A 60,948-nucleotide genomic window follows, 5' to 3' on the forward strand; every position below is an offset into this window, starting at 1 on the left:
CCTGAACAGACAATCAGGGAAAATCAGGCTGATCTGCTGAGACTGACTGGTGCATCATATTTCGGAAACAAATCTGACAGAAACACACTCGCTGTTGTAAGAAACAGAGCTGGATGATAAACTGCATTTCAGAAGGTTAAAAAAAACATGCATGTAAAGAAGAGCTTGCTTTGCTTTAGACACAGTTTGATAAAACAGCTCAATAACGTTTAGGGTTAGCACATCACAGCTGGCTGTGACATACTGTAAATATTTCCCTCCAGCTTTCAGTTTTATTATTTCGGCATTTATTCAGCCACATTAGCTTCATTTATCGGTTTGCTCAAGAGTTTGTTTAGTTTTATTCAAATATTAGAAAAAGATTTATTCCATGTGAAAGCTGAGTTTCTTTGTGCCACAGAGCAACAATCCTTTAGAAAGTAAGATTCGAACCAAACGGGTCTGCTCAATATTAGGAAAACACCTGATTTTAATTTTTTAGAAGCAGATATCTACAGAACATTTTCATTGCTGACATTCTGACCTCTATCAGGTAAAAGGGCATCGAGTCACAGACTTTAGATGACATGAATTTGCAAACAACTCACCCCAGAAACACTTTATATAATCTTCCTATTTCTTTTTTTTATTATACATTTTAGCAGATTTTCTGCCAGAACAGTAAATCTGTTTATTTTTGAAGTGTCCAGGAAAAGATACAATGAAGAAAAGCAGTTTTCTATAAAATACTGAATTTGCAGGTTTTCCTGCTTCAGTTTTTATTTACTTAATCAGACAAAAGTCATTTTCTGGATTTAGGTTTTAGATTCCTTCACACATAAAGAGTTTCTATGATCAAAATGGAAGCATGTTTTTCTTTAAATGTTGCACCTAATAAAATGAAAAGTGTGGTGTATGTTTGTTTTCAATCCTGGAATCCATGGAGTTGGAAGTTGTGACTAAAACTTGTTGATTGCTTCACATCTTTGATATTTAACTTTGATATTTAATTATTGTTTTACACTCTGCTGTTATTTTTATTTCTCTCAGGTTTGACCTATTTTCTATCTTTCCCATCGTTTTCTTATCGATCCTGAGCTTTAATACAGCAGCAGCCAGTAGCTGTAATAACCAACCACACATTATAACCAAGCCGTCCTTTCTGTTAGAGATTTTACACTAATTCATATTTTGATGATGGTTGTTAATTAATATACTGTGCAGATCTAAACTACACTGTTCCTCTATAGCTCTAGTGGTATGTTTAAAATGGTTGTCATACTTAAAGGTTAAACGTCCACCCCAGTCTGAAGTCAAGGCGTTCAGACTGATGCTACCAAAGCCGCCATGTTTCTTTGTAGGGCTGGTGAGTCAGAGGGGATGTGCTGTAGTGATCTTTTACATATAAATCAAAAACCTTTAAGTTTGCTCCGACCAGGGAGCCTTTATTGCTGTTTCCCTTTTGCTGTGATTCCACACAGATGACAGATGATCTGGATAGCCACGAATTGATTCATTTTTGGATTTTTATTTCAACTGTATGAAGCTGTTTGTTAGCCTCGTGAGACCATCCTGATTTCGCGAGTTGTCAAGATTTCATTCCCAGATCAGTCTGGAGACTCTCCGTTGAAGAAAATTTGGAGCCGTTCACCAAACGAACGTCCAATCAGCGTTGGCTTTGAGGCGGGTTGAGGTGTGACGCAACAAGAAGTGCGACAGTTCAGTCTAAAGAACATGGCGGCTTCAGCCGATGAAACTAGCGTTAGCGTGGCTATCGAGCAACTTTTATCGGAATTACAGAGTATTTCTTCACTGGAAAAAGAGCAAAACACTGCTCTGGAGGCTTTTCTCAGAGGAAAAGATGTTTTTGCTCTTTTCCCGACTGGTTTCAGCAAGAGTTTGATCTATCAATTGGCTCCTCTTCGTCGTCGCTCTGTTAGTACGTCATATGCTTCCTTGATCTGATTGGTTTATTTGGCCTGTCTATCACCAACATAGGCCAATCAGCTAACCAGTATTTTCACCCCTTCCCAAAATTACTTCAACGGAAGGTTTCCAGATTTATATGCAGAGCAAATCCATCTGGCGGAGTCAGGTTAGTTGTTTGTTACCAATTCAACTTTTTTTTTAACATGCCGATAGTTTTGTACTGTTCAAAAATGTTGGTCCTGAATTCTAACTTTGCACATTTCTTAACAAATCCGCAGTTCATAATGAATGGTGACAGGCTCCTATTTGATGGACCGAGGTTTGATCTGTCTAAAAGAGGAATTAGAAATCTTTCTGGGAGAAAAAGCGGAGGCTTGCTCCTCTTCATGCCGGTGTTTAAAAAAGCTCAAAACTTTCTATCTTCCACAGCTTCTGTATTGAAACCCGTATTCTTTGTGTTTCCAAGTAGCCACCGTTTTCATCTTCCATCGGTCTCTGCTGTCAGCCATAATCAAACCCCCCCACCTTCTTATTTCCTTAACTGTCTTGTTTTAAAAGCATTCCTCTCGTTTTTGCCAGCTAATGTTGACACTCCAGTTGCACAACTAGTGCCCCAGTGGGGATAAGGGTATTTCTTTTATACTATATTGGTGGAAAATGCAACAAATTGTGAAAGAAAATCATTTCAGTTTAATCATAAAATGTGCTAATATAGCTGAATATAATCATTTATCTTCCTCTATACTTGTAACCAAATCTTAGGATCAAATCTCACAAATTCCATCCGAAAAATAGCAATATTCCAAAAAATCCGCATGAATTAAAATGAAGCAATTCTTGGTGATGTTTTATTATCTGTATTCTGTCTGAAAAAGCAGCGATAGGAGAAAATGTTCTTGTGGTAACCACTGTGACCTTCACAAATTAGCTGTATGAATATTTACTCAGACGATACAATACTATACGATACTTCTTTATTAGAAAAAAACAATTTGATAGTAAAAACTCATCTGATTCAAGACACAGTCTAATAATTGGCAGCAGATAGCTCTACAGTTCAGTTTTTTTATCATCCAGCTCTGCTTATGAAGACATATTTGTGCTCATACATCCTTATCTGTGGTCTAATTATCACAGTTAACAGACAGACGTCACACTGTAGGTGAAATATATAGCAGCAGCACATTGAGTGCATCTGTGTCACGCTAAAAGCTTGTAGCAAAGCACGATAAACATCTCATTGTAAACCTTCAGTCGACAGGTAGGACAGGATGTGATGCAGGTCTTGGTCTCATTTTAGCGCCTGTGTTTAGATTAAAGCGTGCACAATTACTTTGCAGCACATCAGCAAACTGTGATGGCATTTTGTTTCCATGTGGCCTTTTATAGAGTAATTTACAGATTACATGTTTTCTCCTTTTTTTATCCTAGATATTTATTCACCTTTAATGGAAGTTTCAGATTCTAAGAATCAAACAATAAGTTCTAATAAGTTTTCTTCTTTATTTAAAGTTTTGGTTCAAATAAATCTAATTCAAGTCTTTATTCATTCATCCAGGGCGCTGAGGCATCTGATAAATACACAGAAGAGACAAAGTAGAGACAGGAAGGAAATACCAAGAGGCAAAGTAAAAGGATCCAGTCAGAGGCTGAGATCTACAAAAATAACTTGGAGTTAAAAGCTGTGCAAATACACTACATAGAGCGGTTAAATAGCATTTTATCCATACAGATCTGTTCTGTTTTCACTTTCTAAATAAAAAGCATTTTAGATTATTGAATTGATTCCAATAGAAGACAAAGATAATCTGAGTTAATACTGTTTGCAAAGAAAAATAAAATAAAAAGGAAATTAGAATTGTCTCCTTTTTAAAATCCTGACTATATTTTAGTTGGATTCCACTGACATAAATGAGGTTTTGGGAAATAATTATTCACCTAAATAGAAGCTGTTTGACAACAGGAAGTAGGCTAAATCTCCAAAACATCACGGTTAAACTGAAAGAAGTTAAATACATTTAAAAAATGTTTCAAAATGGCCTAGTCAAATGTTGACTAATTGAGATGCTGTGGTGTTAGCCTAGACAGGATATTTATGGTAGGATATGACTTTAGAAACATTTCCGTAAAAGAATGAAAACTTTACTCAACAGTGATGAAAAATACCCCACACCTGGATGGCAACCGTTACCGAAAAAATGGATCAATCTACTGAGGTTGCTGTGAAAGTATAAAGACATATTTTGGAAGGAAACAGAAATGTTTCATCCAAATGAAACACAGACAGTAGCGACAGAATAATAAACCATTTAGAGTCTTGATAGGTGATGGACTGCTACAGTAGCTACGCTATATGGGACAATGAAAAATAGAAAATAAAATAGAAACTCCAGTCTTTATCTTAGATGTTCATAGGCAGTTAGTGAATAAATCACCAAATGTCTAACAGTTCACCATGGACATCCTAAAATTAGAAGGTTTTGGCATAAATCTACACCTGCCTGACAACCTTAAACCTAAAGTCAGCTACAAAGTCATGGCGTTTGCCTGCTGTCACTCACCAGCCGTTTTTATGGGCGGGCAGAAAGCTGAACTCCTTTATCAAATAGCGGTGGATTTTATTAACTGAGTTATGGTGCTTTATTCATGCTGGGAAGCCTAACGGCGGTGCTAGCATCTCTGGTTTCACTAGATCCTCCAGATGCTCCCAGTTCAGAGTCCAGGAGCTAAGGCTGGATCACGATGTTTCTATCTGACCAGGAACCAGAACTATTCCCCCTCCGGGGAGGATCGCCCAGACAGCAGAGGTAAGATGAGGCAGAGATCAGGAGGTGAGACAAGAGCAGCAGGAGATCAGAGCAGGAACTCTGGCAGAGTGTGCAGCCGGCTGGCTCCGCCCCGATCTGAAGCTAAAGGAGGACAGCGTCTGATTGTTCGGTGGCCAGGACCGGCTCTGGAGCTAAGGTAGAGAGATGGGTAACTAATTATTTAGCAGACCCTCTAGAGCTGAAATAAAGTGGCCTTTTTTTAAAACTACCATCTATTTCTTCATTTCTTACTTCATTCTACATTAACATTATATTTTCCATCCCCCATTAGGACTGAAATGAGCTACGACTCTGCTGTGCTCCCTCACCTCACAGCCACACAGTTCCTGATTCGTTGTCCAGAAGCCAAAAGAAACAAAAAACTTCAGCAACCATCACTTTATAGCATCCCTCCTGAACGCACCCCTACATGTTAATTGTTTGCTCTGGAAACGCTTTCAGCGTGAAAGCACCAGACACCAATGGTTAAGCACAGAAGAGGAGGGGTGATAGTTTGGGCTTCTTCAGCAGACAATGTTACCCTGCATTCAATGATTCAACTGTAAGCTCCTCTGCTTACATGGAAATTTACACTTTTTTTCTCTGGTGCCGTAACTACATTCAGGACACCAAGGTCATGTCCTCTGTGTTTTTTTACTTATATTTTGCCTAAATTGAGATATATAAACTCTTAAATACACTAAAACTGAATGTAGGACTATTATTTAGATCTCCCACAAAACTGTGAGATGTTTTATATTTGAAGAACCATAACAATAGTGAACAGATTATGCACTATTATCTACACAATAGTGTAACAGACATCTGGGTGTCTATTTTAAGTATTGAAGTAAATATAAAGCAACTCATTTCAATTCCACTGTAATGCTTTTTCTGACATATTTCTAGCGAGTTGTAGATAGAAAACTCAAAAGAAAGATGACATTAAAATCAGGTTTACATGTTTATAATGCCTGAAATGTCTGTATGGGAAAGAGGAACAGAGAAATGCGCCGACTAGCCTGTGCAAAAGTAACAATGATGTTGCTTTTGCCCCTTAAGACTCTGAAAAGGAGCAGATTCAATTAATGGAATTGAAAAACAATTTCTTGGGAGCACGCCAATGAACCCACTTTGAAGTGACTCTTGTTTGTCTTACTGCTGAAACTTGGCTAAAATGGAGTCATGCAATAATAAATTGCTTTGAATACCTCAAAGAATCCAGTCCTCCATGACAGCACAAACCTAAAAACTATTTTGCTGCCAACGCTCCTTCCTCTTTTAAATCATAGAGTGCTCAAGTTCTGCCTTATGGGTTTACCTTCACTGCTGGTAATTAAATGAAGACATGTTGGGATGTGTTGCAGGGGTGCATGGTGAGGCACTGTTTAAATCTGGTTCTGAATCCTGTCCTTGGCTCTGTCTGCATGCAGTTGTAATGTTCTCCCTGTGTGGACGGATTCCCTCCGGGTGCTCCGTCTTCCTCAGACAGTCCAAAAACATTATTAATAAATAAAATGCTCTCCTAAATTGTTCTAATCTGTAAGTGTTTGTGTATGTTGCCCTGTTATGGACTGACAACCTGCCCAGGAGTGTACGCCGACCCGCCTCTCACCCAGCGAACGTCAGAAAAACAAGTTGCTATTATTATTTATTAGTGTACAACTGAGGTCAGATTAAAAAAAATAAGACCTAATAAAGACTGCTGCTACTTTAAAATGATAAGGCTGTGCTTTCTTTTCACCATCACTGTTGATCCTTTTCAAAGCATAGAAATATATTCAGTAGCTTGGCACTGCTCAGTTGGCACAACCAAGAATGTATGGCTGAGCAATGTTTCTAGAGAAGTACAGAGAAATTAAACGATCTTTATGGTCATTTTTCATCCCATTCGATTCGATTCTTTCTCACTTATTGCTCAAAATCAGAGGATTTCCAGGAAACTGTTCAACGCTGCCTGCTTTCGTTTAGCTGACAGCTTTCCCAACTTCTGCTTTCAGGGAACATGTGAGACTAAACATCTTAAACCACTCAAACTTTCAGTGGAAATTCTTAATAAAATAAATCTCCCAATGAAAACAGAAACCAGAGAAGCCGTACTTAACACCAAAGTCCTCTTTCCTGTTATCATTGTTTGTGAGATTCCTGATAATCTGAGGCTAAAGGCACAACAATAAACGCATCTATTCATGATACTGAGATGGTTCAGGGTCTGCAGTGAATAACAGTGAATATCTTTAAAAAGGTTTTGGTGTGAAGACATGAAATTCCCTACAAAACATTCTCAGCTTTAAAAATCATTTTGGCTTTTCTCTTCAGAGAGAAAATGTCATGACATCCAGCCTCTTTGCATCTTATATCAGTTTAGCCCTCTCATCATGATATCAGTCATCATATACAGCTACCCTGCATGGGATAGTGAGGGGACCTAAGAAGCTTGAGAACCTGTAGGTATCCTTCTACCTACAATAAAGGCTCCTGCCTCTTTCCATGACCTCATCCAACTGCTGCCTAAAAAGTTTAGTTTTTATCAGTATGATTATTTTTTTAATTATTATTATTAATTTTTTAGATCCCAGGGAACGTATATTTCTGTCATGACATTTATTAGAGATACACCTACTGTAAATCTGGGTCCGATTTCAGAATTCTTTTTTTTTTTCATATTTCTCCAAACAAAATTATGAAAGCAGTAATAAGTCAATAATTGATTTTTAAGCAGAAAAGTTTCCTTAACATTTAATACAGCCATCAGTATTTGTCTTGGGGACTAGCATGATTAGAACTAATAACAGCAGAAAATATTGACCCTCATTTGAAATCTGAGGTTCCCAAAAGGCTGCTAATGATCCCAGATCTGACTTCAGACAGATTGAAGCTTAAGTGTGTAATTTTCAGCGACATCTAACGTCCAGACTGCAGACCGCAGCAACATGAACATCCCCCCCCCACCGCTTCTCCCCCCCAACAGTACGGCGAGCGTTACGGGACAAAATGTCTTCCACGACGTCCGCATCACCTACCTTCTCAAGTGATGAGGTTTGTTTACATAGATCATTTTACAGATAGTATTTCATTAGTCTGTGTAGGGTATAGATTTCATGTAGACTTAAGATAATAAATTTACCCGTTATTTTTTCTACATGGGCGATCTCGCAATCGCTAGTTTGTTGGCTCTGCGCTGCCGTAGCGCAAAGATGTCTGCCTCCATGGCTGCGAGACCCGCTCCTATGTAATTATAAATAACTAATTCTAAGGCAACACAAATATTAAGGTTAAGAGTCTGAGCTCGTAGATGATGATAAATAACATAGTTATGTATAATATATTACATTTCTGACTGTATATCCCTGTAATTATTACACACTGTAGCTTTAAGAACTAAAAAGAATAGATTTTGACTTCGGCATCATGGATATCTAAAGGACATCCGCTGCTCTTCAACGTTTTCACTTTGGTTGTCCCCTTTTTTCGCTGTTATGCTCTGTGTTTTCTTTCCTTGTCGTCTCATACAGGAAGCAGACTTCTAGGAGTTACTGTATATCTTCTGTATTGTCTATTTTTGCAGTTTGCTTTTATTTTCTCTCTTTCCTGTCTCTATCTTTATCCCCTTAGTTTTTATCCCCTGTTTCTTTCTCATCTCACTTTCCACCTCTGTGTCCATTTAATATGATATTATATTTTAATCCCTAAATAATTTTCAATGAAGTTTGACATACAAGTATGAACTGGAACCTTATGGTAACAGTCATACTGGTCTGCTTATGAAAGCAAAGCTGTTAGCTATCATCTAGCTCTGTGACATCTATTCCCAGAGCTATATTGGCAAAACAGGACACTCAAGAGAAAAACTAAATAAAAAAACAAAAAACCCTAGAATAAATAAATAACAGCAATGCTGTCATAATATTAAGCTGAAATATTTTGCCTCGCTGCCAAACGAGCAGCTAGAGCTGAAGCTTGGCGCTCTGAAGCAGCCTGAATGAAGCGCGTTAAATTGGCTCTCAGTCAGTGTTGTGAAGTTAATATCATGATAATTACATTAACTCTAAAACAAAGATGTTGTTTAAAGTTTCTGCACATGGTAAATGGTATCTCCCGAGGAGATGGATGCTAACAAGCTAATCAGACATCAGTCTGACTGATCAGCTGATTGGAAGTCAGTCAGATCACCTTCAAACATCATTGATGCTGCTGCCAAACGATGAATAATTTACTCTGTTTTTAGGACAGCAGATCTGACAGATCGATACCGCAGGAAGAGATCAATCGATATAGCTTTAAAAAGACTTGGCTGGTTAAAAAAAACTCCATCAAAGATACAAATCTGTTGCAATAACACTCGATTGAGTATATCTGCTGAGGCAGTGGTGCATCTTCATATTTGATTGGTTTAAATGACAATGAGGAGCGAGAACAGGCGTTCTCTGTGTGATCAGCTGTTCACCAGGATTTCCAAAAAGCTCACTGTGATATGATATCTGTCTACTGCAGGTAAGGAAACTAAAAGCATAAAAAAAAATCATGGAGGGTTGCATAAAAAAAAAAATCAAAACCAAATCCTGATCAGGATGTGAGCTGCAATTGCTGCTGGAATCGGAAGGAAGAAAAACGACAAATCGGCCGTCGGCTTTGATAAGCTTCCTACTACAGTTTTTATTCTTCATAATAAAAACTTGTGTTCCTCGATTAAAAACAGATTCGGTTTTAAAGTCTCTGACCGACTGGTCGTCGCTCAGGATGAAAACAACATTTAAGGTCAACAGCTGAATCTTCTATTTGTCTCTTTTATCATGTGATACAATTTGATTTGATCGTTTTGATGATTGTTAGTGAATAAAGTCGGATTTGTTAGGAAAGGAGATTAGAACCTTTAACAAACATCTTCTATCTACTTCACCCACTGTTCCAGTAATTACATGTGCACCAGTGAGATTAAAAACTTCCTACTCTCACTGATAGGTCTGCATGTCCTCCTGTAGATGTGGTTTAAATGCGATGCATGTAGAGTTAATCAATCAAAGTAGTTGCTTTTCTGAGCAGCCAACTTTAAAGTCCAAAAATGCACCAGCTGCTCACTGTAGTGACTCACTTGATGTTCCTCTGGCAAACAGAGGAAACCAAACTGAAATATTTATAGCAGGAGGTCTATTTTTTTATAAAAGTGCGATGACAGACGCTTTGTCAAACAAAGCATTGAGGCAAAGAACAACATAGAGGTACTAGAGTGTAAAATAAAGACGAGGATTTTAAACAATTCGGTTTGAACTGGCTCAGTGGTAAAGATGTAAAGAAACTATAAAACTTTTATAAGAATCTTAGTGTTCAGAGATTAGTGGAAAAAAACTTCACAGGCCCAAACTCTGGATCAGAGAGACGCAGCGGAAGCAGAGGGCCAGGAAGCCGGTGCCCAGCAGGTCCCCCAGAGCTGTCAGGTAAGGGATGGAGAAGTTGTCGGGGTCCAGACTTCTTCTCCACATGAAACGGACGATGAGATCGGCAACATAAAGAAGGATGGCCACCTGGGAAAAAAAACAAAAAAAAAAAACAAGAGAGAACTGACCTAAACTGGCCATGTTTAGGAAATAAACCCCTGAGGATTGAAGTAAGCGACAACAGAGGTGTTCAGCTGCAATAATGGATAACATTACAAGCTTAGATACAGTAGTTACTCTTCAACCGCTTCAAGTATTGACCCAATAAAAACTTCAAACATCATTGACAAATATAAAATGTTGATGAGCTACCCTATCTATGAGAGAGATTGTTAGATTGTCCATAAGGCTTTTCATTCAAAAAAAGACAATATGAAATGAAATGGCAACTGTGTTACATTATAATCCCAGTAGAAGTACAATATCAGTGAGGCTTGTAGTGGTTTTGTTCTCTAATTTGTAATTTTAGTTGATGGATGCATGCTTTTTATTTTCTAGAAAACACACTCTGGTTTTAATCATCCATCTAGTTCTTCAACAGAGATGTTTTACAGCCGGTGTGAAAGTAGAAGCCAATAAAAGTAATATAGGGCTCATTAAAACCAATAAAAAGAGCAGCCTTTTCCTCTTTGTGCTATCAGATTCAGAGTGGCTAATATCCAGTAAGTAAACATTGAGAATGACTGTTTAGTAGCTCATCAGATATTTTTCTAAATGCCAGGATTGTTTCTGAGGGTCTGAATAAAATCTGCAGCATGAAGCAAAGCAGAAACATGCTGTAATTACAGCATCGATCTCCAAACCTTAACAATCAGAGCCTTAAAGGAATAGTACACCCAAAACATGATTAGCCTTCATTTTCTACTCACCCCCATGCTGAACAACGCCCTGGAGTACGTTTTTGATATCTCAAATGCATCTGGAGATCTGGGAGGCTTCTTGCTGTCTGCTGACATTCAAATAATGGAGGTCTATGGCGCCCGAGACAGAAAGTTCCATAAAAGTCCACAAAAAACGTGTCAATATTCCTCCATACTGCTCGTCCAATGTATTCCAAGTGTCCTGAGTGGGTAGCATCCAGAATTTACTCGAAACGAAGTCATTTAGAATGTTTTTAGAGCATAAACAGTAGTGTATAGGATTTCCTGAAAGCGCACTCATGACGCTATGGAAGCCGGCAGACCAAACCAGCGCATTCAGCTCGGCAAATAACTCATGCTCTTCCTCAACACTGAAGTCCTCAGACATTTTTCTTTCATTGTTTCTTTCTTTGCACAGGTAAACAGCACATTTCTTCTTCTACTCTTGCATTATCGGCAGAGCAGACGCAGAATGCGCACTTTCATCTGGTTTGGTCTGCCGGCTTCCGTAGCGTCGTGAACGCGCATGTGCGCACTTTCAGGAAATCCTATACACTACTGTTTATGCTCTAAAAACATTCTAAATGACTTCGTTTCGAGTAAATTCTGGATGCTACCCACTCAGGACACTTGGAATACATTGGACGAGCAGTATGCAGGAATATTGACACGTTTTTTGTGGACTTTTATGGACCTTTCTGCCCCGGGCGCTGGGCACCTTCATTATTTGAATGTCAGCAGACAGCAAGAAGCCTCCCAGATCTCCAGATGCATTTGAGATATCCAAAAAGTACTCCAGGGTGTTGTTCAGCATGGGGGTGAGTAGAAAATGAAGGCTAATCATGTTTTGGGTGTACTATTCCTTTAAGCAACTACAGAGCACATTAAACCTACGATATCATAGAGTTGATAGGAAGCTTCTCCAGTATAGGCTACATTTGTCATAAAATGAAAGTGTTTAATCTCCTGCAGTCAGTTTTTTTCCAGCATTTTGTCGTCTTTATCGTGTTTTTTCAAACATTAGTTGACCTGCAACAACCGGCATTTGGCTCTCTTCCCACTAGTAAAAAAAGGCTGTGTTTAACCCCTCGCTGGCAGCTGCCCCCCCGCCGCTAAGTGTCTGGTAACACCACCGCGCACGGAAGCCAGGATTAATAAGTTTGCTTTATTGTTTCGCTCTTTTGTCGCTCAGAATCCCGCTCACCAGAGCTGCGTCATGTTTTTCGAATGTAAACAGAGTTTTTTCAGCTTATTAGATCAGATGTTGACGTCCGTACGTTGCGTTTAATGGTATCACGTAAATTAGCTGAATACCGGCTCTGGTGTTTCGACAGCATGCCAATCAGAGCCGAGAAGATTTTAACGCAGGTCGCTTGCCGGTTAGTTTGAACCGGTTAGACACGAGTCAGTGAGCCGTTCCCACAGCCACTAAAAGCCGATCGTTCCTGGGTTTAAACAGGTTTTTCAGCCAGTGGGAAAAGGGTATTTGAAAGAGTCCGGTTTCTGGAGCAGATCACACTGGTTTAAACCCGATCCAGTATGCTGACATGGATCCTAGAAGCTAAGCCTGATGTGGTTATAAATACTGAGACGGAGTGACGATGAGATCTAAAAGCAGCACATTTGGGAAGATGACGCCCACTGCAGAGGAAGCCTCATTATTTCTAACTTTGTTGCTCCAGCTGCAGAAAATCTTCCCCACATCATGATGCTTAATAATCAGATAGCAAATGATGCATTATAGAAAATTGTTTACTGAATTTAATCCAGTTGAAGATATCAAAATAAACTTTTTGCATTTAACATGATGAACCTTTTCTGTCATTCGAGTTTTATCCCTTCAATATAATCAGACCTGCTCCTATTTGACTGAAAGAAAGGATTTCTAATGAATTACTCTCAACAGCTTTGTTTTGTGTTGTACTCTCCATGCTTGCATGATGGGTTGATCTTGCTCTGGCCTTTCTTCACATAATTCTCTGACCTGTCTGTCGTGGTCTTTGGTTTTCATCATCCTGTTTATTTTCTAATGTTCTCGATCAAAACTGTGGGACTGCATAAAAAGGCCAGATTTGTACTAACAAAGCTTAAACAAACTAAGCCTATTTACTAATCGACTGGTTTCTGAAAGAAGTGGATTTCCCCAGACAGTTTTGGAGAACATGGCTCCAAATACATTATGTCAGCCACACTTTTCAGATTTTTACCTCTTATGCATTATGAAAACAATGTTAAATGTTTCTCTTACTCATTGCTGGTGAAGATTCTCAGTCTTCCAGGCCATAGTCATCCCAAAAAAATTTAAAAAATAATCTGCTGGACTTCATCTCGCCTCCCATCCAGGAAGCTTTTTCAATACAAAATGTCGGAACAAAACGTTCGAGTCTTTGTTTTGGCTTAGAAACATGCAAATTGAACCAGATGAATGGGAAGCAAAACATCTTCAAAATTAGGAACAAAGTCCAGGGGATTGTTTTTTTTTTTTTTTTTTTTTTGGAATTCTCTTACTGCAAAATGACAGTTAAAATAATGAGAGCATTTTTGATTTTGGTTAAGTGAACAAAAATGCTTGGGATATTTAAAATTAGTTCAAAGTTACTAAAAACATTCAAGCTTTAAACAAACAAATATTTAACTTTTGAATAAAGCTCTGATTTGCGGACTAGAGGAGAAGAGTTGAATAGATAGAAAGCTGCTGCTGGTCTGCCAGCCAGCAGAGTTAAAGAAACCTTTCTCTGAGATTTACTACTCCCACAGCAGATTAGGGAAATGGCCCAACAGTCGCAGACCTTTGCTGTGTGTGCTGAAGGCAACCGAAGCCGTTTTCTGTAGAGAATGTGGCTGACACGCAGCAGACCTGGGATTCTTATCACGAGCACACACTAACACTGGGCATCAGTCACCTCACAGTTGGGTAACAGGTGGTGGCGGCCATTTTGGATCAGACTGTGAAAAGCCTGTGATGTTCTTAGAGATGGAAGCTTTTTTACTGCTGCATTGTGAGAAACACCAGGTCCAACTACAGTTCACCAAGTTTATGAAAAGCCCTTTTAGCACATTAAATACAGCTAATCTGCTCAATCAAATGGAAAGAATGAAAGATAAGAATGATTTCTTTGTATGTTTCCCATCAAAACAAAAACCCTACATTCAAAAAATTTAAAATTTAATTGTAATTAATCCGTTAGGAGGATAACATGAGCTGCTAGCTTCAGGCTATATAGTGCGAAGCAGAGTGACTTGAAAACGGTTGAGGATGTTGAGTAATATCTCGGTGGCATCTGAGGACAGAAATAGCTGATAAAATCATTTTAAAGTACAGCATGATCCTATTCTTGCAGGCGCTGCGATGTTAGTGACTGTGGTCTTTAGAACCCTGAAACCAAAGCAGAACGGAAGGGGAAGCACGTCTCAGTAGTGGGCCACAACTTGATAGGACACTGGTTCCTGATCAGATCGGAGCGCGGTTCCAGTGCAGTCATGGCAACACAACTGATATGCAGACAGAACAATTTCTGGGGTCACATACGCCTGATTAATGAAATATCAAAATAAAATGCCTTCACTGTCCTCTAAAAACTTTTTCCAATATCCTTTTATGATCCAAGCCCAACTGACTGTCCAAAAAGAAACGTGTTTTGCTCTTTTTAAACATTTCTAAGTCAAGGACTTCTTTCTTTTTTTTATCCACTTTCATCAATTGAAAGAAAAAAAGATGCATATAAAATTAAATTTTTGGTTGATTTATCATATTCAGCCTGAAACAGATAAAAAAAGCAGTAGGTCATGAAATCTTTCACCATGAAATTTAATGACTGTGATTAACCACCATCTTTGCCATCCTATTATATTCTCATGTTGTCTTTTCTACACAAACTGGATCTTATTTCTAATTTATCCCCAGCAGAGCTGTTCTCTATCACAGATTTCTTTGCATCTATAAGTGAAAAAATAAAAAAAGGAAAGCTGACCAGCCTTCATGCAAAAATATCTGCTGTGAAACTGGGTGCTTTGGTTCAAACAGATCATTGAATGCAGACAAATGTGCCTTTCTACTGTATGTCCCTGAAGAGTTATGTTAAAGTCTAGAAACAAGTTAAAACGAGGGGAAGCCAGTGCCTCAAAGGCATCATTTTAGGACAGCAGATCGATGAAGTGTGGTGTAAAGCTGTCCTACTAGGAGAGATCTGTCATCATGGATCAACTGGGGGACAGTTGTTGTTCAGACCAGACACCTCTACAGTTCTGCACAACAGTGCATTTTGGTTTGATTTGTTACTGTGCCACATGGTGGGCTGGTATGTTTCTGAACGCAGCCAGACAGAGATGGGAATCTATAAGTGACTGTTATGATCTTTAGACGTCTGCTGAAGCTCCAGGCTTTGGTTCATTCTGTCGTGTTCCTATTATGGGATTGGCTAGAATACACTGTACTCATGTTTTGTTTTACTTGTCCTAGCGTAACTGCTGAGCCCAGGTAAGTGCCAGGCTCTGATAAATGAGGCTTCAGCTGTGTTAGTTTACCTGCAGCAGGGCAGCACACAGGTAGCAGATGGTGAAGGGCAGAGTGACAGGAGCCTCCTCTCCCTGCAGCAGAGAGATGGCGTAGAGGAAAACGAGATGCCCGGGTATGACCAGCATCAGTAGAACCCGCGCCGACTTAGAGTTCACCCCTGGGATATAAAGAGATAAAGCTTCTCTCAAGTTACTCTGTTTAACAACAAAAACATTTCTTCACTTAATTATTGGTAGAATAGCAGCACTTATGAATGCACTATTAGATAGAGATGTCCTGATCCAATATAAATATGGGCTGTCGCTCTGATTTTAGCCAAAACAATCATGTCTGATTAAATCGGCCGGTGTTCTGTCAGGTGAGCATAACCCTTCAGACCAGCATACCTATTGTCAATACACATGCGCAAGAGTTGCATTTATCCCTTTAGTTTTGTATGAAAAATAGACTTTAAACTATCTAAATGGGTGTGTATCCCTTAAGTCATGTACAAAAAAATAAACAATTTAAGTTGAGTTTTCCATATTCTTCAAAAAACACCAAAAAGTAAGTAATAAAATATATTTTTTTGTACATGACTAAATGGATACATGTCCGTTTAGGTAGTTTAAAATCTTTTTTTCATACAAAAGTAAAGGGATAAACGGGTATTGAGGATAAACGGGTATTGACTATGGGTATGCTGGTCTGACCGGGTATGCTCATATGACAGAACACCAGCATCTACAATCTCTGATAGTGGCAGAGAAACACTGCTTCTGTTTAAAGTTTCTGTATCTCATTGGTTAATATTACATGGGTCAGTTGTTCTCTACATACATACGTTCTCTATACATTTTGCTGTACAAAATAAGCAAAAAAAGTATGCATGATCGTGTTAATATCGTATCAGGTCAATATCAGTATTGGTCAATTCTCCAAGCTGCGATATCAGCACATCGGAAATGAAAAAGCTGTTTTGGGACAACTCTACTATAGGAACTTCATGTTGCCTAATTAGACAGAAATGGAAAAGTTAGCCTACCTGATGAGAAGAAGGTGCTGCATGGATTGGGCCAGTGCTGGCTCATTTTACTGGGAAGCACACCTGGGATGCTCCAGAAGTGCAGGTATGTAGAGATCCTGCTGGCCTGAATGGCCACCAGGTTTCCACCCACTCCTGCACATGGGAGGCAAAGAGGGGATGCTCCTTTAGTCTCCGATGTATCACAGAGTAAACACCCAAATCAGATTTATACACTGCAAAAAATAGAAATCTCAATAAGTAATATTTTTCTTAAAATAAGTGCGTTTTTCCTTGATTTGAGGAGGTAAGTAAGACACTTTGCCAATGGAACAAGACAATTTCCTTTTAAAATTAGAAAAAACTATTTTATCGTCTTATTTCAAGTAAATATTATCTAACTATCTTATTTTAAGAGTGAAAATACTCATTCCATTGGCAAATCATCTTATTTACCTGCTCAAATTAAGGCTAAATATACTTAATTTAAGCCATTTTTCACTTATTTCTGGATTGTTTTTGCAGTGTAACAACGACCAAAGTTTCTGAGCTGACCGAGTTTTTCTGGTATTATTCAACAATAAATCATTATTTTTGATAGAAAGACATAAAAAAAGCGATGTAAAAAAATTAAAATATGTTTTTAAATGAAAAATAAAGTGACATCAAACACCATCTCTCGGTGTTGTCTTATAGTCTCCTGTTTACAAGCCATGCGGGCCACATACGCATAGATGTCCATGTTAGCAGCTGCCCATTATGGCTAAAGCCTGGTTCACACAACAAGATAATTGTCCCGATTTCTGCTAAAAAATCCCCTTCTAAGAGCCGCAGATACAGCAATCAAATGTAAACAGTGTAGGAGAAAAAAGAAATGGTGCAAAAAAAATAAGATAAAAAATGCATTTACATAGAAGTTCAGTTCTTAACAGTGCAGATATTTTTATATCTGAAGGAAACATATTTCATGACAGTATAACTTTTCTTTTGCTTTTTTGTACTATATACACTCTTTTTATATTGTCTGTTGTATTTTAATCCTTAATGGCTTCCAATCAAATATCAGTGGACTTCAACATGTTGGATGTTCTTTGCCCAATATGTGGCAGTGTGTGATGTGACATCGAGCCAAGCACGTTTAAATCAGATGGTGAGGTTTGAAATTCAGAATTTTGTCAGCTTGAAGCTGCGCATCAATAAATCTGAGAATGTGATTAGGAGATGCTGCATTCAGGCCATGATTTATCCTCCATTAAATGATGAAAAAGGAGCATGAATGTATAGAACGCGCTTACATAAAAACCCATGTTTTTTTTTATGTATACAAAGAAAAGTGAGATTTCTCTGATTGCTCCACTAAAACAGTTTAGAAATATATTAACTTTAAAGAAAATAACTTAGAACAGGATCAAAATACCTGAGAGCTTCAGGGTTATAAGCTTGCTAACAACGTTTTAAAGTTATGAGCTATTTGGTTCCTCAATATGCAAATTTTATTTGTGCTCCAGACAAGACATAGGAGTCTTGCACAATCACTCTGCTGTTATCCAAACCCAGTTGTTCACTAAATGATCCCATTTTCTGTTACTTAGAAGATATTTTCCATTTCAAAAGGCTGCATCATGATACATTGTGCAACTTTGCAATTATGAGAAACTATTAGTCACTACACCTGCAGCTGGAGTTGGCTGATCCAGGAGAAACTGGTTTCATTTGTTGACAATTAGTCAGAAGAAAGAACAATCAGAGATCAAGTTACTATTGAAATAACATCTGGAACAGAAAATGAATAAAAAGTTCAGAATAAAGTTAAGAAATTTGCTGCTTTAAACTCCTCTAATGTTTAGACCTGCATTCATTTCTCTCCATTGTAGCACCTTGGCTTTGCTATTACATAGAATGTAAAAAGTTTGATGTATTGATTGACTTTATTGATCTCACAGTGGAGAAATTTACAAATTACAACAGCAAAAAGAGTCAATAACAAGAAGAATGTGCCAGAAGGAATAAAAAGGGCAAAGGGTATATACAGTAATGTATATGACAGATTACCGGTAAGTCTCTTATTTAGCAGGATTGGGTCTTAATTCTTTTTATGTTACATTTGTATTTTAATGCGTAGCATGAAAGAGCGTGCGATGACAAATATGGTTTGCTGTCTGATTGTTATCTTATAATAAGTTGCACCTCTTGCCTCCCTAAATAGTTTTCATTTTTCATAGTTAGTTGTATAACAGTACAACCGCGGTATTTACAGCTCTTGTGATTCATTTAACTGCTTTGCTTTTACTGTTCCCTTCATTCTGCCGTTTAGTGCTCAGTCAAGTTCACCGTCTCTGACCTGGTAAAGTCTCTCTTCTTCGTCTTCAAACCCATTTCTGCGAATGAACAAGTGTAGGAATTCCCCTTTCATGGCATTATCGGGGCGGTAATCATGCAGATTTACATTTCTCTGAATCACATGCTCTCAGGTCTGCATCAGGTTTTTGACGATGATTTACTGAAGTTAAGAAGGTTTATTGAATCTGATGCAGCGTGTTCATAAGAGCCCACCGAAGGAGAAAACGCTGTTGCATCAGGCCCAGTGTTTCCTTATTTCTGGTTGTCTGTCATGGAGCTGGCTGGATTTGGAAATGTTAGGGCTTTTTTGAAAAGCTCACACTTCCAAACAGAAACCCCACATTCATATCTTCAGGTAACACAGAGTACATGTCAGACTTAATAATATTACTTTAGCGATAGTTTAAAGGTGTTGCTTTATTGTATATCTCGTACCGTGTCTTTCGGTTGTGCTGTTCTTTTTTCATCTCGTTACAGGTGATGAAGCAGACTGAAAATGTTTTGTCATTGTCTCCTTCCTATCTCCTCTTTCTTTCATCTTTTCTCTTTTTTTCTCTTTTTTCCTTTTTTTTCTTCTGTTTTTCTGCACTATTTACATTGCAGTGTCCATATAAACTGTAAAACTCCCTGCATAATTATAATAAAGCAATTTATATGCATGAAACAAGTGGAGCAATATGGCAATAGCCCTACTGCTCCACTTGTGAAAGTAAAATCTGTTGGGCTCTTTTTGGCATCAAGAGGTGAACTAACTATAAAATTAAACATACACATTGCTAACTGTTAATATTAGAAGCTAAGACACTTTAAAATATGGACCTCTGAAGTGAACGAGCTGTGTAGCTAATCTGGAGCTACTATAAATAATTACAAACAATGATTAATTAATACATACTGATCACAATAGAACAGCTTAAATCTTTTTTCAATTAATCAATTAATAATTGAATAGCCAGAAAGCTGTATGGTTACACTTAAGCAATCATTTAGACTTAGACAGATTTTATTTTGTCATTTTGTGCACACAAGTGTAAACAAAATGAAATTTTGTTAAGTAAGCTCTCCAGACAGTGGTGAAATAAAAACTGATGTAAACATATGACTGTAATAGTTACAGTTCCAACATTTAAGATTATTATTTTTTTTATAACCCATTTTACATAACATTCAGCAGTCTAATGATGGTGGGGAAGAAACTGTTCTGGAATCTGCTGGACCTGCATCGGATGCTTCGAAGCTTCTTCCCAGAGAGCAGCAGAGAGAACAGTCCATGGTGGGGGTGTGAGGGGTCATTTATGATGCTACGGGCTTAATTTATCATAAACACTAACTTAGGACATTAATCTGAGCTTTTAACTGTGTTATTTATTTAGATTTTTAGCTGTGCAAAAAAAAAAAAAAAACAGTTTCCTTATTAACTAAAAGAGACGTGCTGTGATTCTTTTTGGCAGAGGTACAAAACCTGAAAGATTATTGTCTAAATGTGGGTTCTTTGTTTCTATCTTTTATTTAGTTATTTATTTTTTTATCTTTTTAATAAATCTGTGATCAATTCGCCACAAAATCTCTGGTTTATGCATCTCTAAATGTTTCATGTGGGTTAGATTTCAGCTAAACAAACGACTTTGGAGAATGCTAAAAGGTGATCTTAATATTCAAGTCAGAAACAGGAAACCTTTTTATCCTGACCCAGATCCGTCTGAGAAACGGCTTCAGCCTGAGGAACAGTTCCGTCCGGGTCTGTGCACCGTTACCTCAGAAAAAAACTGAGAGCTGCAGCACGTATGGAAATGAAAAATAAAAAAATGATTGCTCGTCAAACTCTGCCACCTTTATAAATCCATCTGAGCTGCATAAAAATAAACTTGTTTTAGTTTCCACAGATGGTTTCAGTAGTTTTAGTCATTTAATCTAACCTGGGTTTGGGATTTTTCTTTAAGATCTTCACTGTCTTATTTTCAGCGGTCACATTCATTTTGTTGTTGACAAGTGCTTAACACATTGATGTCACACATGTCAAAAGATCTCCACCTCTTAACGATGACAGATGGTTTTTAGTGAGATGGAAAAACGGGTTTTATGAGCACATCAGAGCAGAGAGAGATGGGAAATTCAAACCAGATTGGAGAAGTTGGAATTCAGCAGAGAGACGCAGCTCAGAGGAAAGAACGAGAAGCAGAGTGGAAACTGAATGAGACACAGTGGCAGCCTGAGTGGATGGTTATTAAAGGCCCTGTCAGCTGCGCCGGGACTCGGGCTGAGCGCCATTAGTGGTTCTCTTCATGCCTCACCTCACAGCCAAACCAACCCATCTTAGAAGTCTTTTTTTTTTTTTTTTTTTTTTAGTTTGCCTCCACTTGTCCTTCAATGCATTTTCCAAACTGAACACAGAGCCTTACGAAAGTACCCAATGACTTTTTTTACTCTTTCATATTTTGTCATTTACAATCCCAAACTTCAACATTCACTACGGGGATTTTATGAGACAGGCCAAAACAGAAATGTAGAAAATTGATCAAGAATGGCAGAAAGAGCATGTTTACCTGTCAAAAACTAACTTCAGCCCCCTTTACTCTAATATCTCTAAATTGAATCCAGAGCAGCCAGAGTAAAAGGACTGAAAGTGTCATGTGGTCCCATTCAGTTCAGCCCGGCAGCTTAAAGAGATTTTATGGTGCTTCTGGTTATATTTAATGAGTCACAAGAATAGGGACAATGGACCATTTTTCCTTTGCACAACTAACTTTATCTCATCTAAAGGATGATAAACCACATGTAGTAAAGTTCTATCTGTCCGTCTGTTTGTGAACAAATCTACATGTATATTCCTGTGTAGACAAGTCAGACGTTTTCTAATGTTTTTTCTCGTTTCAGATGCTGCTCTGCTGAATTTGTTGGCCTTTTGAGGCTGTTAGGTTGTTCTGTGTCTCTGAAAAGGTTCGTACAATTGTCCTTTAGAAAAGGTGAGAAAAAAAAATTTAAGTAATGGAAGCAATAGAAGTTTCTCTGCATCATCTCACAGCTGTTGCTATTCTAAATGTATCTCTAATTATTGTTTTTCAGGGGAAACTAACAAACCGTGCTTTAGTTCCCTCAGTTCTCAGTAATATGCTTTGATTTTAAAGCCAAGTGATTTCCAAACCATTGAAGATTATTTCATTGAGATATTTTACCAACCAGACAAAAGGTGGTTTTAGTTCGTTCTTCTTTGCAATTTAAATAAAGATGGGATAAAAAAGAGGAAATACTCAAGTTGGGGCAACGTTGCGGGTTGAATCTGTTCAAAGCTGTGGTTGTGTTTGTTCCCTCAGGACTGTTTGAGACTCAAATGTCTTTTTATACAATTTAGAGGATAATTTCAGGTTTAAGCTTGTTTCACTTCAGTGACGGTTCTCTAAAGCCGCTCAGTATCAAAAGGAACAATTATTTTAAAAAAAAAGTGGATCCACCCTTTAAATCCAAAAGGCATTTAGAGGACAAAAAAAAAGAGAAAGTAGAAAATAGTTACACCCCTTAAGCTTTTTTTGAAATCACGCTATAAATCACAAGCTACAAAGTATTTTGAGGGTTTTATGCGAAGGAGTATTTTGTATTTTGGAGGTATAAAAATGATCACATTATCTGAATGAGGAACCCACTCACCACTGTATTTATACCAACATGAAATAAATAGACATTTTGCATTCACAAAGAAAAAAAACCTTTATTGTCTGTCGATAGGATTTATCCAGAAGTCCCCAAGTGGGAGTTTTAGCTTCATCTGCTTAAGATTCCCTATAAAATCTTCTCCAAGGAACCTTTTGCCGCCTGATTATTAATTAAAAATAAAGAATTTCAGATTAATCTATTACCAAAATAATCAACAACTGAAGCCCGGATAGTACCGCCTCTTCTTCTAAGTTCACCTCAACACTTTTTAAAACAGGACTGACTTCCTGTTATAGCAGAATTAAAATAAATCAAAATTTAACCTAAAGAGGAGAAAACATAAGAGTGGCGTCAGAAGGAAGGACAAATCAGCTTACCGTTAATAACAGGTGTGAAGACAGCCATGCCCTCAAAGTTGGGGTCACTCACAGTCCTGTCCAGTATAAGGCCTCCGAAACTCGAATAAAAACAGAACAATGTTTAATTACTCTGTAACTGCTGTTTCATCTTAAAATGCAGAGACTTCCAAAAAACCTCTTTTGTTTTTTCACAAACGTCATTTTTTCAATGTTAATATAAAAGAATAGGAAACTTATTCCAAACGTTTTTTTCGCTGTCATTTTATTTTTCTCCCATCTCTTTTGTTCAAAGTACATTAGCTTCCTTTGAGCAGCTGAGAATTACTGATCTTAAATCAATACTTTTTAAAAGATACACTTCATAGCATCTTTGTGCATTATAGAGTAAATCACTTAAGGTTCGACTGGTCTATAGGTACTCGATTTAAGGTAATCCTGATGTTAGAACTGCATTAAATAAAAAGGTTGATCACTGATCCGGTGCTGGACTGAAAACAAATGACAAAGTGGCCAAAGTAACTACTCAGACCTAATGATGATTATTCACCAGAAGCCCTGCCTCACTGGAGGATAATCATATATAAACATTTTTACAGTATTGTATAATCTCTTTTCCATGTCTGAAATGAATTAAACAGAAGTGTGTACCTGCTAATGGACATGGCGACTATGACAGGCTGCCAGCCTGAGCGGAGAACCTCTCTGATCTGTGGACTCCGTCGGGCTAACACCACCCACAGTGGAATCAAAGCCAGGAAAACCAGGCACACCGAGGGGGACAGGTACCAGATGTCTGCAGGAGAGAAAATCATAAGATATGTAAAATAAATCATGTGTAGAGAAGAAGTTTACAGCATCTTCGGGTCATGCAGGGCTTCTACAGGAATGAGGAACTCTAATTTAATGCTTTTTAATGCTGCTATATATAATTTCAATGCCATCAACAAGTACCCAAACATTGACTCAAGTACCCATTTGCATTTTCACATACTTTTTCTCTGTCTCGAGCTTCTTTTCCAAACATATCAACCGGAAGCAGTTTAGTTTAGTTTATTTTTTTATTTATTTTTTTAATAAAGCATTTTAAATGCCACGATCATCACATTTAATGAATTTTAATGCCAATTAAGGCCTTCATTTAAAAAATAATAATTTAATGACTTTTAATGAAATGCATTTCAGCTTTATTCTTCTCGCATGGTGATAGGAGCAGTCTTAAAACGTCAAATATAGTGAGGTATAGTTTGTCCTTTCAATCACTTTTTAATTTGGCAAACAGCTTCTTTAGCAATTTATTAGCATTATCTGATGAAAAGCTATCGATTCAGCAGTAATCCCCAGTGTACAACATTTAAGCATTATCAATATTTAAGAATGATGCAATATTTCAACCGTCCTATTAGCAGCAATCTTTAAAATATACTGATCTAAATGCTTGGCATATAATCCCCCAGGTGTAATAAATTTATATAGCATAATGGTTGTATAAAACACTCAAACTGTAAATAAGGCTAAGAGGAATTAAGAAAACAGAAGTTGAACAGTACAGTTGTGGATTTGTCTAAAATGAAAGCTGATTTCTGCTGCCATCTTGTGGTGAGTTCTGGAATAAGCCAGATCTAGCAGTTAAACAGGAAGTACCTCTTAACTGGTGCTTCCTCCATGCTGTGCTCCTCACCTCTGTACTCGTAGAGCGTGCTGCTCACCCCCGCCAGCAGGGACAGCGTGATGAGGTCACCCAGGCTGGCAGCAATAGGTGTGGCCACGTTGTCTGGGTTGATTCCCACTTTCCTGGAGCCGATGATAACTCCGATCATCACCAAGCCTATGGAGGGGTAGGCAGATGGAGAAAATGAAAAAAAGCCACAAACTTTCTGATAAGGTGAAGGTCAAGCAGAGAAAAATGAAAATGTTTCCAGGTTAACAAAACAACTAAATTCTAAAGATATATGTAAAACCAATGTCTCTAGCTTTACATCAGAGGGACTGTTTGCTGAGGCGGAAATAGAGCACTTCTAGAACAATGAAAGACATAACAACTGCTCTGAATCATACATGACAATTAGAGGGAGGCTACAATGAAAAATATCCCTTTAAAATAAATTAAACATTTTAAAATACTTCTTTAAGCCTGTTTACAGATTGCTGATATCCAGACAGAAATCAAGGTAAACTTCCACCAGTCACTGTGAAAGATAAAGGGATTACTCCTTCTAGAAATATAAGAAAACCTTGAATTGCTTCTGAGTCACCGTAGATTCTGCTGATCTTATGAAACATTTGTATTTTACTTGGAGAGGGTTAGAGTTAGAGAATATTATGAATAAAAATTACGTAGAATTAAATAAAATTGTAAAACAAGAAGCTTTTTCTCTATATCTAGGTTAAAATCTTTAATGGGCGTCTGTAGCCTTTAATCCAGGATGTTCATCAAAGTGTTCTTATTGCTTTAGTTTTAACAAATATAACTTTTCAGCCCCTCTGTCACATACCCAATGAGAGAGCAGCTACGAAGGCGGTGGTAATGCTGCTTGCACACAGGACAGCTGCCTGGTCCAGTTCAACCCCTCCCCTGGAGATTGCACCTAAACAAATGGCTGCCACGGCTGCCAGGAATCCCACCACCGTGGCCTGAACCTGCAGAGCGACACATCATTCATGAACACAGCAGGAACACGTCTGATCAGGCGGTCAGAGCTTATCTAGCTCCACACAGGGAAGCATCCACCTCTGCCTGCTGGGTGAAAGCAGGGGTTACCTGAATGAGAGCCAGGTTGCTGCACACCATGGTCCACTGTTTGTCAGGGTCATCCATCTGGCCTGTGTTGGCCTACAACAGAGAAGCAACAGCCACAATATTACAGACTGGAGGTGGAACTATCTTAAAAGAGTTTGCAATGTTTTATGATGATTTTATTTTTTGTGACTAACCCAATGGAATATTCTAAAGTCATAATAATTCTTCAATGTCCTAATCCTATTTTATTTAAAACAAAAAGAACAATAGCTGTACAACCGTAAGTTGTTATAACTGCCTAAGAAGTCCTATGCAATACAAATACAATGTTTAGGATTGCTTGGTTGATCGGTTTCCTATGCAAGTATCACCTAAAATTATTGAAACTGGGACCGACTGATCTGTGCTCCACCAGCTCCAACTGCTTACAATTTTTTCCCACTTTTACCACATAGTGAAAATCTTACCTGCTGCAGCTAGCCCCCTTAGCACATTATTAATAGTCCTGAACTTTTCTGCATGTAGTCATACTATTCGGGTTTTCATACAGTAATAATAAGAGAAACTTTTGGGCGGCATTAGTAAACTGTTTGAGAGGAGACCAATGGGAAACGCTGTTGTGGGGATTAAGGCTAAACACAGCAAATTTACAGCAAATTGCTGTAAATTTTGAAGATCAAATAAAATGCCAAACTTTTGATTGAATCAGGTATATTCTCAGAAGTCTTACAAAGTAATGTAATTTTAACTAGTAACAATTTAATAGTGTATTTAGTGTCTCAACTGCACAGTGATACAGCGGGTAGCACTGCTGCCTTGCAGCAAGAAGGTTCTGGGTTCGTCTTTCTGCATGGAGTTTGCATGTTCTCCCTGTGCATGCGAGGGTTCTCTCCAGGTACTCTGGCTTCCTCCCACAGTCCAAAAACATGACTGTCAGGTTAATTGGCTTCTCTAAATTCTACTTAGGTGTGAGTGTGAATGGTTGTTTGTCCTGTTTGTCTCCGAGTTGCCATGGAAAAGACTGGCAACGTGTCCAGAGTGTTCCCCCGCCTCTCGCCAATAGACAGCTGGAGATCGGCACCAGCACCTCTTGCGACGTGACGGAAAATGGAGGGATGGATTTAGTGTCTCATTAGCAGCAAAACAGATGGATATTACAAGCTTATTACTAGGGAGGAAACAATCGGTTTAATCAATTAATGAAATAATCGTCAACTAGATTAGTAATCGGTTCATCATTTATTATATAGACTGTAAACCTTGCCTTTAGCTGAGAGAGCAACCCACTTAGAACAGTAATTATATCAAAATAGTAAAAAGTATATAAACATTTTGCAATTTAGATAAAAAAAATAAAATGTTTGTCAATATGCTCTATCCAGAACTCCTGAAGTGGAAACGTTTTAGTTTCACCTTTTTTTTAATTTCGTAAAAAATCCTCTATAATGAACGTTTGCCTATCCGATTATTAATTGATTAATAGAAAAAATAATTGTCTGATTAATTGATTTGCAAAATAATTGTTAGTTGCAGCCCTAGTTATTACCCTGACATTTATTTTAAGGCTGACCATCAGCCTAATAATAACCAAAAGCCAAAAGCTATGGAAATGTTTTTTTTTTATATAGTATATAAAAATATTATTTAAAGAAATGGAAATGTTATTTAACACATTTCATACACCTTATTTACAGATAAAATCAGTGGAGGACCTCGAGTCAGCTCTTTGAAAATGTGTTATTTTGACAGGTAGAGTTGGAGGGTATCTATGCTCATTTTGCCCGTACCATCATCCCTAGAGAGCCGCTTCATCCTCTGTCACTGATGCAGACTCACATTGAGTCATGTGCCCTAGCATAAAGGTTAACCCATACGCTCTCACAAGCAGACAGAGGGCTGGTGGGGCCATATTGCACGATTGACCAAATTAATGAAATATTATATTACATACCATAAAACTAGCACTAGCACCTAAAGGTGGTCTATTTGTGTGAACTAATAAAGAGCTTTTTAAATATATCCTAAATATTAAACGTTGCTCTGCACTAAATACTGTCAAATAACTCCTCTGGAAATATTATACACGCAGCAAACTCATCTACATTCTCCATAACATGAAGATTTTGTTAGTAACTTAATTTCGTATAAAATGATCCCTGTACTTTTTCCTTAAAAATATCAACACTTTGACATAAAATACACAAAGGATGCTAGATACATTTTAATCTAGAAAATGTACAAAAAATACCTTGTTTGTTTTTATTATTTACTATTTGAAAAAATATTCATAACACTACAGTTTGAGAAATAAATTATTATGAACCCCACATCTTAACCAGTCACTTTAATGTGCCTTACAATTTCAGTCTCAGGAAATGGTTGAAGTATAAGGGACTGATGATTTGGATTCTATGTGCTTCATGTGCTCCGTGTGCGCCACTCTAGACACTGTGACAAATTTTATCATTTTCCTTGTACCTATCCTTATTGACAAAATGATTTATTTTCTTCAGAATTAAGTCTTTATTTTTGCAAGCAACTCCCTGTGTAAATGTGGAGGAAGTATCAGGTCTAAGTCAGGTGACAGAGAGGCAAACCTGATCAGCTTCTACTTCAGTCAGGCCACAGAGATTTTGATGGGCCTGGTATTTACTGTGTTTTATCTTGTTAATTACTGTTACAGTAGCTTTAATGTTGAGTGTTGGGTATGAATGAAGATACGGTACAAACCACCTCCTTTATTTGTATATTTAATACAACATTTAACTGCTACTGTAAATAAGGGATAATTCCATATTTTACGGGATGTTCTGCAACCCTGACTTACACAGATCACAGTTAGCAGCTTCCCATTAGCTGCTCTAAGCAGTAAATTCTATGCCTCACCCAGGCTTTGTGCCTTGATCTAAGAAGGTCCATATGTCTTTTAGAGGTCAAACAGCCTCTTCAAGACCAAGGAACACAGCTAACTGGTTAGAGGAGAGTTTTAGTGAAGTTTAGAGCAGGAAAATGATATTAAAGAAAAAGTTCCAAGCTTTAAGTTTCCCACAGAGATTTGTTCAAACCATCATCTTAAAATGCAAAGACCATGAAGCAGTGCAGGTATTCATAGCCATGAACACATGAGTCAGGTAGTGTACAGAGAGAATTGAACATGCATAAAACTGTGTATAAACAAAAACACCTCCATTTACATAACATCTCTGCAAAGCATGATGGGAGAGGCATTATCCTGTGGGGCAGTTTTTCTTCAGCACTGACGAAAAAACTGGAGTTGATAAAAGCCAAATGCAGGTAATCGCCAGAAGGGAACCTGTTAGAGGCTGCAAAGAACTTGAGAATAGGACAGCTTGCAGATATAAGGGAATTAAAAGATTTTTCCCAGACTTATTTGACTTATTTTTTTACTTAATCCTAAAACTTTCATTAGCTAAATGGGAAAATGTGGAAAGATGAAGGGAGAAAAAGACCTCTGTAAAGAACAGCATCCTGCTGAATCTGAGCACACTGCGAAAACAGTCAAGAATTAAGAACAAATAAGTGTGTTTTACCTTTACTTTAAATAGGTAAATAACATATTTTGCCAATGGAATAAGTATTTTTATTCTTAAAATAAGATAATTAGATAATATGCACTTGAAATAAGACAATGGAATCATTTTTCTTATTTTAAATCTATAACGTAGTGTTTCGTTGGTGAAGTGTCTCCCTTACCTCTCAAAGACAAGCAAATATTTCAAGAAAAAATGACTTATTTCGATTTTTTAGTTTTTTGCAGTGCATCAGGTCGTACTAGGAGCAGTTTGAAGAAAACAGATTGGTTCTTACAGCAGTGGACAGCCGAGCAGCCAGGGTCATCTCCAGGTTTCCCTTGAGTCCGACAAGAGCAGGAACCAGGATGAAGACTTCGGTTATCACTTTAAACACCTCCCAGTGCTGAAACACACATTTACATATGAAATCAGAAATCAAACAGAGAAAGTTAACAACATACAAGAAATCAGGATGAATGTATTTCTACTCTAAAGAGCCCATCAGAGTCATCTGAACCTCTTTAAATGGACCCTCTGACTGCTCCCTCTAACCAATGCAGTTAAATGACATGTTCTGAAATAACCCATTATCCTACATTCCATTAGTAATAATAATTGATTTTTATTGATCTCACATTGGAGAAATTTACCTCTGCTTTTAACCCATTTCCTTGGGGAGCAGTGGGCTATAAGTGCCATCGTGGGGCACCAAGGGAGCAGTGTGTGGGTTAAGGATCTTGCTAAGAGAGCCAGAGTGGCAGTCTATTGGACTGGGGTTCGAAATCAAAACCTCAGTATTCCAAGCTCTTTGCACTAACCAATAGGCCAGCACTACTCACACCACCTATGTTCAGAGGGTTTACTGATTATAATACAGCAAATAAGCCTGACAATGGTAGAAGGTCCAAAAAATAAAGGGAACACTCTAACAGCACATCTTAAATCTGAATTAATGAAATATTCCCATAGAATTCTTTGTTTTGTACCAAGTTGAATGTGCTGACAACAAAATCATACAAAAACCATAAATGGAAATCACATTTATTAACCAATGGAGGCCAGGATTTGGAGTCACAAACAAAATTACAGTGGAAAACACACTACAGGCTGATCCAAATTTGATGCTATGTCCTTTAATCAAGTCAAAATGAGGTTAAGTATTATGTGTGGTCTCCATGTGCCTGTATGACCTCCCTACAATGCCTTGGCATGCTCCTGATGGAGTGGCCAACGGTAACCCAGATCTTACGGTGTTGGGATTTCAGCTAACTTTCTACACTCCACCATCTCAACACCAAGGTGGTAATGTACCACTACCTCCGTTTCTGTTAGAGTTGTAACCTATAACTTCCAACCGTGACTCAAACCCTTGTCAGTTGAAAGTTGAGTCGAGTTGTTGAATATTGGAGTCCAGGCACCAATCCAATATCCTGTATATTAAAATAGGAATCTATTGACTGATTAGTTCTGGCACAGTTTTTCTTCTCAACTCTTAAAACGATTGCGCTCTGCTTCCACCTGTTGCTTTAGACGGCTGAGGAGCTGATCGCCTGACACCTGTCAGAAACAGCGTTCTGCTACAACTACTGTTTTTTTTCATACTGCCCTGCATTTTATCCAAGCACAGCCTCAGTCATTTATTCACCTCATCCACTGTGTGTACCCCTGTACAATACAATGACATTGATTTTTATAGGTTGAATTTAGCTCAGGAGTTTATTGTTTGTAAAATAGAACTTGATTTAAATCCCTTTTGTCTAGACAACATGCCGACACCGACATGGCGACATAGCGGCCAAATCTTCAGGACTTTTACAACCAGGGTATAGCTCCACTATAGCACATAGTACGGAAGGCTAAAGGGCCCATAAAAACTCCCTGACGCAATGTTTTTTTTCCTCCTCTTACTCTGGGGAAATGCTGGGTGGCTGAAGCATTCTGCCAGCCAAACTCTGGTTTGCCAATCCCCCCCCCCCCCCCCACACAGGAAATCAGGAAAGTGGTTGTGCCAACCACAGCACTAATGGTTTTTACCTTCTCCTCCTGGGTCTGTAGGCCTGTTCACCCTACGGGAATTGGCCCCTAGAGAATAGTGTATGTACGAGGAGTGTCAGAATATTTTTAGGGTCTGCCTCTGTGTGCATCTCCGTTGAAAACGTGTATATGTCCGTATGGTTGTAAGTGTAGGATTGCATAAATGTGACTGGATGAATGTGAATTTGTCTTTGTTTACTTGTCAGGTTGAGTGTTTGCCTCCCCTCCCCCCAACTTGAATAACCTAGGTCCCAAGCATGAGCAAGGCTGTCTCCTCTTCCTTCTTAAGGCCAATTTATACTTCTGATGCATAGCCTCTGCAACCGTCAAATCTGTCTCTGTGCGCGACCACGCCACCTGCGCAGAGGCTCTGCATCCGTCGTCGCACACCTAAAATAAATCCTGACTACACGCTGGATGGTCGCAAACCTGCGCAGACCTCAAACGGAAATGCATAGACAAAAATCAGCTGTGATTGGTCCATGGTATGCCTTTCCAGCTGTCTGTGTGGCCGAGGAGTAATAAAAATAGATAACCATGACGAAAGGTTGATCGAGGAGGTTTCGGAAGTACAACCACTTGTATGATGCCTGAGACAATGTTGTTTTGGAAAATAAACGCTCCCACCAGCGCCCCCGAAGAAGTTCTTGTGATCATCCGTCGAAGTTGTTGTGAGTTCTTGAATAGGCTCCCCCTTGCGCTTTGGCGGGAAACTGCTGTGCATCCTCAGAAATTCCAGGCCGACTTTGCGGAAGCATACCAGCAAAACTGGATCACGACCAGACGCAAGCGACATTTGAGGTGTGCAGTTGCTAGGGGTGTAAATAATAATCGTTTTGTATCGATGCATCGATCCAAAAGCCGACGATCCGATGCATCGACACGTCCGCAAGATAATCGATTCATGTTTTTTTTTCCTCCGGTCTATTTTTATCCATTTGCTCCTGGGCGTAATCCTCCCGTGCTGCGGTGCCGCTAAACCTATTTTGCCCTCCTACCGCGCTTCCTGGTTATACTCTTACAGCAGTTTGTTGCAGCAAGCTTCACACAGACATTTTTAAATTATGCTCAGTATTGAAGCGTGGTCTGAGCTACACGCTGTGGGTCTAGATACGGCCGAGGCGGTGAGAAAGTGGGGGCGAGTTTAGTCCGACGACGAAGGGACATGAGGGCAAAAAGAGCGGAGATTCAGCTGGAAAAAGGGTCACAGCGGTCTCGCGCACCCCGCTCTTCTAGCGGGTCAAACTTCACGAGTTGTTTTCCGCAATTTCGGTCATAAAAACAAAACAAGCCGGCCTCCTGTCTGCTGCACTGTTTGCGGTCAGCTACAATCTGGGAGAGGAACGGCGGAGCGTCTCTCAAGTGGGCGGTGACGTCGATACTCTGAAGCCTTCTTCTTCTTCTTTTTTTTTATGGCGGTTGGCAAACAACTTATAGGTGCATTACCGCCACCTTCCTGAATGGAGTATGGACCAGACAAACTATTATATTCTCCCTAAAATACCCGTTCTTCTTAGAAAATTAAAAATACTACCAAAAACTACATCCCCAGATTACCTTTGAAACAATTCCCTTATATCTAGTTTATTTTTATTCCTGTCTAACTCTCTGAGCAACATCTCTCTTTCCTGAGTATATTTATTACATTCTAAAAAAATATGTTGGACAGTTTCTCTGGAGCCGAGGTATTGCATTGAACTCATTACACTGATATTGTGCAGTATTTTTACAGTATTTTTTGATGCAACTTTTCTACTTCTGTTATTTGCTGTTGTTTCTAAAGAAAATGCATAATGATATTACAGCTTTCATTGATTTATTTCAAACTTGAAACTTTGTTTAGCCTGTAAGGTGTAAAAAAAATAATAATAATGAAAAAAAAAATGTAACCGATTAATCGATTAATCGAATCGAATCGTGGTGTATTCTTGAGTATCGAAAATAATCGAATCGTTGGGTCAGGAAATCGATACTGAATCGAATCGCCATGATGGATGTGATTTACACCCCTAGCAGTTGCAGAAGTATAATCCGCCCTTTAAGCTACCTACCAATGAGGGTTGCCTGTGTCTGCTGGCGCAGTGATAGTTCTATAGTTGCAGAGATGGGTACTTTGGTAGCTGCTGCCTCATTGCTGGGGAATGTCATGCCTAGGCCTCCTGGCCTTATGGTGTACCCACTAGACCAGGGGTCGGGAACCTATGGTTTGCGAGCCAGGTGTGGCTCTTTTGATGCTTGCATCTGGCTCGTAGATATAATATATTATATTTTGCATTAATCCGTCCATCGATTCCGACCTTTTGAATTGTTAGGAGCACAACAAACAGATACACAACAAAGCCAAAAAGTTGAAGCTATACTTTTAGTATTCCACTTCGGTGTCTATTTATACACGTTCTGGTCACTTGTTCGACTGCTGGGTCTGTCAGCTGTCACACGAGGATACATCTTGGGACGTGGTCTAGTTCTGCTGATAGTGGCAGGCTGAGTTTTAATCTAGATCTCTTCAACTCAGACATTCCTGTGAAAAAAGACCTGTCACAGCAAAAAAAGCACATCACTGGCTCACCATTTTTTCCCATCACTTTATTAGCTCTGCTATGATTGTGCAGTTGATGAGAAAAGATAAATATTTTAGGTCTTACCAGATATACACACAGCACATCTGAACAACTATATAATCTGTATAAGGAAATTGCATACTCATAAAAGATAGATTTGCCTTAAAGGCCAGTCTGGTGATCAAGTTTTATTAAGTACGGGGAAATTAAGAAATAATTTCAAGGTAATATTGTCAAATCATCATCATCATCATGGTGAGTATCTCACAGTATAATGGTTTTGAATTTCAGTGTGTGAGAAATAAAGCATTCCCATTTATCTGTACACTGTACCCCACCCATTGTCTTCCATGCCCATCTAAAAATATTGCATTCTATCAGTTAACTAAGCTTCTGTCTCTCAGGCGTTTTTCTCTCTCTCACACATACAGATCGGATTTAGGGGAGTGGATGCTACACAAGATAACATTTTTAAATCAAGAACAACAGCCATGCAGGGGACAAAACAGTTCATTTGCCCCTCAGGCGTTTGCAACTCATCGATTATTTTACTCACACTCTACGAGAAATGTACTTTACCTTGGTGTTTAAATGTACAAAAGACAGAGAGATATGTTGCAACACTAGATTGTGAAGCATATCATTCACATAAAAAAATATAAAATATCAAAATGCAGTCCTTTAGCAAATAAAATAAAGGTGTGTAGGTCCTAAAATTCAGTTTTACAGCAAAAAGCTTGCAATAAAAGGACATGTTAGAAAGGCAGTTATTCAGATATCAGTAGATTTGTAGTTTCTAAGACACAAACTGGGACAGCCAATTTTTTCCCATAACTTAATAAATGTGGGAGATTTATATAACAGTCGAGGTGCACTATGCAAGGCTTATTCTTGAGAGAGTAGTTGCTAAAAAAGTGTGTGAGTACTCACACCATAATGACCTAAAGAGTGTCAATCAGGTTTTAGAGTTCATCAGAGCACCTAAACTACTCTGGTGAAAGTCACTAAATATATCCTCATTGCCTCAGGTAATAGACTTGTATCTACTTCATTGTATCAGTGCTGCATTTGATACAGTTGATCATAATATTATTTTAGAAAGACTTGAATATCTTGTAGGAATTAAAGGAATAACACTAGACTGTATTAATCTGACAGGTTTCAGTTTGTTCACATAAATGATAAATCTTCCTCATGCTCCAGGGTTACCTGTGGAGTACAACAGGGATCAGTCCTAGGGCCTATTCTCTTCAACATATGCTCCAAATGGGTAGAATTATTAGACAGCATGGGATTAATTTCCCCTGTATGCTGATGATACTCAGCTATATATGTCTATAAATGAAGATGAAAATAACCCATTGCATAAACTACAGGCATGTCTTCAAAATATAAAAACCTGGAATAGTCAGAAGTTATAGTCTTTGGACCAGAGTCTTTAAAAAAGAACGTCACGTCTTTTGGATGGACAAAAAACCTTCGTATTATTTTTGCTTAGGACTTGTCATTTAAATCCCATATCAACGACGTTACTAGGATTTTGTTCTCTTATCTCCAGAATGCAAAAATTAGAAACATCCTAGACTTTCGTAATTCTTACAGTCAGGTAGTCCATAAGTTGTAGTTATAAGCCTTTGGATGATCCAAAATGCTGCAGCCAGAGTTCTGATGAAAATTAAAAAGAGAGATTATATCTCTCATATCTAGTGCTGGGCGATAAATCAAATTAATTTGATTACTTAATGTTTTCAAATATCCACGATTTGAAATTTTGCCAAATCGTCTCTTTTTCTGCATTTTTTACTTCACTATTTTTTACTTTATGTTAGGGTAGCTCATTTTTTACTTTGCTTCTGCCGCCTTTTTTTTTTCTTCCGCCCAATAGCATGCTGCACTGTTTACTCACACCATGGCCCTGCTCAATCTGAGGAGTTGGAGCTGAAAAAAAGGGACTCGATGTTGATTATTTGGAAGTGGCTGGGCTTTTACAAGGCCGATGTGCAGCAGACTACAGTAGTTTGCAACTCAGCTGTTTCAACATCTCTGCCAAAGGCACCCCAAGGAATGGGAGCCGGCCTCACAGCTTTGGCAGTGCAGCTTCGGTAGCACGGGCAAAGAAAAACACAAACACAATAAGAAAAGACCACAAACCCTGGCCGCCTCATTTTCTAAAGCAGTGCCAACCGACAAGTGTAGTGTGTGGTGGAAACAGATGACCAAGGCTGTAGCTATTCATATAGGGATGGACATGGTGCCCGTTTATACCATAGAGAAGCTTGGCTTTCTTCACATGCTAAAAGTGTGTGATCCAAAATATGACCCACCGAGTCGCAAATACTTTGCGGAGGTTGCGCTACCAAAACTGTGCTCTGTTAAAATTTAGATACAGATCTTTGCTCCTGTCAATCTACATGAGTTTAACTGTGCATTATATCCACATGAACTGAGCTCTTAAGAGATGCTGTATACAAATCGTCTACATCCCAGAAGATCAATACAAGTTATTGACTGTTTGATAAATTGCATATTTCAGCAAACAAAGCTTTTTTTTTCTTGTACTTGTAAAGAATATATAGGTGTACAAAGATTTATGTTATGAATATTTAAGTTAACATTTTTTTTTTTTACAATATGATTATTGTTGGCTAAATATATTTTTGAATGAAGTAAACCTATTTTAAAATACATGCATGTAGTTTTTAATACTTCAATTAAAATCTATTAAAATTGTAATCGTCCAAGATGACCAAAAAAAAAAGAAAAAAGAAAAATCGAGATTTTATTTTTTAGCCATACAGGTGCTGGTCATAAAATTAGAATATCATGAAAAAGTAGATTGATTTCAGTAATTCCATTTAAAAAGTGAAACTTGTATATTATATTCATACATTACATACAAACTCATATATTTCAGATGTTTATTTTGTTTAATTTTGATGATTACAAATGACAACAAATGAAAATCTCAAATTCATCATATCAGAAAATTAGAATATTGTGAAAAGGTTCAAAATTGATGGCCCCTGGTGCCACACTCTAATCAGCTAATTAACTCAAACCACCTGCAAAAGCCTTTAAATGGTCTTTCAGTCTAGTTCTATAGGCTACACAATCATGGGGAAGACTGCTGACTTGACAGTTGTCCAAAAGACGACCATCGACACCTTGCACAAGGAGGGCAAGACACAAAAGGTCATCGCTAAAGAGGCTGGCTGTTCACAGAGCTCAGTGTCCAAGCACATTAATAGAGAGGCGAAGGGAAGGAAAAGATGTGGTCGAAAAAAGTGTACAAGCAAGAGAGATAACCGCACCCTGGAGAGGATTGTGAAACAAAACCCCTTCAAAAATGTGGGGGAGATTCACAAAGAGTGGACTGCAGCTGGAGTGAGTGCTTCAAGAACCACCACACACAGACGTATGAAAGACATGGGTTTCTGCTGTCGCATTCCTTGTGTCAAGCCACTCTTGAACCACAGACAGCGTCAGAAGCGTCTTGCCTGGGCTAAAGAGAAACAGGACTGGACTGCTGGTGAGTGGTCCAAAGTCATGTTCTCTGATGAAAGTAAATTTTGCATTTCCTTTGGAAATCAAGGTCCCAGAGTCTGGAGGAAAAGAAGAGAGGCACTTCATCCACGTTGCTTGAAGTCCAGTGTAAAGTTTCCACAGTCAGTGATGGTTTGGGGTGCCATGTCATCTGCTGGTGTTGGTCCATTGTGTTTTCTGAGGTCCAGGGTCAACGCAGCCACATACCAGGAAGTTTTAGAGCACTTCATGCTTCCTGCAGCTGACCAACTTTTTGGAGATGCAGATTTCATTTTCCAACAGGACTTGGCACCTGCACACAGTGCCAAAGCTACCAGTACCTGGTTGAAGGACCATGGTATCCCTGTTCTTAATTGCCCAGCAAACTCTCCTGACCTTAACCCCACAGAAAATCTATGGGGTATTGTGAAGAAGAAGATGCAATACACCAGACCCAACAATTCAGAAGAGCTAAAAGCCACTATTAGAGCAACCTGGGCTATCATAACACCTGAGCAGTGCCACAGACTGATCGACTCCATGCCACGCCGCATTGCTGCAGTAATACAGGCCAAAGGAGGCCCAACTAAATACTGAGTGCTGTACATGCTCATACTTTTCATGTTCATACTTTTCAGTTGGCCAACATTTCTATAAATCCTTTGTTTTTATTGGTCTTCAGTAATATTCTAATTTTCTGATATGATGAATTTGAGATTTTCATTTGTTGTCATTTGTAATCATCAAAATTAAACAAAATAAACATCTGAAATATATGAGTTTGTATGTAATGTATGAATATAATATACAAGTTTCACTTTTTAAATGGAATTACTGAAATCAATCTACTTTTTCATGATATTCTAATTTTATGACCAGCACCTGTATACCCAACCGTACTCCTATCCTAGCTACTTCATTGGCTTCCTGTTAAATCCAGAATTGAATTTTAAATCCTCCTTCTTTCATATAAAGCCTTAAATGGCCAAGCTCCATCTTTATATCAGAGATCTGATTGTTCCTTATGCTCCTAAAAGAGCCCTTCGCTCTCAATCTGCAGGTTTACTAGTGGTTCCTAGAATTTCTAAAAGTAGAATGGGAGGCAGATCTTTAAGTTATCAGGCTCCTCTCCTGTGGAACCAACTACCAGTTTTAATCCTTGAGCCAGACACCCCGTCTACTTTTAAGGGTAGGCTTAAAACTTTCCCTTTTGATAAAGCTTATAGTTGGAGGAGTTCAGGTTATCCTAAACTATCTATATAGTTATGCTGCTTTACCTTTGGACTGCTTGAGGACATATGGACCACTTTTCATCATTCTGCTTCATTATATCTATATTCTCCCATTCTGCAGTATTTATTAAGTTGAACCCATAACTTTATGTTCTCTGCTTTTTCTTGTCATAGTAGCTTCATCTGGTCTGTTACCAATGGGCTGTGACACCATCCAGGGAAAGAAATATCAGCTGTGCTGCTACCATCAACACCTTTATTTATAGATGCTGGAGCTTGGTTTGATTTTGGTTTTCATTAAATAGGAAACTTTGAACCAATCTGATTTTATGATAAAGTGCTTTGAGTTGACAAACGTGAATTGGCGTTATATAAATAAAGTGAATATAATAAAATTATTCAGGCTGATTCTATTCTTGTTCTTTTAGGCTTGTCCTGTTATTCCCAACTTTCACAGAGGATTTTTCGCCAGAAGTAGAGCTAGACAATTATGACTATAGTGCAAATGCAAATAATTGCATTTGCGATATAATCACAATTGTAAAAACAATAAATTTCTCACTCCAGGGCCTTTAAGAGGATGTAAAATCCTTCAAGTGGGTGTGTCCTTCGACAGAAAGGCAGAGAGAGTTGCAGTTAACACGGAGATCCATGCATGCAAGTAGACGTAAGCACTTTTTCAGAAAAAGATTACAGTAAAGTCCTGCAACCATGGACACTGGGAAAGCAAGCTTTTAAAAACCGAAAAATTTACAAACTTTGGGTTAGTGCAAAGGGAAATCAAAATAAAATCACAACCATAATTTTGGTAACAATTACTGTACCCACAATTTAGATTTTTGGCTAAATAGTTCAACCCTATCAGGACTATAACACATTTAACAAAAAACTTAATCTCAAATCTTTGACAGTGACAGTAGTTTTGCAACCTATAGAAAATGAATAAATGATAAAGTTATTTCAATTTCATGCATTAAAGCTAATTTTACCAACTCTTTCTTTCTAATTATTCATCTTTTTAAAAAGTTTCACATTGTACTTCATCCTTAAAGCTACAGTGTGTAATAATTACAGGGATATACAGTCAGATATGTAATATACATAACTATGTTATTTATCATCATCTACGAGCTCAGCCTCTTAACCTTAATATTTGCGTTGCCTTAGAATTCGTTGTTTATAATTACATAGGAGCGGGTCTCGCAGCCATGGAGGCAGACATCTTTGTGCTACGGCAGCGCAGAGCCAACAAACTAGTGATTGCGAGATCGCCAAAATGGCACAACGATGTAGAAAAAATAACGGGTATATTTATTATCTTAAGTCTACATGAAATCTATACCCTACACAGACTAATGAAATACTATCTGTAAAATTATCTATGTAAACAAACCTCATCACTTGAGAAGGTAGGTGATGCGGTACGTCGTGGAAGACATTTTGTCCCGTAAAGCTCGCCGTACTGTTGGGAGGGAGAAGCGGTGGGGGGGAGATGTTCATGTTGCTGCAGTCTGCAGCCTGACCGCTAGATGTCACTAAAAGTTACACACTGTAGCTTTAAGGTTGAAGAAATCTCCTGAATTTGGTATTTTGGTAAATGCATCTTGCTAAGTAAACCAACTAGTCAGGGAAAATACATTAAGAGCTTGCAACCTAATCTGAAGATATAAAACCACTATTGTTGAAGGCAGAGATTCGCATATCAGGCTAATTTATACCCCATTTATACCCCTTATACAACTCAACAGGTTTAATTGTTTGTAATAATATTAAACTCTTGCTTTTGTTGTTTTTTTGAATACCACTACAATGAGTAGAAAGGTATACTAAAGTTAGTGTTGAAACATTTCAATCATATTCTACACACCTAAAAATCTCCTAAAAGGTAATACGCTCTCTGAATTTATTTTCTTACTTGCATAAGGTCCATTAGGATCCCAGCTGAGACCAAGCCTAGTCCTGATATCAGGTACGGCACCATAACCTGCGCTGCAATGAGCCATGAGCTCTCTGGCAGGAAACCATGCGGCGATCGTGTTAGCTTCCAGGTCACCCCACGCAACTTCTTGTCCTGGTAGCGCAGCTCCAGCTCTAATCGAGTCACCACCATGTTGACCGAGGGGGTTACTTTATGTTACGATAGCCCATAATGAGACGTTCAATGACGATCTTAAGGGGTATTCAATTCCTGTATGTCCAAATAGTCTTGGGTTGGGTCAGTGAACCAAAGAAGTCAGAAGCATGAACATCTAGATGAAGCCAAATAATCTTGTTGTCCTTGATGTAACGTAGACCAAGGGGATTTATTTTAGGCATCTGTTTCTGCTGTTGCTGAAGAACTTGATTAGTAAGATTGCGATGCTTCAAAGTCCAGAAGTTCCAAGAATTCAATAACCTGTTTAATGTGCCTTTAATTACCACTTTAATGAGATGCATTTGCCTTAGCTTTCTTTAAAAAAACTTCCGACTGTATTCCAATCAGTGGCTCTATTGGCCAAGGAAATTAAAGTTAAGAGGCTTTGAATCAAAATTGAGGTCATGAAGTGAGGCATTCTTGGCCCTGTAGTGAGTCAGCAGTGATGACGTATCTAGCTGTCAGTCCCACTAGAAACACATAGTTAAACACTGTTTCTGGTTGATAGGTCACAGTGTTAAACAAGCTCCAGAAAACAGCATTAGTGTCTTAATGTTCGATTAAAAGGTAAATTTACTTCAGCATTTCAGACAAACACTTAGATGATCAATCCAGCTGTCAATGTGGTCTGATTGAGCTCCTGTTGCTCCGAGTTAGTCTGATTAACTTGACAGGGGAGTTTATCGAGTGCAGTCCTAAATCCTCCTGATCCAGTCTGGAAAAAATTTGACCTCCATCTTGAAGGCACAACTGTATCCTGTCACTGATGGCAATCTGCAATCATCAGCTCAGTTATTCTTTAGAAGACGATGAGGAATGTTCCAAATGGCCTTCAGAGTTTGAATCTGAAGAAAGCTTCTAAGCTTTTCCATTAAAGTCAGCAGTCTTTTTTGGCAGGCCCATAATGAGAGTCAAAAGGAAAGACCAGAAGGAGTTCTTTAAAGCCAATAAAAAGATCCGGTGAGAGGATGGAGCAGCCGGCTTCAGGGAGACAGCAGTGTTGTTTCCTCCTTCAGCATCAGCGTAGTCCTGCACATTCGTGACGTAGCAGGGAAAGAGGCAGGGCTGTCTGGTCGGTGCAAACTCAGGTTGGGAAATGACTGGCTTCCCTTCTGTTCTCCTTCTCTCTTATTCTCACTGCGTGTCTGCCTCCCGTCCTCCCTCCCTCTCTCTATGTGACATCCCCCTTTCTACGTCAGATGGCATTGCAATACTTTCTCTCTCATCCACCTTGCTCTGATCTTGCTCTCTGTATCGTGACTCATTCTTTTTCCTTATGTAGTGTTTTTCAGCTCATATTAACCTGCTCACAGTGGCACATAGCATGACCAAACACTGTATAAAAAGCAACTTGACAAAACTTAAAGTGACTAAATAAGCAGTTTCTAAAATCAAGGTGGCACTTAAATAATCTATATAATCTAATAGTGAGCAAAAAGAATGAGAAAAATATGTTTGACAAAAAACAGTCATCAAGCTTAAGATTTTTTCTATTTTAATTTAGCCACTTTAACTTCGCAATTAAATACAGTTCAATTCCACAGTATTACCTTAATGTGAACTGCAGCAGCTCATGTTAGCGACTGAGAACTGTTGCAATCTTAGTAGAGAGTGAGAAAGTAAAGTTCTAAATCTTAAAGTGGTAGGGAAGTCTTATTTAAATGTCGAATCTTACTGGCTTAAACATGTATATAAATGTAATCGTCAGACGATATTGTCCCAAAAGTTAGAAAATTTCTATTTAAAAAAAAAATCCTGTCTTAAAATCTGTGTGCGTGTGTGTGTGTGTGTGTGGCCATGTCTTTAATACCTGGTGGGGACAATTTCCTAGGAATATGCTACATTTTGGGGACTCATAGGTACTTGTGGGGACCAACAACTGGTCCCCATAAGGAAAGTTTCTCTTCTTGGGGTGGGGGTTAGGTTTAGGACTAAGGTGTGAATTGAGTTTAGGTTAGGTTTAGGGATAGGTATGTGTCGGTAATGGTTAGGGTTAGGGCAAGGGTCATGGTTAGGCCATATAAATTAGTGGGAAATGAATGGAAGTCAATGGAAAGTCCCCACAAGGATATTGTGACACAAAATGTGTGTGTGAGTGTGTGGGGTGGTCTGTCAATCACATTTTTTCGGTTATAGCCTCATGATTCATATGTCGCGGCTAATACCCAATCCTTTACCATTGAGTTCCGTCCCAGTCTTCACGGGGATGGAGTTCTGTGTCTTCGGCAGGCCTAGAGCTAGCAGAACTTGCAGCTTTGCGAGGCAAGGGCTCAAACATGTACGGCTGTAAGCCTTCTACACCAAACCATCTTCTGCCGCCCTGGCGTCCTCTTCCACAACATCTTCGTCCCTGCTTTCCTCCTCTAAATAAAAATTTATGAGAGAGGAGACTCATCCATGACCTCCGACATAAAACTCTCCTCTTGCATGTTTCCGCTGTCCGTAGCGTTCTTTGGCAGTGTCGTTGCTAAGTGCTACTTTGTCCCAATGTAATTTCCCATTGGAAATCTACTAGCAAGTTGCTAACTGGTTAGCAAGATGCTTCCGACAAACCGGTCACAATTAAACTTGCTTGCGAAGCTTCCGCCACAACAATTCGCCCCCTTGATAAACAATCAGTCGCATTCACTTTATTCACTCGTGTAAAGTAGGGCACCACTCAGGAGAATTCAGAAATGCATCGGTTCGAACAGCCGCTTCCCTACGACTTTAAGAATCTTTCATTCTCATCTTAATCCAGTTGCATCCTGGTACGTCCCGCTGCCAGCATTTTTGAAGCAGTGGGTTTATAGTACATACACTGATAAGGATACCCATTAATTGACCTGTTCATCCAGAGGAATTCTTAAGTCTTTGGTCAAAGATGTAGGGGTGCATCTCAGACGTCTTGAACATGGTCAGATACTGTAGTCCGACTGATGCATTTCTTAGATTATTCTATCAATTAAAATTTACTATATCTTTAATAGAACGGCTGTATGCTTAAACAAGGGTATTCAGACCAGAACAGGATTGATGATAATTCACGACATCAGAGGCGTAACCAGAAAATTTTTATAGGGGTGGCCAGGCAATAACCAATGTACATTGAGGGGTGGCCAAAAGCGGATAGGCACCAGATTACACTGTCCCAACAGGAAAATTAATGAGAAATTTATTTTCTAAATAAAGAAAGTATACTTTCCTACAGCCTTTGCTAACAAATAGATGCATATATTTAAACATCCAGAATTTCTAGATAAACCTCTTTCAGTTTTGACCTCTGGAGCGTAAATCTTTCCCATTATCATTACTTACCTTCTTGTATCAAAAAAACATTCTGCATAAAATTGATATTTACAAGCACTAATATCTACATAAATTGATTGAGTTTTTATTAAAATTGTTATTTATCTATGATTTCACTGAAGACTCCTAGATGACTTGCAGAGACATACTTTTCTCTTTACCCCATGTACAATACAAAATCTAGTTCTGAAAAGAGCATGAATTCTGTACTTATTATCTTTGATGTTAGTATATTGATGTGTATAATTAACCACAAACCACTTGAGCATATTTCTGCTGCCACCATCTGTATTAGAGTGGGAAAAAAATGGTAGGGGTAGCCAATGATTGGCTAAGGGTGGCCATGGCCACCCCTGGCCCCCCATCTAGCTCCACCCGTTTGACAAATATCCAAAGTGGTTAAGAAAGCTGAGCACAGAGAGCTGGTGGACTGCTTTGTTTCATGGTGTGGAAACAATTATCAGATTTTGAATGTCAACTAAACAAAGAAGGTGATTATAGATTTCAGAAGAAACAGGAACAAGTTGAGTCCTGTAAACATTAGAGCCGCACCGACCTGGGATTTTGAAGGCCAATATTGATAATGGAGGCTTAAAAAAAACTATATCCGATATATTGGTTGATATCAGATACTGGCCTATATCTGATATATATTGGCCAGAATGTAAAAAAAAATAATAATAATAATGAAAATTGATATACACGGTCCAACTATACACCAACTCAAATTATCATAATAACCAAAAATATGATTCAAGACACAGATCATAGCACAATAGAATAAAAATAAGCTACTTTAATTTGAGCAGTGTCAAAATAAGACTAGAAATACAATTTTTGTGTTGCTGATATAGATATCAGCAGTGCATAGAGAGCTCACTGAGGGGAGGGGTACAGGAGCAGAATCAGCAGGCAGCCAAAGTTTCTTTCAGCTGTTTGCAGCAAAAAATAGATTTTTTATATCTGCCACATTTTGGCCTATGATGATTAATGACCCAGACGCTAAAATCAACCCAATAAATCAGTCCTAAGGTTTCAGGTGGGTGGGTCAAAAACTCTGTGAGCCTTGTGTGTTTTTTCCACTAGTGACCAATGCATACAATCAAGATGAATGCAAAAGTAGATTTGGCTTTTTTTTATGATCCATCAGTGATCAGAGAAGGACATATTGCTAACTCCATTCCTATTTAATTAAATTAAAGAAAAAATCCAAACAAAAAACGAATGCTCCATTGTGGCATTCAAAACATAAAAAGCAACAATATCAATACTAAATAAAATTAAATGGCAAGATCAGTTTTTTATACTTCATATCAAAGAGTTGTTTAAACACAAGAGCAAGGGTACTTTAAGCAAGTTAAATCATCTGTCCATGCAGCAAAATAAATTAACTTAACAAAATTTCTGGATTGGGATTGTACTGTTTAGTGTTACAGACACACTAAGAAAATGGCTAATCCCTTGCACAATAGACCATCTTACACTTTTAAATCTAAACACATTCATTGTTGCCACAAAGAGGGCATTTGTTCAATGCCAGAGGATCAAGAGAGAATCTGTACACATGTAAGCATATTTGAACTGTCAAAGCAAAAAAAATAAATAAAATAAAATGGTAGAATAACATCAATAAAGTAAAAATGGTGGGGTAAATTAATGGAGCAGGATGGCAGACATTCTTGTTCTTATTTTCGCATTTATATATATACATATAAAAAAAAGAAAATTAGAAAAGCCTGTTGAGACATGGAGGGGTTTACAGTTAAAACATATCCGTTCAGAAGTACTGTTAATTTGATCAACAATACATTTCTTTTTTGTTTTGTATTTCATTTATTCATATTTACCTTTAGTTGTTTTCATCATTGTATTTTTTACACCTTTTTGTACCAATGAATAGATAGGATCCTGTGTAAAGTGCTCTATAATTATTTAGTACTATAATCGTTAATTTTTTTTTAATACATTTTATCATAATTTCCTCTAACTACATGGCTTAGAACCGATTTTTTTTTTTTTTTAATGACGTCCTCTGAAGAAATGCAGAAGATCTGCTCATTTTAATGGCCGGTACTAAACTACTTTGCATGCCTGAACATTTGTGCAGCAATCTGTGTAAATCAACCCATTAAAAATGTAGTTCTTCTATATTTGGAATCTTTGCAAATCAGGCCCAAAGTCTTTAGGCACCCAATCCTCTGCTGTGGATGTTTGAGCACACTTTTTAAATTTGTTTGTCAAATCATTTATCGCTTACTGCCTTCTGGGAGGCCTTCCAACTATCAGCGATTTCAGAGCTCATTTCTACACAGGATATTATGCTTTTATTAAGCAGGAATAAAGCTGATATGTATCAAGAGGTCTATTAAACCTAACAGATGGTTTTAATGATGTCTTCATCATAAAATTAAATGCCGGCTGTGTCATCTTGCTTAGGTTTGATAAAACAGAAACATTAAAAATAATCTACTATCAGAATCCCAATTAGTTAAAGCAGTGTTTCTTGAATTTATTTATTACATTGAAGGTTGGAGGTCTGTTAATGAGCACCAGAGGCAGCCGATACAATCCACAATATGAATACATGTTATAATTTATCTGTGTGGGACAGACAGAGGAAAGGAGAAGATGCAGCACATCGTAAAACACACAGCAGCATGTTTGATTTCCTGCAGCCCAGCTGGCTGCAGACCAAATATTATGGATACTGGTGAAGGATAAAGAAATGATGAGACCACAAACACGTCTGCGCAAACACACAATCGACATTTCTCTAAAAGTAGCCGACCAATAATCAGACAAACTGACAGATATCTATTTTACAGTTAAGTAGGCTTTTAAAGAGGGCAGTTGCACAGCATTAAGACAGCATATGAATCAGGGCAGCAACTAATGATTACTTTTGCAAATGGATTGATCTGTAGACTATTTTTTCAATTTATTGATTAATAATCAGATAGCAAGTTCTGGAGTTCTGGATTATGAAGAAGTATTAGGGATAGGGAAGAGATTTGTATTTTTTTAATTCGAGAATAAAGTCATTATATTATGAGAATAAAGTCATACAATTTCCAGAATAAAATCACTATGAGAATAAAGTTGTAACAGTACGAGAATAAAGTTTAATATTATGAGAATAAAGTTGAAAAATAACGAGAATGAAGTCATTATACCACAACCCGTTTCAGAAAGAAAGCTTGGCGCTCCGACCAGCAGATGAGGGCCGACCAGTGGAACCAAACAGCAACCAGAGTCCACTTTGACATTCTGCCCAGTTTGATGCTGGTGCTAAAAGATTTCCTTACTTATCAAACCGATGCCAAAGTATAACTTCACATGATGCTCCACATTCCTCATTTTAGGGAAGAAAGGGCTTCCTGTCGGAGTTGCCATAAAATACAACTTTATTCTCGTAATGTTGTGACTTTATGCTTGTAATTTTATGACTTTATTAACATAATGTTACGACTTTATTCTCATTATGTGGCGACTTTATTCTGGTAATTTTATGACTCTATTGTCGTAATATTTTGACTTTGTTCTCGAAAAAAAAAAATAAAGTATATATATATATATATATATATATATATATAAGAATCTGTAGCCTAGCCTTAATACTCCGGCGTACTGGATAGAGCATAATGACAGATTAAATTAATATTTTTTGTAAAATGTTTATATATTTTTTTTAATAATTTTTGTATAATTACTGCTCTAATTTGGTCGCTTTGTCAGCAACAGGCATGTTTTATACTCAAGTTGACGATTAATCGGTTTCTAATTAATTGACGTTTATTTGAGTAATCCATTAATCTCGATTAACTGGATTAATCTTTTATTATTTGGGAATATTTAAACGAGCATACTGGTGGGTTTTTAATCATCTTTCTCCTAACTTTTCTTAGATTTTTCCTATCATCATAATGCTGTTATTTGTATCATAAGCTTCAGTGACTTCAATCTATAATTGTTATTGAATAAAAGGTAATTGAAAGTCCCTCCAATTGGAAAGATATTGTTCAAATAAAAAGTGATATTTTTTACTGATGTACCAATTTTTCTTGGCAGTAAATCTCGGAGTGAACATTTATTTCCTCATATATTTGTAGGATGAATGTATGTGTGGGTTGAGCAGTCGAGTAGAAACTCACTGACTGGAAAATAAGACTTAAATTTAAAAGCAAAAGCAATAAGATAAAATCAGATTGTAACCCCTTTATCTCCCTTCTTAGGAACCAAACTATCATCCAAGATGTTAATTTGAACAATTTCTCATAGAACAGATCAGGAGCTTCAGCTGGGAAAGGATAGTCTCTGCAGTCCTGACCTGCACCCTACTGTCACCTTGTGGCATTTTGTGCTACCACAGTATTCAAAGCAAACTCATTGGTTGACTTTAGAATAATCAAATTCTGTTTATTTATATAGCACCAATTTACAACAAATGCAATTTTCAGACAATTCAACCAAATAATCCAAACAGATTAAAAGTTTTCTATCCATGGATACAAATCTGATTGCATCAACTCAGTGACTTTGAAGAATTTCCTCCTCTTTGATCAATGGGATGAAATCCCTAAGAAGTATTCGATAAAGCGAGGGAGGATCTTACCAATATTGTGCTCCTCCTGAACCGCATCTGTCCTATCCAGAAAATCCAGATTAAAAGAACAAAACTGTTTAGGATTGGGGGGTAAGGATTTTGTTCCAAATGCACAATGTAATTTCCTAATAACTTTGGCATTATTTAAGAAAAATAAACCGGTTTTGTTTTACCACAAAGAAATAATGGATAAAAAAGGAAAATTAAAGGAAATGCATTTACAATATTACAATATGCATTTACAATATAATTGCAATTTAGAAAAACAAAATATTCAAATCGCAGAGGCACTAAATTTTAGTCACATTACATCTTAAAAGAGCAAAACACTGAATTTATCCCTTCAGCCCTTATGGTGGTACTATACACTTAGACTTTTTATTTATTTATTTTTTCCTACTTGCTTTGATTCTGTTTTATCTTCCTGTATTTTAATCATGTAAAGCACTTTGCATTGTCTTTGTACTGAATTGTGCTATACAAATAAATTTGCCTTGCCTTGCCTTGCCTTGCCTTGCCTTGCCTAGAGTGGGTTTGATGCCACTCAGAAGGGAAGAAAGAATTGCACCTAGCTTGCAGATCAATGCATGATAGTAGAAGGAAGAACTTTTTCACACAACCGTTACTGTAAAGTCCTGTAATTACAGACTCTGGACAAGCAAGATTTCAAGGTCATGAATACTGAAACATCTACATGCCCAGTGTAAAGAAGAATCTCAATAAAATAATTGCAATATCAGTTGAAAATAAGCACAAGTTTGCTTTTTTTGCAATATCGTTCAGCGATAGATAAATCACACATTTCCTACATCCATTTTACATCCTTAGAATGTACACCAATGCCCTCCATTCAAATATTACATAAGATCTTAATAGTATGCATGTCCTAATTGTTCTTACACAGGTTGTCACTATATGGTTTTGTCTTTGGCTGCTTTGAATCTATCAACCTACCATTTGGACGGCAATTTTATGGATAGCAGCAACAATGTGTTTATTGGCATGGTTTTCCTCAGCAGGGATGAGAGAGTGGGTCAGAATTAACCTATGAAGCTAAAAATTGGAAACTCCAGAGGAAAACCTGTTAGATTTTGCTGTACATAGAGCCATGAGCTGTAGATGTTCAGGACACCAGCAGCACAAAGACAAGGGAGGCTTGTTATCTTAATGTTATAGAAAAAAAATAATCCAATCAAAGGCACTCAAACCCAAAGTGCTCAGAGTGGAGCAGCTGTTTCTGTATTCTGCTTGGTCATTCTGTTCAGAAACTCTGAATGCACCAGGGAAAGGATTTGACTTTCAAACCAGCAGCAGAATTCTAAACAAAGTTAAAATGGGGCCTTAAAGAAGAAAGACGGATTGCACAGTACTATCATTATTGCACTCATAATACAATAGTATTGTATATTATTGCACACCGCTGCATTATCTGTCTCCCCTGCCTCTGCTTTCCCACATTCAGTATGTAACCAAACACAATATAACCATAATATTCCAGCTTAGCAAAGCACTGCTTATCTACTGCTGACCACAAACTGCAATTTTATTTAAGTTCAGAAAAAACAACTTTTCCAATACAAAAAGCAAAATGGTAACAGCTATTTTTGGGCTACTTAGCAAATTAAATACTCTTAATCTGAGGGAAATTAGAAAGTATGTTTGACCTTTTAGTTAAAACAGATTAAAAGTACCTGAAAATATCCAAGTGGGCAAAAAAACAACCAACCATGGGGGAGTTATAATATCTAACCCTGTAGATTAGCAGACCAAAACTAAACAAAACAGCACCATAATCCGTGTATGGTTCGTTCTTTTGTTTTTCGTTTCAAAACAAAAACGAAAAACAAAACAAGTATGTGGTTTTTGTTTTTCTGTTTTAAAACTAAATTAGAAAAACGGCATTTGCAAAAATGAAAAAAAAAGGGTACGTTTTGGGATTTTTTTAACTGCAATGGTTAAACCAAAGACAAACTTTTATTTTGTTGTTAATTCAACAGACCTTATGGCAGAACCGGAAATGAAGACCTGAACTCCCAACACATAACTTTTTTAGTTACCAGTAGGTGGTGGTAATGTACAACTTCAATTTGTTGCCAACCACCATCACAATCCACAAGAAGAAGAACTTTTTCAGTTAGCACTACCAAAATGGAAACGTTTGTGTTATTTAGAGGGAATCGGTGCAACGTGGAGCTCCATGGCAGCTCAAAGCATCACTGATTTCAGATTGTGTTTTTCCTCTCAAAAAGTTCGATAATCAATGCAAAAAACGGTTCAAGTGGAGCCATTGCCTTTTGTTTAGAAATGGTTTGTTTTGATGCCATCTTCATCCACTATAAATTATTTTTCTTAGGCGACTTACTTCATTTCCGGTACCGCTACATATTAAAACAACAATGGTATTTTTTTTTTTCATTTAGATGGCAAAACAAAACTCAAAGGCTGTTGATTTTCTATTAATTCGATTTTTCATTTTTTTTATTTAGGTTTTAAAAACGGAAAAACAGAAAAACCACATGCTTGTTTAGTTTTTTCATTTTTGTTTTTAAACGGAAAAAAACAAACAATGAACCATACAAGGATTTATTTAGCTTCTTTCACATTTATTCTGCTTTTTCAGTCATTCACTAATCAGCAAATCATGCCCTGGTCTAAAACTTGTCAAAACAGGTGAGTAACAATATTAGGATCAATATTAACTTCCAGAGATGAAATAGAACAGGAGTGAACCTTTCTAGGAGCTAACCCACCAGAGTTCTACTCTGTTAAAGAAAGGCTCTATGTATGCACTTTGATGCTCTACTGGAGCGTTTTCATCTCACCAGCATCACTCATCAGGTGAAACAACCAGCAAGTTTACCTGTATGCATCTAGCTAGCATTGCATTCGATTTGACATTAAAAAAGACAATCCTTCTCTATTCACACCTACAGTCAAGCTCAGCAGAACTCTAAGGGTCATGTTGTTCTTTTTGTCAATTAAAGAAAGGAAAAAACTTTCTTAAAACGGGTATGAAATTGGGCAAACCATCCATAGTTTTTGTTTGACCACTGATTTTTTTTAAAGCATGAAATTGAGATGCTGAATATGGCTGGTACCATTTTCTTAACTGAACCTATATCACATTACACCACCAATGTTCTAATCTCTGTTATTAAAAACACTAAACAATGTGTGAAACAATATAAACTAGTTTATAAAACACAAGAAGCAGTGCTCTCATTATAAAATAAAAATTGTATTCAATAACTAGATTTACAGACATCTGCTGAAATAGATTAAATTTGTAGTCTGGGCCAGCTGATTGGCCGGCTGATTAGTTGGTGCATCTGTATAAATTGAATTGATGTCCTGTAGTCCACGTTCATTTTTTATACATGATAAAAATGGGAGCCAAACAACCAGGAATGCTGACGTTTGAAATGGGGAAGTGAAGAGCCTTAAAGTTGTTTTTAGATTTTAGCAACCAGTTTGCACATAAAGCTAGTAAAAATCATGACATTTGAGCTAAATCACAGATATAAACTCTATTATAGTCCACATATCCATCCATTGCAACACAAACAGACAGTTGTATATGGTAGATTTTTTAGTTATCTAATGTCAAACAAAAGTTGTAGGGGCAGATTTATTTAATTTTAACTGTAATTCATATTGCAATATTAATATTGGCCCTGATTTACCCATATTATCCTGTTCCTTCCCAACATTATCCTGCCTTTATCCTTGACTATTGTTTACATGGAAAGCAGACAATTTTTACCAGTTGGGGAAAAAAAAAAAAAGGTGTTAAAACAGAAATTCACGATAAAGGTTGTTAAACTTACCTGTACATTGTCCAGCACCATCCCAGCCATTACCATCCCCATCCCAGCCAGCAGGTAGGGGAACAGCACCTGAAGACATATCAGTATGGCCGACTCCTCCTCCACTTTGGTGACTGAAGCTTTGGGCCTCTCCTCCAGAAGCCTCTTAGAAGGCTGAAGAATATGGGAGGATATGAGATCATCTTGTGCATCTAAGATGTCTTGAATGGGAGTGTGGGGACTCCCGCCAGGACTCTTCCCCTTGGAGCGGGACTTTTTGTTCTTCTTCCTGTGCCGGGTCTGTTGTGGTTTATCATCACCAGGCATGATGGCTGCGGTAATTTTGACAGGGCAGGCTGGGTTGGTTTAATCCTAAAGCATACAAGATGAAATAAGAAATTAGCTCTAAACAAGCATTTATTTCTAAACTCAACATGCAACCTGACTTTAAAACAACCCTTAAATGCAGGTGAAAAAAATACACTTTTATACAGACGGATTTCCAATTTCCAAATTATCTTTCTCTCATAAATTTATATATTCCTCTAAGTGAACAATTAGATTTAAATCTTTCTCCGTTATTCTTTAGAGAACATATATATTTTCATTAGTTCTGTCCGGTAAAGAAAGTTAAAAAAAAAAAAAAAAAAACATCCAGTTATGAAGAACAATTATCCCATGTTCTATATGAGATTGACTAAAATAAAATACTGGGAAGGTAGCTAAAATGAGTATCTGTTGGTCATGCTTTGGTTTTTTTCATATCGACAATGTATATCAAAGGGGCCTATAGATGTAGCCAAATGGAGCAACTGAGCCCCACATCTACAGTTTCCACTGAGAGTGGAAGCGCCTTGGTTCCACTGTGCTGCACCTTCGCAGCAACCCTAGAGCGGTTCCATCGGGTGCGTAGTGGTGCATTTAAGCTCCATGTGGTTTGGTTGTTTGTCAGTGCCGGCAACCAATGGCTAACAGGGCAATTTCATTTAAACACATTTTTAATCCTGTGTAAAATGACATGTAAAATAATTTAGAGCCTTGAAAATGAAAGTATTTAAGTTAATTAATGTAAAAACATTTGTGTCAACAGTAACTTTCCACAATTAGTCCTTATTTAGTTCATTTTTACCTAAAATAATAATAATTAAAATGAAATCCTAAACAATTAAAGGACATAGGTGAATATTTAGACAATATTTGGATCTGTTTACAGAAACTGTTATTTCCTCTATGGGTTTTTCAGATTTTGGTCGGTGTTATTAGACATGGACCTATCAGATAAATGAATCAAATATCGGCTCTGATATTGACTAATTAGCTGCATCAGTATTGAACATTTGATATTGGATTTCCAATTTAGCACACATTACATAGAACTGTTGCTTATTTTTTAAGTTATATAAAGCAAATTGGATCTCACACATTTTATATTGAATTATCAAAGAGGAACAGTAAATTGTAGTTATTTATCCATAATTAAATACTGAAATTTGAAAATATATATTTTTTAAATCCTATTATTAAATGGAGATTTGGAAAACCCCGATTCATAAATTTGATTGTAATATATTTCCTTATCAAACTTCCTTTTCCATTTGTTTTACCTTGCTATTTTAAATCCATTTTACATTTTCTTATTACCGTATACTGTCCATATAGTATTTCCAGGAGCCTAGACCCAGTGCAGTTACTGAAGATGCAAGGGCTTTAAGAAGACTTCTGCACTTAAAGGCACACTATGCAACATTTTTCAGTTAATTAATGTGTTCCATAACGTTTTGGATGACTAAATGAGTCATTTCAGGTTGAACAAAGGTATTCTCGGCCGCCCTGGTGGTCTGTGGGGGAAATACTGCACTTGCAATTGCAGGAGCACCAACCCGCACCCACAGGCTCAGAAGTCTCGTGAGAGTCAGTCTTGCTTTACGGCCGAGAACTGCTACACGCCCCCAGTTAAAAGCATTCTCGTTGCTAGCACAGTGGCGATCCTTGTGCAGTTATGCTACGTTCACGCAGCAAAATCGTGTCTGCTGCTTCATTTTTGCTGCTTGAACCAGTTAGTTCTGACGCTCTGGCTGTGCGGTGCAAAAGTGTGTCTGACGCGCGTTGGGTGGAGCTTCACTATCCTTTCTCTGCCTTGCAGCTATATTTGCTGTGATCATTTGGAATAAAGTAGTTTTAATATGTGTTTAAATAAGAAAATACACCTGAAAACGTAATCAGTGCCGTCAGTTCATTCAGATTATTATCCTGCCTTCAATATTTTTTCTGTCGGAGCCGCTCAGACCCCCACATACCAGCGGTGCGCCGACAGAAGGAACCCCTTCATCAGCAGCCTCTGGCCAGGTCACGTCCTCGCGGTTCACCGCGGCAGCTGGTAGGTGTTTTTCATCTAAATAATCCAAACTGCATATTCTGCCGGCAGATTTCTGCATTTTAAGTTAATTTAGGCGTCAATAAACTGTTTAAGAGGAGAGAGATCATAGCCACTGATCATCAGCGCTGTGTCTCTCTCCCTGCTTCAGCTGCTCAGACGCGCTGGGCCTGCTGCTCCTTTGCTGCGCCTTGACGCGCGTCAACCATTGACTTTGCATGTAAACTCGCTGCTTCTGTCGCACCAGCTGCGGTGTGAACGCAGCATTAGTCATTCGTTGCGTTCGCCTGTCTGCTAAGCTCAAAACAACCGCGCCTGGCTTGACGGAGAAACCAGGAGAACAGCTGTGCATATTTACGACAGTGCACTTTTACTTTCGCCCTCTGGGGGGAGTCTCGCTGGAAAATCAACACCGGTTGCATAGTGTACCTTTAAGGCAAGACTTTGACACATCCTCCAGCATTCATAAGACAGGTTCTTAATGAAATTCATTGATACTGAACTATGACCTCTCCTTTCTAAATGGGGATGCTCATCAGTTTCCCTTCTGTCTGTAGTAGCAAAGTTAGTGCAAATCTGTCGCTCCTATTGTAGTCAGAGTTTAGACGAGTCATAGAAATGCTAAATGGAGAGGATAATGTGCAGCAAAAAGGATTTAAAAATACGAGTCGTAAAAGAAAACAGAATTTTTTTTATTTACAATAAGATTAATAAATTGTGTTTTTGATATCTCCATTTTGAAAGAGAACTTGAAAATACATTTTCAAATTATAGCATAAAATAATGAATTAATCATGATTAATCTGTTATTGAAATAATCATCCACTAATTTACTAATCGATTAATCTTTCACTGGAGTATATAGTCTCTAAAACATGCCTTTAGCTGACAAAGAGACCCACTTAGAGCAGTAATTATTTGAAAATTGTAAAAAAAAAAAAAAAAAAAAAAAAATATATATATATATATATATATATATATATATATATATATATATATATATATATATATATATATATATATATAATTTTTGTTTTGCAAAACATTTTGCATTTAAGATAAAAAATATATATTTTTTGTTTATCAATGTGCTTTATCCAGAACTCCTCAAAAGGAAAAGTTTTACTTTCACCTGGTTTGATTCAGAGAAACCTTTAGGTAATCATTTATTGATCGATTAATCGAGAAAATAATCAACAGATTAATCCATTTGCAACTATCTGTTAGTTGCAGCCCTAGATTAATGAATATAATTTCCATTCCCTCTAATAATTCAATTTAAAATTTTCACTTACAGAATGCTTTTTAAATGGGGTTTGTAATAGCCTTAGTTACATTTTTATTTTAAAACAGTCAGAATTTTCTTTCTTTCTTTTTTTTTTTTTTTTTTTTTTTTTTTTTTAATGGCTCTCCTGGTCCTCCATACAATTCCCAATTCAAATCCTGCGGGTTTAACATTGAAGTCTGCTCAACAAACAATGAGGTTTCTTTAATGGACAGTACAAAGTTTTAGAACTGCATTATTCATGTTTCGAAACATCAATTAAAAATCTTCAAACAACAAACTTGCAGTTTATTTCTTTCATTAAGACCGATAACGTGACATTTATTAACTGTTGAGTCGTTTAAACTGCCGGCTGGAAGGGGCTTAAAAGCAGCAAACCGCGTCCAGGACTCACCCACTGCGTCAAACACCACGAATCTTTAATAACATCCCGCTGTAAATGTTTTCTGTTTCTGTGCATTTCCTCAGAGGAAGCTGCCATGTGTACATCCCATAATACAGCTGTAACGGTAACCATGGTCACAAAGCCAGGCGCGCTCTGATTGGAGGAGATTTGGAGTGAAAAATTGGTCGGCAACGTGTCGATTCAGCGTGTCAGCTGGAATATGGCAAGCAACTGTATCATATTATCACATTTCTATTTCTAGCTTTTTCACAAGAAAATGTTGATCTAAATGTGAGGGATTTACCACTAATAGGTGTTGCAAATAGGCAGTTTCTGTCTTTTAAAAAATTGGGTAATGGCGCAAGGTTTAAGTTTGTCTATATTGATGTAACTTAAAGAACCATTTTTATTCTTGCCTCTTTCATTTTCTTTGAGGTCACCTGGTCATATGGGAGCAAATGGAAGCGGCCCCATGAGCTTTGCTGAGAAGAACCCGGTGTTTCCACTCAGCCTCCTAAGGGGAATCCACACATACTGAGAGGGAGGGAGATGCTTTGGGTTTGTTTGGATTTGGAGTATTGTTTAGCTTTAATTTGTTCAAGTTGAACGTAAATGTTTTTTTTTTTTGTTTTTTTTTTCCCTAGACATCTGATTTAGTTTATTGTTTCCCAATAAGAAAATGTAAATGTCAAAGTTTCCAAAGTTATTAGAGACATGAGCAGATTTAGGAAATTTGAGGCCCAGGACAAAAACAGGCAGGGGGCCCATGAATTGATAAGACAGCACATAAAACAGACCCATTATACAGATACAGAATTTTTTTATAGTATAGACATACATTTTTTGTTCTACGTTTTGGCCCCTCTCCTCTTGGCCCATTTCTTGTTGTTTTCCTCTTTATGTTTTATACTCAGCTGACTTTTCATGTTGTCTCAAAAGGAAAGCAGGATTTTTTCCAATCACTAAGCTCACTTAGCCGATTGCTCCTTTCTGTGTTTCCAAAAAGGCGACTGCAAAAGTAAAAACACAGTCCTTCTTTTCACTGTAGACAAGCCATGATCCGCTTATCTGTTCTCCCTTTTTCATTTGTAGTTTTAATTAATTCTTGTTTAAATCAAAAATCATTATATCTTCAAATCAATTTATCTCTATAATAAAATGTTTTTTTTTAAGTTATGATCTTTATGACTTGATCTTTTTGAGATTTTTTAGCGGTACCTTAGTTTATTCACAGTTTTAATGATAAATTAGAAAAAAGTATTTAAGTTTATATAATTCTGTATTTTCTTATCAAGATGAATCCTAAAAGCAATGGCTTGGAAACCAAAATAATAATAATAAAAAAAAAGATTATATGTTCTAATGGCTCACCATAGCTGGATGTACTGCCAAAGACTGCCTATTGACTAGTTTGCCCTGATCCAAGAATATATGTGAACCTTCACCACAAAGAGTGAAACAAACACAGCAGCATGTTCAAACACACCAACAAAACCTGTTTTAAATTCAAATATCTACATGTAATGCTTTTGCAAGTCCCTATATGACACAAAATACTGGAGAATAAGCAAAATATTTGATTTTATGTTTACAGGAGAAAATCTAGAAATATATTTTGCATATCAGTTTAGTTTGCTTTACTGTGTTTCCCCAAAATAAAATGCAGTAAAGGCAGCTCACAAAAGTGAGTGTTTTTTTAGAGGTTTGATATTCCAAAACTTGGGGCCAGGACCGCCACCTTGCGTCTATGATCAACCAGTATGTGGTCTCAAAAGAAATGAAGCTAAATGTTTTTGTTAAAGTAGTTTGGTCAAGGTTTGTGTTATTTAGTCATACATTTTAGGTTTTTAATTTTGCAGAATTATTTGAATACTCAATTAATTCTTTGGTTTATGACTCTACTTTAGCTCTATTTTGTGGATTCACAAGCTGAAAGGTCTGGATATCTCTGACTTAGAGCAGCATTAAGATTATAGTACCACTTCTGACGCTTTAAGCACAACCACTCTTTTGGTTCATAGATAGCAACATATTTCAATGTGAAAAACTATTAACATATGAAACTAAAGATTATGAACTTCCTGCATGGATTACATTTTTTAATACATGACAACTATTAAATCAACCAGAGTAGCAGTGACAGAATTCTCCAGTGACATTTATGCATGTGGTATTCTCCATTACCTAACCATGCTTTATAGTGTGACCACTCTTACACTGCACAACGTTCCATTACCATGCATGTATTATGACTTACTGTAAGCTTCCACTGCCTTTTTTCTTTTGCTACAGGAAGAAACAAGGATAAACCTTTAAATAAAGAAATTACTGATAGAGCTTTGGTTTAGTAGAAGCAGTTCTAGTCTTATTGATCAGTCCTACCTTTTGTCTTCAGCCTTAGTTCTCCAAACAGTCTGGGCAAAATGGAGGTTGATCCAAGGTCCCAGAAATAACTCTTTATGCCTCCTATACTATGTGTGTATGTTTCTATACCTAAAGTAAGGCTATAGTTCAATTTTCTCATATACGTTTGAACATAAGGCCCTTCATGTGTGCATGTTCAGTGTATGAGCTACTGCGCATGCATCCTGGGGCACCGTCTTAAATTACATGGCATTAGCAGATAAAGTTATCCCCCTGTCCTGCTGTCTCCTTCCATCTCTTGAATGCAGGCTGACAGCAGCAGGGAGCTGGATCATTTCACTGTTTCAGTCGATAAAACTGTATTATAACAAGCCTGTGATTTGATTACATCATAAGTTTTTAGTGTACAATGTGGGACAACAGTGTCATGATTTGTTTTGCAGAATTTCATGAAATGTGCCACTTTATAAGAAAGTGCATTCTGATTTGCATTAAACTCAACCACCACTTTAAAGAAAAAGGTTAAAAGTGGCAATCTAATGTATCACTAAATTAATACATTTATAAAAATGTACTTGTACTTTTTTTCATTTACCAATACAGTCTGCATAAGAAATACTTACACATCTAAGGAGACTATTTTGAACAGGGCTGGTATTTTTGGACCTTATTGCAGCCCTTACAGTAATTCTATTAGAGCGTCTGGAATACTGGGTTGAAAACTCTGAACTGATTCAAATCGTATTTAAAGGACAGGGATTTTTTTGTATCATTTGGTAATTTTACCTCAGAGACCATAAAATTACAAAATCACCAAGGGTTCATCTCTGAGCCTAACCATTTCGTTAACCTTTTATGTTCAAATATTAACAAAAAACAACATAAGTTAACCTAACGATGAAGAAGACACACATCTATACATGACAATGTCACCAAGTGATAAATAAATAGAAAGTATTAACGAATTCAATGCCTGGATGTGCCAAAATGTTCTACAACTGAATAAGGCATAACTAAAGCAATAGTTTTTGGACCACATAATGAGTGTTTAAAAGTTATTTTTTGTGTTTTTTTTACTATTTATTTTTTTTTATTATTATTTCTTTATTTTACAAGCTAAAACCCCCATTAAGATCCAGATCATATCAGGGCAGAAAATGTGCAAACAGCTTCAGTTTTTACAGCTAAAAACTACCAATCAGGCTTGAAATCTGGGTGTAGCTATAGGCTCAGACCTGAACCTTCAAAGTCTAATATCAGCAAAGTAAGTCTTTTGTCACCTAAAAAAAACATCTCCAGGATTAAAGGACAATTGTCTGAACAGGAGCTTGAAAACTTAATAATTTTTTTTTTTTATCTTCAGTATAATTGATAACAGACAGCTGCAGTTGATCCAGAATGTTGCCTCCAGCGTCCTTACTATAACTTAGAAAGTGGAGCACATCACCCTGGTTCTTGACTCATTACACTATTACTGACTAGACTATAAACCACTAAATGGCTTAAACATTACAGACTTTTTGAAGTTTAATCAAATCTACACTGAATAATTTCAAAAACAATTCATTTGTTGACACGTTCCAAAGCTCTGGGAAAAAACATTTGGGGACTGAAATTAATAATAATAATAATTGAATTTTATTTATCATGCACTTTACATTTGATTTCAAATCTCAAAGTGCTACAAAACAAGTTGAGTTTTTTAACAATAAGATCACCGCTGTGTGATCATTCTATCAAATCTGCAAGAACTCACCTCAGCCTCCCTGCCTCTGCATTTGGGTCCTCACAAAAACTTCCAACCAAATCGTGACAGAGTCCAATGATTTGTGTTGGACATCTGCTTCGAATACTCCCTGGGAGCCTCCCTCAGGAGATGTTCCAAGAACTTCCCACCAGGAAGAGGTGCAGGGACAGCCCAGGACAGGGTTATGGATAATGTCTCACTGTGGGTCTTAAAACTTTTGCACTTCCCTTAAAGGTGCTGGAAAGGGTGTATAGGAGGGGGAAGTTTGAACATATCTGAGACTGCTTCCCCCTCAATCATTTGAATAAGTTCAGTTCAGAGCTCAACAATTGCAATTTAATATGCAATATTTAGTCCAATTAAAAACATAGTGCAATTTAAAAAGATCTACCTGACCCTAAATAGGGCAAGTTAGTTAGTGTTTTTAATCACTTGCATACCCCTTACAAATGGAGTCCCCCCCCCCC

At 37.5% G+C, this 60,948-nt stretch overlaps 1 protein-coding gene across 3 annotated transcripts; it reads right to left on the reverse strand.

The window, feature by feature from the left end:
- Positions 1-9,354: 9,354 nt before the first annotated feature.
- Positions 9,355-58,940, reverse strand: LOC119789762 (solute carrier family 41 member 1-like). 3 transcript variants are annotated; one of them, XM_038294842.1, is made up of 11 exons: positions 58,753-58,940; positions 52,348-52,698; positions 29,442-29,549; positions 25,635-25,706; positions 25,369-25,513; positions 24,555-24,701; positions 23,525-23,669; positions 22,895-22,974; positions 16,551-16,685; positions 15,535-15,683; positions 9,355-10,237 (listed from the first exon to the last, which is right to left on the reverse strand). In XM_038294842.1, the coding sequence occupies exons 2-11, from the start codon at positions 52,651-52,653 to the stop codon at positions 10,064-10,066; spliced, it is 1,461 nt and encodes a 486-aa protein (XP_038150770.1). In that variant the 5' UTR covers positions 52,654-52,698; positions 58,753-58,940; the 3' UTR covers positions 9,355-10,063. The 3 variants fall into 3 exon arrangements, with proteins under 3 accessions (XP_038150770.1, XP_038150768.1, XP_038150767.1); XM_038294840.1 differs by lacking the exon at positions 58,753-58,940 and adding an exon at positions 58,628-58,658; XM_038294839.1 differs by lacking the exon at positions 58,753-58,940 and adding an exon at positions 56,380-56,532.
- Positions 58,941-60,948: the final 2,008 nt, after the last annotated feature.

The sequence above is a fragment of the Cyprinodon tularosa genome, unplaced genomic scaffold (genome assembly GCF_016077235.1).
Source record: "Cyprinodon tularosa strain WSP-4 unplaced genomic scaffold, ASM1607723v1 ctg346, whole genome shotgun sequence".
Taxonomy (NCBI): Eukaryota; Metazoa; Chordata; class Actinopteri; order Cyprinodontiformes; family Cyprinodontidae; genus Cyprinodon; species Cyprinodon tularosa.

Coding starts and splice junctions, on each gene's coding strand:
- LOC119789762 (XM_038294842.1), bottom strand. CDS start 52,653: ATGCCTGGTGATGATAAACCACAACAGACCCGGCACAGGAAGAAGAAC. Junction 22,975..23,524: donor GTCGCCATGTCCATTAGCAG/GTACACACTTCT, acceptor TTTTTATTCGAG/TTTCGGAGGCCTTATACTGG. Junction 10,238..15,534: donor TGTGTGCTGCCCTGCTGCAG/GTAAACTAACAC, acceptor TTTTTTTCCCAG/GTGGCCATCCTTCTTTATGT.